General features: G+C 39.4%; 1 pseudogene; it reads left to right on the top strand.

Annotated features, from left to right (window-relative positions):
• Nucleotides 1-40,797: 40,797 nt before the first annotated feature.
• On the top strand, nucleotides 40,798-40,909 carry LOC148016140 (U5 spliceosomal RNA; annotated as a pseudogene).
• Nucleotides 40,910-72,089: the final 31,180 nt, after the last annotated feature.

A 72,089-nucleotide genomic window follows, 5' to 3' on the forward strand; every position in this document is an offset into this window, starting at 1 on the left:
CATATAAGCATAATGGTGAGATGCATAACTTTCAAAACCAAATATTTTAATAGGGTATCTAGCCCTGCTGCTAGACATACGTACATTGGATTAGCTAATGGAGCCTTTACATTACCATGTGTTCTTTGTACACCTGGTATCCTAAATAAAGGAATACTAAGCTCATCATCCAAACTCTCTAAACCACTAGAATCTCCATCAAATCCCAATGAATAGTAGATACATCGTTACTATCCAACACTTTCTTCTTTCTTTTGTCTTTATCTACAACACTTGTAGATCCACCTAAAGATGTGGGGCTAGTCATTAGTCTCCCTGACCAAGGGCTAATTGTAGATATATAAGTGGTGGATTTTTGCCCTAGAATAGTGTTTAAATTTTACCTAAAATTTTGAATTTCAAGGGAAAATTAAATTTCGTCGAAGGCGGTAGAGGAAATTGGGTCGATTTTAAGCGACAAGCAACAGACGGGTTTCAAAACTGCATTAAAGACCCACCAAGGAACGGTTGCAGAATTTTCATAATTTCTTGGGATGCTAGATGAGATTTTTGAAAGTGCCCAGCAATGGGAGACTTCGAGATGGGCGTAGTAAATTTTGGGAGTCAAATCGGACGCCGGACAGTCGAATGGCAATGCCCGAAGTGGAGGGCCAAAAGGGAAGTAGTGTAAATTGACATTTTAATGGGGGGGGTGACATTTGGGGCCTCCAACCCCCAAAAAACTCACACGATAGGGGGGGCCTTTTTTTTTAGAAACGAAAAAAAAGAAGGCACCATGGCTGCAAGTGACGATTTGCAAGGAGAGGCCATGGGGAGGCAAAGAACAACCCCTTGATCTGATCACTTCAATGATCTTCTGATCTTCTTCACTCTCCATCACCTAACTTTGCATGCAACATGGCTGCCCGAATGTCTGATCAGAATCTAGTATTTCTCTCTCGTCCCTCTCTCTCTTGCAAATGGCGATTCATGTGGGGAAAATCAAGAAGAAGAAAGGCTGAAGGATGCTTGTCCAATGGTGATTGGATTGCTCCAAGATCAAGAGGAGGCTGAGGGAAGGTGTTCAGCACTGAAGAATGATTGTTGGTTGGTCCATTGGCAGTTCGTATTAATTATCAAAAAACCTGCAACACGCGCATAAGCGGTATGCCTAATTTTTACAAAGGAAATTTGCTTTTTTTAAATGTTTGATGGTCTAAATGAAATTCATATGAAATGAAAATTTGTTTGGATCTTTTTTGCATCATGATTGAGGGCTATGCATAAAAGAAACATAGAACTGTAATGATACATAGTTGTAATAATTAAATTACAACCTGAAAAGTATATTTTTAGAGTAAAAATGAAGATTTTGTTGGTTTCGGGTGGGGAAAAAAGATGCACATGAAACAAAATTATGATAAAAGAACATTTTTTAGCTGTCATAATCAATCAATAATCATAGATTAAAAAATATCCTATTTTTATGAGAAAATAAATAGTGAAAATAGCAAAAAATAGAGAAATTTAGGATTTTTGCGACAAATAATTAAGAAAAAATATGATTAATGTGTGTGAATGTGTGACAAAGCTGAAGCATGGGATATAGCCTCAGTTTAAAGAGTGGAGCCATGGTGTTTCAGTTGAGAGGTTGCCTCCTGTGCATGTGATACAATGTATTATACCTATATGTTATGGGATCTCCCTCCGAGGAGTAGGGGAAGGTAAATGTTGGACTGTGTCCTATTACAAATGCAAAATTGATATTAGAGTTTAGTGTAGTGTGAGCCTTAGACGCTCTTGGCCGCAAGGCCATGTGGGGTGTCTTGTGTGTCTTAAAGGTCCGACTAGTGGTAGAGAGCCAGTGTCAGGCCCGTTTCAAGTCTCGACAATATAGTATTAGATTATATTTTTGGTCCACTAAGGCGGCTTTGTGATTCTTGCTTTTCTTTGTGCACATAACTATCACGAACACCATTATCATCTAATACATCACCAATAGATGCATTCCAACTACTCATCTCACCAAAAATAGCATCTCCACTCACTTTAAACTAATCTCTTGTAACAGGGTTATAACAACGATACCCTTTCTACTCTAAAGAGTATCCAATAAAAATACATTTTTCAACCTTTGGATCAAGCTTCTTTTGCAGCTCATCTGATGCATGAATATATGCAATATAGCCAAACACTTTCAAGTGTGACACATCAGGCTTATTGTCTATAAAGCATTCTTCAGGGATCATCCCATGAGCTGCAGCTGTGGAAGTTCTATTCATAATATAGACATCAGTATGAATAGCTTTAGACCAAAAATGTTTTAGCATATTCTTTTCAATCATCAATATATGTGCAACTTCTACAATATACCTATTTTTTCTTTCTACAACCCCATTTTACTATGGGGTATACCTACAAGTAAACTATCTCTTTATCCTATGAGACCTCAAGAAACCACTAAACTCATTAGAGAGATACTCTCCCTCTCCATCAGATCTCAAGTACTTAACTTTCAAGCCAGATTTTGTTTCAATTGTAGCCTTGAAAGTTTTGAATTGCTCAAATACATCACTCTTTTCCTTCATGAAATATGCCCATAGCTTCCTTGAAAATCATTAATAAATGTGAGAAAGTATTTGTTACCACCAAGAGATACGTTCTGTGTAGGCCCCCAAACATCTGTATGCACAGTATCAAGTATATTTCTACTCACATCTCTGTTATGAAAAAAAGGTTGTCTTGCATGCTTACCAAACTAGCATGACACTTTGTGAAATTTTGCAACTCTAAAAGTAGGCAACCTTGTAACTAATCCTTTCGACTACATTAATTTTAGCCTTTGCACATTTTCATGTCCAATATGGTTATGCCATATTTCAATATCTACAATTGCTCCTTTCCCTTTAACATACATAGCAATAGTCATAGTAGGAATTCTAGCATCTAAAGTGAATATGTGGCCAACTCTACTTCATTTTGCGACCAACCTACACTTATCATTAAAGTCTTCTAAAAGGAAACCTTTTGCATTAAATCAAATCTTCAACCCTTGCTCTACCATTTGGCCAACATACACTAAATTCTTTGTGATTGATGGCACATGTAATACATATGACAAACTCTTTATTTAACCATCATGCAACCTTTTCAATGTGTGAAGTTGGGTTGCATGAATCATCACCCATTTGCACATAACCTGGATTTTGTAAGTTTTGTAGCTCTCCAAAAACCATTGAGCATGACTGGTCATATGATTAGCTGCACCTGAATCGACATACTATACATCATCATGTATCCCCATTCCTATAATAGCATTCATCATATGCTACATAATAAATGTATGCTCATTTTTTTTCATTCTTTCGTTAAGACGATACAGAGTTTCCTTGTTGCAATTTACCATTGTGCATATCATCCTTCTTAGCATAACAATAAGCTGCAATATGATGTGTTTTTCCACAATAATGGAAAACAATAGCAAAATTTCCATAACCTCTATTCTACCATCCACCTCTTTCTATAGAGCTCCCCTCCCTCTAAAGTTTCCATGGCCTCCTGAAACCTATATTTCATTGAATTGTTGATTTAACATGTTTTGCTAGTTATCACCAGCACGTCCCATACCATGACCTTTTGAAGAGGATGTGCCATGTTCCCTTCTTGAAATTGAGTGAAATTCTTGGACATGTTCACTATTTCTTTTAGATGAGTCATCCTACATATTGATCTCTCCAGTAATCATGAGAGCGACCAACTCATCAAAATCTACAAATGGCTTTTATACATATAAAGAAGTGATCGATGATTTCCAAGCCTTCTTGCCACCCAAAGTAGATAAAAGGCATTAAATCAATCGTTGCCAAAGCATCTATAATGCTCCTCACCTTCAAAACATACTCATTGACAAACATTTTCCCTTTCTTCAAAGTATTCAACTCTTGCTTGAGTTGAATCTTTTGCGCCTTTTTATTTATTTATTGAAAACATGTTTTCAAAACTTATCCAAGATGCATGTGAAGTTTTTGCATTCTTGATATGCCTCAACATAGTATTATCACAGTGATTATTGCAAATAGCCAATACATCACCTTTTTTTCCTTTTCATTCCATTCTTTTCACACCTTTAATTCATTTGCAGTCTCGTAGGATTACTTAACTCTAGGTTCTTTTCTTCACCTAAAACAAATTCATAAATGCCCTTTCTAGAAAGAAAATCCGTCACATGGAGCTTCCATGATGGACTTATCTAGCATCTCAATGATGGGATTTCTATTGTTCTCTACCATTATCACAAAAATGATACAAAACAGCAAGCAAGTCTTATGTAACCTTTCACAACAAGTGCACAATAATACACCAAGCAAACATTTTTTACTAATTGCTCAAAAATATATTAATGTGCAATTTTCTTGCATATAAAACTTATGTTTGCTTCTTCATAAACACCTCAAAAATTACAGATTTGAAATCTCTATTATGTGCACTCATTTTCGGTCGGCATAACTTAAAGTGCAATATGCCCTAAAATTGTTGTCCACAACCTTGTGTGTCTAACATGGGGCCTGAAACGGCCTTAGTTGGCCAAAAACCTATGGAAAAGTCCTAAATGGCTAATCTATAGAACAAACAGTGCTTTGCTTGCACACAAAATCTCACAACAATCTGGGATTTTCACTCTACCCTGCTTTTGGTGCCTCCACATGCACTATCCAAGAGAAAGAGTAGAAGAATGGGAGAGCTTCTTACCCATTGCTTGCTTGCTTAAATTATTTCTTCTTCTCCTTCACTTCAATTCAAAACTAGCCTCTCTCAATCATGTTGCTTTAATATCATGTGAAGAATTGTGTGGTAGAGGGATTTGCTTGAGTTGTTGTGCCAAACACACACCATACATTCAAGAGGAAGTTCACTTAAGAACACATGAAGAGAGATGGATGGAAAAATATTTTCTTGTTGGTTTCTTCTTCTTCTTCCATACACAATACAATGTACACAAAGTATAGATAAGATACAATATAAAGAAAACTGTCTTGCCAAGTCGAACAATGCATAATTGGCTATAGTGATGGACTGGCACTATAACTATGCCAACTATAGGTAGGTGCAACAAGCTAAATATAATAAGTGATAAGTCCGTGGCCATGTGAAGATCATAATGACCACAATGTGCTAAGTGTAGACATGCAGACCCATTTAGCCAGGTGGTCCATCATCAATATCCACATGTGTTGAGCTTGCAATGTCAACAAATCTCATGGGAAGAAATAATGCCAAATCCATGCTTGTATAATATGGATGAAATAACCCCTTTGGATAGACATAAGGGCATAAGCTTGCATATAATGATAACGCATCTTATTTTATAAGTGTTTTATCTTCAAGCAATGCTCATAAGTTTTGGATTGTCTCAAATAGCCCTATCATGTTCTAGTTTTTGCAACATATTTTATTAAGGCATTATCACGGGAATTTGGGTCTAAGCTTTGATAGTTGATGATTGCATTGACTTATTTTACAAGAAGACTTAAGTGTTGGAAAGTTGACTTTGTGGCTAACTCAGAAGAAGAACTTGCTAAGTTTGGTTTGGAAGTGGCATGATTTATGACTTTGGGGGAAACTTAGAGATAAAAGAATTAAAAAAAGTGAGAAAGATGAAACTGAGGTGAGGCAAGAAGATGTTGGTGCAATTTTTGGTGCCTATCGGGGCTAATTTGGGGCTTGTATTAGTTGTGAAGTCAAAAGGGGAATATTGGGCATGCAGTACTCTAGTGGAAGAGGGGTAAAGTGCTCTCCATCAATAAATAGGGTAAGCTTTGTGACTTGGAAAGAGAGGAAATAGTACTTCTTCTTCATTTGGATGATTTTTATAGGGTAAAATAGAGTACACAATAGGACTACTTGTTGTCCATAGGGTTTTCTCCATCTTCACTTGGATCTAGGAGTATGTATTCAAGGCATCTCACTCTCTACCATAGAGGGATGCTTTGTACAATCAAAGACATCATCTTGAGAGTTTTGGAGTACCACATGAGCCTTTTAATATTGCTATAATACAAAGTAACAATAGGATACTTGTGCCTATCACATAGGCCAATGTACACTAGGGTTGTGATATCTTCTTCTTTAGGGTCATGGTTTATGTTGGGCTATGGATTTTGAGTTGATCAATTGTCTCAATAAGGGTGAATTGATCTTGCATTGTTGCACTTTGCTAGTAATACAAAGACTTTGTTGCACATTCCTTTGGTGTGTGAATGGTATCTTCATTTTCACTTCTTCTTCTTCTTTTAAACCTATACTCTTTGCACCCTTATTTCCAAAATCCTCATGCTTCTAGCCTTCATTCCTTTATCCCCCATCAACATTTGATGAACCCAACGTAAAGGCCATTGGAAGGGCACAATATGGGACATATATCAGGATTGGGTTCAAATAATGTTATTCAACAATTGATATAGAATATGAATATGATTGTGTAGGCACAATAACAACAACAAATACATGCTTCTACAAAATTAGAGTTTTGGTGGTTAAGGCTTTACAGGTTGTAGAGTAGGAGATGAAATTGTTTAATGGTTGGAATGTATGCATATTTGCATTTATATGCACTCAAGATGGAATTCTATGGGGTGGGTTAATTTACACAAAGCTAATATTTTTTGCAATCATTGTACATGAATTAAAGGCATGCATTATAGAATTATATCTACAAGATGTTGATTGGCCTATGTTTGAGAAGGCATTAAGAGAAGAGTTTTACACAAAAGATGTCAATCCAGTTACTCACAAAACATTTCAAGAATGGGTCATGAAGCTGAATAAAAGACTCATAGTTATTGAATTGTTATGAGAGTTTGAAAGCAGATTTAAGTAGTTGGATACTATAGAGCAACAAGCTCTTGAGTCACAAAAAACTGAGATGTTGATAGAAGCAACAAATCTTACTTTACAAGAGAAGCTAGACGATATGTTGGAAGATCAATCTACTAAAATAGGGCTTAAAACAGAATGGCAACATGTCAAAGATGTTGTTAATGCACTTGTTGCAAAAAAAGGGAAAGATTGCGAGTTGGGAATTATAGTTAGGCCACCTATATCTATGGCTATCTTGACGGCTAAACCTACTATTCCAATAATAAAAGAGGATGTTATGGATGAGTTGGTGAAGGGAATGCATGACCTATAGGTGAAGGTTGCATAGTTGGATAAGAAAAGGTGGGAAATAGCCCCTAAGACTCTGCTTGAGGGCTTTATGTGTAAGATATATGTGGTGTGACAACCTCAAGATCAAAGACGTGACTGTGATTTGTATTGTGATGCATAAGAAATGCGTATTTTTTTTGTAAGGATGGTAAAAGTCCATGCATGAGAGACAGGTTTACATCTTGCTTTGAACTTCAAAAAATGGGGAATGCAAAAATTGTTGGAAGAAATGGTTGATCAAAATGCATATGCATCAATACACGCTACTACCTTTGATTTGTAAATAGAGAAAGTACTTGGAAATGTCAGTGATGTCCCAAAAGCTAAAATATGGTCTCATGCAATTCTCACATTTGAGAAGAAGTTCCAAAGAATGAATCTCATGCTGCTCCACATGGGCCCTATTTCTACAACAAGATCCTATTGTAGCATGATAGGATCTCTCAAATCGCTAATGACTTGGAATTGGATAATGTTCGTATTGGAGATATCCACCTGAAATGTCCTTTAGGCAGTATGTTTACTTTACATGATGTATACCATATTTCAACTTTGACTAGAAGTCTACTTTCAAATAAATAGTTGGATGATGGATGTTATATTGTCTCTTTTGCTAATTCATCATGGAAGCTTACATGTGGGAATCTTGTCCTGGCATGAGGTGCCAAGTGTGGCACTCTTTATCCCTTACTTGTATTTGGGTCTATTGACCATGTTTTGGTAGTGGTTGTAGTACCACATGTATCGTTATGGCATTGTTGCCTTGAGCACATGTCATTAAAATTAATGAAGATGCTTATTCATTTATAGTATCTTTCGCCCCTTGACTATAAGTGTTTTGAGTGTTGTGATCATTGTCTTTATGGTAGATAGACATGCAATTCGCATAAGAAATTTGGCAATGCATGTATGGGTGAGTTACTAGCCCCTATTCATTTTGATGTTTATGACGCACAACCTCTTACCTATGATGAGGCCATGTGCAGAGGTTATAGTCACTCTTGGGAGAGGACCATGTAGTCAGAGTACAACTCCCTATAGAAAAATCAAACATGGGATTTGGTTCCTTTGCCTACTAGTGGAAAGTGTGCTTTGCCATGGAAGTGGATGTATAGGGGTAGAAGTACCCTGGGATTCCCCAACCCACCTATAATGCTAGATTGGTTAGTAAGGGTTTTAAGTAGGAGCATAGTGTTGACTTTGATGAATTCTTCTCTCTTGTAGTCAAGATGACTACCCTATGCTTGGTACTAGCTTTGGTTGCATAGCTAGACTTGGACCTTTATCATATGGATGTCAAGACAACTTTCTTACATGGGGACTTGCATGACGAGATTTACATATAGCAACTTAAGGGCTTTGAGGAAGAAGGTAGGGAACACTTAGTATGCAAGTTGAGAAAGAGCCTTTTTGGCCTTAAGTAGGCACCTAAGGAATGGTACCATAAGTTTGATGCTTTCATGCATTCATAGGGATATACTCGCATTGAGACGGATTCATATTTATACATGAAGAAGGCATGTGATGGCAGCCTTATGATTTTGGAACCCTATGTTGATGATATGCTGATTAGTGGGAGTGCTCATGATGAGCTAGATGCCTTGAAAGGTTCACTCAAGAAGAGCTTTGAGATGAAGGACATGGAAAAGCCTCACATACATATTATTGGGATGGACATTATGTGTGATCGCTCTAAGGGTCTTCTCTACTTGTCATAGAAGGAATATATTCAAAAGTTTCTTAAGTAGTTTTATATACACGATGTTAAGCCTATTGGCCATCCTTTACATTCTCATGTAAAGGTTAGTCAGGTTGATTATCTGTAGTTAGATGAGTAGAAGGCTAAGATGGCCAAGATCCCTTATGTATTTACACTTGGATGGCTCCTTGTCTATCCCTCTAGCCCCTCTCCCACTAGTCACTCCAAGGTACTTCAAGGGTTAGATACTTACTTGATTAACTTTCCTTGGATTTATTTCTCTAAACCTCCCATCCACCCATCGGGACCCCAAGAATGGGGCATCTCTAGAAAACATTAATTTCCTTGCCCTAGCATTTGACCCATCCCCTAATCATACATCTAGTACCACACTGGACAAGCATTCATCACCCGGGCTTCATCTACCTTCACATGCAGGAACTGCCCCTTCCAAGAGAGAGAGGGAGGAGAGAGAAAGAGTAGATTCACAGCGGACCATTCGAGCAGCCATTGGAGGAGTGGAGGGCAGCAATACAGAGCAGAGATTTTCTGTATCGTGCTAGTTTGATTGGTTTATGGGGTTATATTGAGGTGGGAGATGCCTTTTAGCCCCCCCTCTCCACAAAAACTGGTCTCCTACTGCCACCCCATCTTTATTTTTTCATCGCCATGAAAAAAAATGCCCCCCCGTCACGTGAAAAATTGGGAGGGGAGGGGGGGTGGGCCCAAAAGTCACACCCCCTCTTACCCCTTAAGTCCTTTTAGATTTGGCTTCTTTTGGTCGACTTGGCCTCAGGCACTCCCATTTTTGCATCCGGCCTCCGATTCGTCGACTCCTAAAAATTGATGCATGTCCGTCTCAAAGTCCCCCACTACCGGGAATTTCCTGAAGTCTCGTCTAACATCCTAAAAATTTATGAAATTTTTGCAACCGTCCCTTGGTGAGTCTTTAAAACGGTTTTGGAGCCCGCTTAAAATCGACCCAATTCCTTCTGGCGCTGTCGATTGAGTTGAATTTTCCCTTGAAATTCAGATTTTTTGGCACATTTTGAGCACTTTTTTGGGGGAAAAATCCACCACTCATTTGATCATTGCAAGAGTGTATTCCACACCAATTGTGGTCACTTATAACAGTTAACTAGCAGCATTAAATCTAGAGTGGATCATTGTGAGGTTGTACTTGTTTTGGTAGCATCATTTCTAACAAGTCAAGTACATTGGGTAGATGGTTCACTTGTTGGCTTGGCATTTTCAACCTCATGTATTTGGACATGAATAGGAGCCTAAATTTTAGGTATTAAAGTACATTTATAGATCTGAAAAACTTTGCAGGATGTCCTAAATATTGACAGCCCACACATGATTGATGGCCTATATGCACATCACACCAATAGAGTTTGGCATCCTGGTTGTATGCTTTGGAAAGGCTGGAAGCTCTTGAGCTATAGTTAAGGAATATATTTTGCAAATGAAGACTAAAACAAAGTCTGTAATAGAATGTATTTCATTGCTTTAAATCGCTAGTCCATGTATTAAAGATATACTTTATGTTGAAACACTACCACATGACTAGTCATTCATTTCTTGATGGAGACTCTAATGGCTCAAAGAGCTTGGATGATGAGCTTGGTATTACTTCAAATAGGATACTATGTGTAGAAAGAGCACATGGTAATGTAAAGGCTCCTAAGTGATCTAGGTGGTATACAGAACCTAGCAAGGTGAGATATTATGTTTGAAGATTTGGTTTTGAGGGTTTAGCTCACAGCTATGCTTATATGATAAAGGTAGTTGAGGATGTTGAGTCCAGTTGTTTTGAGGAGGCCATTGGTCATGCTTATTGGGATGCAACAATGGATGAGGAGATGACTACATTAGAGGCCAACATGACTTAGGATCTACAATCATTGCCCAAAGGAAAGAAATCTATTGGTTTGTAAGTGGATCTATAAAATAAGCATAACATAGATGGCTCTATTAACATTTATAAGTCCAAGTTGGCTACAAAAGGCTATACACAAACATATGGCATAGATTATAGAGAGAGTTTTAGCCCAATTGTTGCTAGAATGGGAATTGACAGATATGTGATTGCTTTGGTAGTAGCAAAAGGTTGGAGTTTACACCGAATGGATGTGGAGAATTCCTTCTTGCATTATGAATTGCAAGAAGAGGTGTATATGGAGTAGCCAATAGGTTATGAGGATGTAGAGCATCCCTCATATCTGTGTGCAGATTAAAAAGAGTTCCCTATTGGCTGAAACAAGCACCTAGAGCATAGTTTGATAGGATTGTATAGTACCTTATCAACATTAGCTTTTTTGTTTTGGATGCAAATTTCTCACTTTATGTGAGGAAGAATGATGCAGGTTTGATTGTCATAGTAGTCTATGTGGATGACTTGATTATTATAGGTGACAGTGACACTGGGGTTGCTAATGTCAAGGGCCCTTTGAACAAAATTTTGAGATGAAGGAGCTAGGTGAGCTGAGATACTTTCTTGGTATTGAGGTGAACAAATGTGAAGATGGTACATGGCTATCCCAAAGGTAGTATGGCTTGGATATGTTCGCTATGATTGTATGGCTTGGATATGTTCCCAAAGGTAGTATGGCTTGGATATGTTCGCTATGATTGTATGGTATCCCAACATGTAAGTCTCTTTCACTACCATTGGAGCAAAATGTAAAGTTAAATGCCAATGTTGGAGATGAGATGGAAGACCCCTACTATGTTCAACAAGATAGTAGGGAGTTTGATCTAAATGACCATCATAAGACTAGACTTGAGCTATGTCATTGGACTTACAAGTTAGTTTATGCAAGTACTCAAGAATCCTCATTTGGATGTAGTCAAATGTATATTGAGTTATGTGAAGTTCATCTTGTATTATGGATATTTTTATGAGGTAGCTAAGGATGTATAGTTGTTTGGGTACAGATATGTAGATTGGGCTAGTAGTAAGCCTTTATTATGTTGCCATTAAAATGGCCAATGGGATGAATTATTATTATTTGGCATGGGTAGTTCATGGGAAGGGTGTCCAAGTGGATAATACTTATTTATTATATTGCCATTAAAATGCCCCATGGGCTAGCCATCTAACATTTCTAGCTCAACATTCCTTAACTTGTTGACTCACATGGATGTGAAAGGATCCAAAGCCTTAGAGTTTCAACTTTTTCTTGTGGCCTTTAATCAAGTAGAGTAGCACAAGATGTCCCTTGTTGAAGGAGCATTGCTTAATATGCTCCTGAGACTAGGCCTTTTGTCGACTTTGTTAGTAAGTAGGACATAAGTGGCTAGTAGGCATGTTTCAATTAAGTATGGAATTTTTTAGTCCTAGGAATTTCTTTGTCTATTATCATGGTTTTTATTTTTGAATTTCTTGCCTTCATTTAGAGACACTGAATATTCAGTAAGCATAGTTTCACTTATTGCAAGCTGGCTTGTGTATGTGATATGTGTGTAAACATGCTTTCTTTTTTTGTCAAACAATGTGTGAAAAGTACTTACATGTAGCACTTTAGATTTTTGAACAAATGTGGCTGTGTTAGATCCATCATGGTTTATATTGGCTTTTAGGATGGTTTGTTTTGGTCACTCGAGTTCATTTCTTTCCCTTGTGAGTCCCCTTTCTCAATTTTTGGAATTACCTTTTTGTTCACTCTGTCTATGTGCTAGTGCACTTAAATGCTTAAGGTGGAATGCTATGATTGTGTGAGAGTGAGTTAATGCATGTGGACACTAGGTTTCATGTGTGGGAGGTATGTTAACATGCATCGTTAGTATTGGTTAGAGTGCCTTAGTGTGGTGCTTGATATGTAGGTTTGCTAGGAAGCAAAGATGGAAGTGACACAAGATACAATGTGTTACTGTAAGCAAACATTAAGTTATGCACACTAGGTTTGCCCTAATGCATGTATGTGATGTGTAGTGCACTTGATTTAGCTATTGTGGATGCAAGGTATGGATGGTCTATTGATGAAAGTGTTTGCTATGTTTTAAGGATGTCGTGCAAAGGTGGTCGGGCTATGTATGCACTAGTATGGTCATTCAGTGTCTTGGCAAGATACATCATCTATCCCTGATATCCTTATGAGCTCCCCACTTTTGGCAAGATATGAATCAAGGGTTTTGAAGAGAGAGGCTCCTTGCGGTCATCATATTGTGCCTATGTGCTCTAGTAGGTATGCAAGGGGTAGCACACAATGGGAATTGACTACATGGGCATGAATATGTATCTATATGAGTGAGTTAGGGTGGAAAAGCGTGCTTGTGTGTGCATAGTTTTTATGAGCAAAATATTGGAGATGGTGGCACACAAGTACACAAGGTATGTCCACCTATGCAATGTGCTAGTGCATTATTGTAGTGCACTAGGTTGCAAAGGATGGTAACTACAATGTCATTAGGTGATGCAAACTAGGATGCTAGGTAGGATTATAAGGAGGTTGTGGACTGAGATGCTTGAGTTAAAGTGGTACAAAGTAAGTGTATTTGGATCTCCACTACAAGGATCGTGCTCTAGTACATTGTGATAGTGCACTAAGATGAAGAAGTATGCGATAGCCCTAAGGGATGTATAGACTCTCCAACCTACTCTCCCCCTTGGGATCAAAGAGCGATTCTACGTAAAAATTACTTAACACACCCTTGTTTCAATTAAGGTTTCAAAGACATCCGTTCTATTAATCACTTATATTGATTGATAACCCAGTCTTCCCAACAAGTACAAAAGCATCGGCCTTCGACTTAGGGTTTCCTAATTCCTAGAGCTCTCCACTTGCCTTTGAAGCTTGGGATTGTAGTTCATACCTAGCCCAATCCCCGAGTTGGCTTGATGAAGGTAGTAGTTGCTAGACGGACCCCAACGCATCTTAGTTTTAGCCCTTATGATTGTTTTTTGTGCTAACTATGCATAACATCAAGGTTCCAATCTATCAAACATGAGCTATTAGTTCATGTTGTTAGCAAGAGCTTGGGCAAAGCCTAGAGCTTCAAAAATGAATTTCCTTAGGCTAAATCTCTTATCATGCCATCCATCAAGTGTGCAAGCTACAACATACCATCGGTGTGGTGGAAGCACACCTATGAGTGTGAGGACGGGAAGACGGCAATGCTTGAAGCCTTATATGATGTTTATGAGTTTATCATATGGCATTTAAATGCAATTAACTTCTCCTGATTCATACATTTGAGAACTCAATTCTTTGAATAATCAGGACGAAGTTTATATTTTTGGACGAGCTATTCTCACGTGGTATAGTTTGAGTCTCTAATGCATCTCATGCAAGAACCAAAGCAAGCATCTAATAATCTGAAAATACATTACTTACGACCGGTACTGCAGTTGAATTGGCAGTGATGCCCTCGCCTGAGGCTTTGTTGCTTGTTGTGGGGTTTCCATCCGTGCACATCATTTTTTTATTGGGGTCCATTCTCAATCTTTGTCTCCCTTAGATGCGAGTTGCACAGGACTTTCATACCCTATGCTCGATTAGTGGGTCAATTGGGGAGCGAAATACACTGTAGGTAATCCAAGCAGAACAAGGAATATGGGTTCACGGCAATGGGAAAAAAGATGCGTGTGGCCGCCCTCTTAGTAGGGGAAGAGAAAGAGTCTCTCTCCCTCCCTCCCTCTCTCTCTCTCTTTCCCTCTTCTTCCTCTTCTTCTTCTTCCTCTTCTCTATCTTCTCACCTCTCTCTCTCTCTCTCTCTCTCTCTCTCTCTCTCTCTCTCTCTCTCTCTCTCTCTCTCTCTCTCTCTCTCTAGCGCTCAGGCCGTTAAACCTCTTCCTACGGCCTTCTATGCCCCCTTGCAATGGGGGGGGGGGTTTATAATAGGAGGGGGGTTTTTTTTTTTGGGGGGGGGGGGGACGTGTGGAAGAGGTGTGGAGGTGGTCTTTCCCCACCCACCACTTGTCATAAGCATGGCAACTCAAGAGGGGGGGAGGTAATAGGCATGTGGCCTCTCTCCATCATTGTCATCATCACCTCCTTCCCCTTCACGTCAACATGTTCTTCCTCCCATCCATCATCACTCACATCAACTTCCTCATTGGCGTCGATTTCCTTCTTTCTGTTGACGTCATTCTCTCTCCCTGCCATGTTGACTTCTTCTTATCTCCTTGCCACATTGACTTCTTCTTTCCCCCCTTGCCACCTATAGGCCACGGAAGGGGGGGGAAATGAATTTTTTAAAATTTACTTTTTAATTGCAAAAGGGGGGATTCTATGCAGCTAGGCAAGGTTATTACATCCTCTCCCCCTTACAGAACTCGAGATGCCCTCATCTCGGAAGAACTAGGGAAGACAAGCATTAATGGGGCTTAAGGCTTGTGGGTTAGGATCCACCATGCGTCTGTTGCACTACTCTTAATGACTCAAGTAGTGCAACTCATATTATTGCAATTAACCTTAGGTACAAGAGTAGGATTTATTCCCAATATAAGTTGTGTTACATGTCGATAGAACTTCTAGGATTTCTAATCATCCTGAAGAGGTGTAGCAGGTTCTAGGTCTTTGCCTTCATCTGATTCCTCTATATATCCATAGACTCCGCTTGTGTAGCTTCATTTTCTTCGAGACTTAATATCTTTTTAACTTAAGTTAGGGCAGTTTGCTTGGACGTTCCTAGCTCATTGTAGTGGTAGCATTGATGGTAGGGACATCTCCTCTACAGATGTGCCCTATCTCTCGGCACGCGTGGCATCTCTTGCCTTGATCTTGGGGATCATCTTTGTCACAATTGCCCGATCCAAGTTCTTGGATGATTGGCTTTCTCGAAGCAATGCATCTCGCAAATCTATTGGATGTAGTGCTTCAAGATGGTAGTTTAGAGGAGTGTTCAGGCCATGGCAAAACTTGGATACTTGTTGTACAATATCCATAGGTGGTGCATATTTTAGTAGGGTTACAAACTTTGAGTAGTAAGCTTCCAAGGTTAATTCCAACTACTTGAGCTTGAAGAATTCATTCATCCTCAAAGTCTGGTAGTTCGGTGGATCGTTCGCGTACATCAATTTTCAACTAAGCCCAAGTGATAGCGGCTTCAGAAATACCTTGATCTTTGCACCATTGCTTCCACCATATCTGAGCCTAGCCAATTAACTTATTTTTGGCTATCATTGCTTGGTTGGAGAAAGTGGTTCTGAATCAGAGAAATAATCATCCATCAACTCAATCCATATCTTTGCATCTGCTGCAACATCTATTCCTTCTCCATCAAACTTGGGTGCCTTAATTTACTTGAGAAGGAATTTATTCTCTTGCATGTCAACATTCATAGGTGCAAAAGGTGCCTGACAATCAAGTCATACCACTTCAATTATTCTATTTAGGATATAACTATAAACCATATATTAATCTATCATATATCATTATAAAGTTTTGCTTTGATACCAACTATAACGTGCCCTATCCAAGCACATTTTTAGTGGTCCATCGAATCTAAGCTACGCCGCCTGGCACTCCCATGGAATGTTATGGGGTTTGTTGCCTAGGGTTTCCTGAGTCTGCCTCCAAATGGATTGTTCATGGCCGAACCCACTAGGATTGACTTGAAATATGAGTCCCTAGTGGTCAAGGTCTCCTGACAGCATTCTAGTGTTGGGGTCTGGACATCCTACTTTACGTAGAGATACCCAATCCGAAGTAGAACCATGCCGCACTTGGTTCAAAGAGAATGGGAAATGAGAGGGATGCGTTGCTCACCCTCTCTGCCCGTAGGGCATAGTCCCATTCCTATCCCCTTAAACGGTATGAATCGGGTTTTAACCTAGCAATGCCTAAGGTTGAACGGTGGTAAAACCTTGTGAGAAGCCTCCCAGTTCTTTAGGACCACCCTGTCATAGGACAGACCGTTAGGAGTTCTGCGCACTCACTTTCCTTGGTAGCTTTAGTTTTCTAGTTAAGTCCTATCACATTTATGGTGACATTTAAAATCAGCTTTCTTAATTAAGCCTTTTAGGTACATGATTCATTTGCGTAATTTACGACACAAACACAAATACAGAGGAAGCAATCCTTTGACAACAAGTTTAAACAAATTCCTTAACTTATCTTCATGTTAATATTTGTCTCCTGCCCATACATGAGAAATTATGTATCCCTTTTACCCAATAGAAGTACTCGGTCCAAATCACATGGCACCATAATTTCCATCCATTATCTAGAATAGATCTTCCAATGTCATAGATGTTGGGCTCACGGCAGTCTTCAACTTCGTTCTGGACTAGGCAAGGGGTGTCCAGAGCTCCACTGACCCCAAGAAACCTAGGAGTGAGACACAACTTCCGTGGTTGGCCTTTTTACCACTCGACCTTCGGCCCGTGAATTGAGCAGTGCCCTCTTGGGTTGAAATGTGGTGTGACCTTCGAGATGATCCACCTATGCAAAATACCCTTCCTTAATTAATCCAATTAAGAATCAACACAATCAAGGCAATCAACCTAATATTTTCTTCCAAGAAAACATTCCTTTATTCCCCATGGCAACTTGTCATCACTGACCCTTGCCCTGCATTTACCATCAAACACAAGCACTTGGAATAATCATCCAAATCACATCCCAACAATCAATCTAATGCAAAAGCATTTAGGACATTATCTGATCAATCAACAAGAAACAATGGTATCATTTTCCAAATATTGCAGGAATAGTCACGATAACCTTTCCATCTCGTACTTGCTCTCCCCCTTGGAACCAAAGAGTGATTCTACGTTAAAATTACTTAACACACCCTTCTTTCAATTAAGGTTTCAAACATTGTACAAGACATCAATTCTATTAATCACTTATATTGATCGATAACCCAATCTTCCCAACAAGTACAAAAGCATCGGTCTTTCCTTCGACTTAGGGTTTCCTAATCCCTAGAGCTCTCCAGTTGCCTTTGAAGCTTGGGATTGTAATTTGTACCTAGCCCAATCCCCGACTTGGGTTGATGAAGGTAGTTGTTGCTAGACGGACCCCAAGGCATCTTAGTTTTAGCCCTTATGATTGGTTTTTGTGCTAACTATGCATAACATCCAGGTTCCAATCTACCAAACATAAGCTATTAGTTCATGTTGTTATCAAGAGCTTGGGCAAAGCCTAGAGCTTTAAAAATGAATTTCCTTAGGCTAAATCACTTATCATGCCATCTATCAAGTGTGCAAGCTACAACATACCATTGGTGTGGTGGAAACACACCTATTACTACGAGGACGGGAAGGTGGCAATGCTTGAAGCCTTATATAATGTTTATGAGTTTATCATATGGTATTTAAATGCAATTAACTTCTCCTGATTCATGCATTTGAGAACTCAATTCTTCAAATAATCAGGACAAAGTTTATATTTTTGGATGAGCTATTGTCACATGGTATAGTTCAGGTCTAATGCATCTCATGTGAGAATCAAAGTAAGCATCTAATTATTTGAAAATCATACGACTGGTACTGCAGTTGGATTGGTAGTGATGCCCTTGCCCAAGGCTTTGTTGCTTGTTGTGGGGTTTCCATCCGCATGTGCCATTTTCTGCTTGGGGGCCATTCTCAATCTTCATCTCCCTTAGATGCTAGCCGCACAAGACTTTCGCACCTTATGCTCGACTAGTGGGCCAATTGGGGAGCAAAATACATGTGGGTAATCCAAGCAGAACAAGGGGTATGGGTTCGCGGCAACCAGAAAAAAGATGTGTGTGGCCACCCTCTTAGGAGGGGAAGAGAAAGAGTCTCTCTCCCTCTTTGTCTCACTCTCACTCTTTCCCTCTTCTTCTCCTTCTTCTTCTTCTTCTTCTCTATCTTCTCACATCTCTCTCTCTCTCTCTCTCTCTCTCTCTCTCTCTCTCTCTCTCTCTCTCTTTCCAGTGCTCAGTCCATTAAGCCTCATCCTAAGGCCTTCTATGCCCCCTTGCGATTGGGGGGAGGGGGTTTTATAATAGGAAGGGGGTTATTATTGGGGAAGGGGGGACGTGTGGAAGAGGTGTGCTGGTGGTCTTTGCCCACCCACCACCTGTCATAAGCATGGCAACTCGAGAGGGGGGGAGGTAATAGGCTCGTGGCCTCTCTCCATCATCATCATCATTGCCTTCTTCCCCTTCAAATCAACATGTTCTTCCTCCTGTCCATCATCACTCACGTCAACTTCCTCATCAACGTCAATTTCCTTCTTTCCATTAACATCATTCTCTCTCCCACCATGTCAACTTCTTGTTTCCCCCCTTGCCACCTGTCAGTAACGGTCGGCGAGGGGGAAAGGAATTTAAAATTTTTCCTTTTTAATTGCAAAAGGGGGGTTCAATGTAGCAAGGCGGGGATATTACATGAAGTCATGATAACATATCTCTTCCCCTCATCATCATCCTAACCAATTGTCCACCCAATACCAATTGGGATTGTATTATCCATTGTGATGATTATCAGCTTCCCTTTTGAGTAATAAGCCTTTCTTAATGTCATTGTTGACTTCAACAGTCCCTTTAATTTCTTCATAGCTTTGGTGTGCTTTTAAGCCCCACTTGAATCTTTGTCCTTTCCTCAATGGCTAATAGAGATCATCAACCACATGTGCAAAATGAGGGATTGATGCCAGGAGGCATATTTCACGGTGGATTCCGTGCCACGGTGGATTCCGTGAGGTTTTACGGTAGATTCCATAAACTTTGATGACCGAGGCTCATACACAAAGTGGATTCTTTGTGTGAGAAGTTGATGGGGACGCCTATCCTTTTCGGGCGTTTCATTAATTTAGTGTGTACATGGGTGATTCCATAGCGGGTGATTCCGCAAAATGTATATTAAATTAATAAACGTTTATGAGTTTAGAGTGCGCACTCGTAATAAATTAAGGTTAGGATTTATTTCTAACCAGTTGATTTATTTATGTAGTTGAAGACTGCTAGGTATTCACTTTTGTCGGTTTAATTGTATTATTTTACTAATGATTGTGAATGCTTCAGTTGATGTGTAGAGATAGCAGCAGTGGCGGAGGAAAGCATTGGAAGATAGCGAGTATTCGATTTATGGATTATATTTTGATAGGCGTCACGCCTATATTTTATCATGCCTATTTATTGAGGCATCGATTATTTATTATTATTTTGTATGCGCATGGGTGCACTGTTATGTTATTTCTATTTGGACATTGTATTGGGCGTGCCAGACTCTTTGGGCACCGTCCATTAGCTTTATTCTTATTTTTGTGTTAAAGCAAACTCAAAAGCTAAAAGCTTGCTATTTTGTAAATTGGGCTATTATTTGAGCATGAAGATGAAATATACATAAAATACATGCTTTGTGGAGCGCTCACACAATGCATGGGGGGAGATTGCACCCAACTGGTCTCTTGCTCTTGTCGTTCATGCTTTTTACCTTGTAATTTGTGCAAAAAGTAGAGTTCCATTGTTCTTGGGGACCTTCCGGCATTCACTACGCGAGCATACAGTGTCCGATCTGTGCACCAGTGGTATCAGAGCAAAGTTGAGATCAAGAGCTTCCAATCGCTACCCATCTCGTGCGAAAGCGGAGCTCCTGGAACAATCGGGCTCCACGGTCAATCTCGTCGCGAACCGTCGATACAGGCAGACTTCTGGTGATCAAGAACCCTTGTTTCCATCATTGGATTGTGAAGGACCAGGCTACAGAGGCGGAGGACCACTCCTACATCCTCATATACAAGTCGTCAAAAACCAGTGAGAAAACCTCCATAGCTAATAAGCTTAAAAGCTTTTCCTTTTAATAAGCTTAATATTAAAGCTTATAAGCTTTAAAGAAGCTTATAAGCTTCAAAATCATTCCATGAGGTATCAAAGGACGTCACGGATTTTTCGGCGGCATCAGAAAATGCCCCCCTCCCCACGATTTCACGATTTTTTTAAAGCTAAGCTTAAAAGCTTAGTTACCTAAGTTACAAGTCATATAAGCCTCTCAGATCCAACAAGTACTGCAAGTCTACAAAGTTCAGATTCAGCAAGTCTCTCAAGCCTAAATTCTGCAAGTCAGATAAATCGATTAAGTTCTGCAAGTCTGCAACTCTGCAAGGCACATAAGTTTGCAACTCTGCAAGTCACATAAGTTTGCAACTCTACAAGTCAGACTAGTCAACTGGAGTCAGAACTGACTTGTGCTCAAAACTCCTAGAAGGACTGTTCCTCCGCAGAAACTCCAAACTGCAAGGTTGTTCATTGGAAGGTACTCTACCCATACGCAGGTTTGCTGAAGCATTTTCAGCATACGAGGAAGGATAAAACGCAGATTTTCTAAAGATTGAGAAAGCCATATCCAAAAACACATAAGCCTTGTATTCCCGAACTTGAGCTACGCTCATCCCGCTAACTTGATTTTGAGTGAGAAAGGTCTTTTGAGTTTTGCAGGATGACGGAACCACATATGGATGATCTTATGGCTGAAGGCGACTTACCTGAACCTACGACGGAGCAAAAGCTGGACTTAATCATGATGCAATTGGAAGAAGAATGAAGGGCTAGGCAATCATTGCAAGTTCAACTGGCAAATTTATAAAGAGCGTCTACCGACAAAGAAGAACCTCAAGCTGAAGATCTTATTCAACGTACCATCGACGCAACTCTTGAACCTCAAACCATCCGCAAGGAATCAAAGATAAGTAAAAGAAGTTTCAAATTCCATACTTTCAATGGCATACGAGAAGGAAAAACTGTTCTAGCATTCATTAGTCAGTTTGACGACTATTTCCATGAGGAAACCTATGCAGAAAAAGATAAAATCAAGTGTGTCACTAATCATTTAGTGGACAGAGCATCTCTTTGGTGGACTGTAGTACGCAAGAGTATAGATTGTCCCACTACTTGGGAGAATTTCAAGAAGAAGTTCATGCAAAATTTCCTTCCTCCACAATTTGGTGAGAAAGCTATTAAGCAATGGGATCTTCTTCAGTAATAGGATCGTGAGCCTATTCCTCAGTATACAGAGCATTTTTGGAATGCATTACTCCAGCTACGCATGCTTGAAGACGTACCTGAAGTGACACATAAGCGCAAATATATGTCTGGACTCCTTAGGCATTATTACGTTGAAGTTAACATGTTCAAGCCTGCTACTCTTGAAGATGCCATTTCACTAGCTCACGACACTGAAGACAAGCTACGAGGTAGAGACAGACGTCCACAGCAATTCCAAGCCAATGGTAATTATGGATCTAAGCAATTCAATTCCAATTTTAGAAGATTTAATCCAGGTCGTTTCTCTTCATCATCTTTCCGTAAAAATTGGGCAAAACCTCCTGCTTTACCATCTAATGTCAATCCAAACCCTAAGCCTATTCCACAGCCAAACCCTAATGTCCCTAGACTTCCCGCCATTGCAAACAATGTAACCAAAGCCAAGCCAATAGTATGCTATAAATGCCACCAGCCTGGACATCTAGCAACAAATTGTCATTCAAAGAAGCCACCTGCCCATATCAACTACCTTGAAGCAATGGACGAAGACGAACATGAAGATATGCCTGATTTCACAGAAGATGAGGATGACACTACTACTACTTCGGATACTTTGCCAGGTATGCCAACTCCACATTCTTTATTGACTATGAAATGTTTGGTGCATGGAAAGGAAAAGATTATTTTGCATGATGACGGTAGCACTCATGATTTTATTTCAACAAAATTAGTAAAAGAATTGAAGTTACAGACTGTACCTACGCATTACCGCATCAAAGCTGCATTCTTAGGCACTAGGTATAATGGTACACAGGAAGTGCATGACTTAGAGATTCAAATTGGTCAATACACTGAAAGAAGAAATTTCCTAGTTGTTCCATTACAGTCAAGTGACATTATTATAGGTATGCCTTGGCGTCACCAACGTAACCCAGATATAGATTATTCCACATATTCAATAAATATTAATTTTCAAGGAAAATCTATTACATTATATGGTATGCATGCATCTAATGTTTTTCCACTGCTTTCGCATACTCAAGCTAAACGTGCATTACGCAAGAGTAGTAAATCCTATCTCATTTGGGTGAATGAACTGCAAGTAAAAGATAATCATATGCACCCTAGGCATAAAGAATTTCTTGCATATTTTAAGGATTGTTTTGCAGAAGACCTACCACCTGGTTTACCTCCTTCACGTCCAGAAGACCATAAGATAGATTTGATCCCTGGCACACAACCACCTTGCAAAGCACCATATAGGCATAACCAGATAGAGCAAAAAGAAATTCAGAGTCAAGTTGAGGAATTACTAAATAGAGGATTGATTAGACCTAGTAGTTCTCCATTTGGTGCACCTCTTCTGTTAGTCAAGAAAAAGAATAATACCTATCGTATGTGCATTGACTATCGAGCTTTATATAAGATCACTGTAAAGAATAGGTATCCTATTCCTAGAGTTGATGACCTTATGGACAAACTACAAGGATCTGCTATATTTAGTAAAATAGACCTTAAGTCTGGTTATCATCAGGTGAGACTAGATAAGTCTGACATATTCAAGACTGCATTTTGAACACAGTTTGGTCATTACAAATTTTTAGTGATGCCATTTGGATTGACTAATGCACCTGCTACGTTTAGTAGAATGATGAATCGTATATTTTTGAAATATCAGTATTGTGTAATTGTCTTCTTTGATGTTATTTTGGTGTTTAGTCAAAATGAGAAAGAACATTATGAGCATTTGTCATTGGTTTTCCAGCTACTAAAAGATAATCAATTGTATGCAAATCCTGAAAAGAGTGAATTCTTTAAGACAAAAATTGAGTATTTAGGTCATATTGTATCATCTGATGGAATTAAAGTTGATCCTAAGAAAATAGATGCAATATTGAATTGGCCTGTATCTAAAAACGTGCATGAGTTACACTCATTCCTTGGTCTTGCTAGTTTCTATAGGAAGTTTGTACGTAATTTTTCATTACTTGCTTTACCACTGACCAAACTTCTAAAGAAAGGTATTGTCTATCATTGGTCCGAAAATCAAGAGAAATCCTTTGACTTATTAAAACATGCATTAACCCATGCCCCTGTCCTACAGTTGCTTGATTTTAATAGACCATTCTTTCTAGTAGTGATTGATGCTAGTGGATCCGGAATAGGAGCTGTACTTATGCAAAACAATCATCCTATAGCCTATTCTAGTTGTAAGCTGAAACCTTCTGAATTGAAATATTCCACATATGACAAAGAACTATTAGCAGTTGTACAAGCATTAAGACAGTGGAAATACTACTTAATGGGTTTAGAATTTATGATTAAGACCGATCAGCAAAGTATTAGACATTTACTTAGCCAACCCCAAATCTCTGACCGTCATATCAAATGGGCCTCCTTTATTTAAAGTTTTCATCCTATCATTCAATACCAACCTGGAAAAGAAAATGTAGTGGCTGATGCATTGAGTAGAAGACCTGCCATTCATAATATTTCTGTTATATCTTTTGATTCTTTGATTGCTATGAAAGATACTTATCATCAAGATATTACTTTTCATGCTGATTGGAATAAATTAGTTCAAAATAACTTGATTTCTATTGATTCATTATCCTATAATGATGGATTTATGTTTTATGAAAAGAGATTGTGTGTTACAATTCCATTCCGATCTTTTGTTTTGAATGAGATTCATTGTCCTCCCTATCAAGGTCATAGAGGTATCATATCCATATGTACGTTAACAGAAGATTTTTATTGGCCGCATATGGACACTGATGTATCTAACTTTGTTTCTGAATGTTTGATTTGTCAAAGAGTTAAGAGACATCATGGTAAACAATATGGATTACTTATGCCTTTATCTATTCCATCTAAACCTTGGAAACAAATTTCTATGGATTTTATTACTGGTTTACCTAATACTAAATCTAACCATGATATGATTTGGACAGTCGTAGATAGATTTAGTAAACAAGCATATTTCATTCCATGTAAGAAAACTTTAACAGCATCACAAGCAGCACAATTGTTTTTGAAAACTGTTTTTACTAACCATGGATTGCCAAAAGTTATTATTTCAGATCGTGATTCTAGATTTTGTAACAACTTTTGGATTACTCTGTTTGCTAACCTAGGCACAAAGATTGATTTCTCATCTGCATTTCATCCTGAAACTAATGGACAAACAGAAGCCACTAATAGCACTATTCTAGATCTCTTACGTGCATATACTATTTCTAAACCACAGACATGGGACACACATTTGCATTTATTACAGTTTGCATATAACAATACACCACACACATCTACAAAGAAAGCACCGTTTGAAGTGATTTATGGATATAGATTATCTACACCTGTTGCATCTTTGTCAAATAGAATTCAAAGTGCTGATGATATTGCTAGTATGCATAATACTATTTTTTATGAGGTTAAAGATATGATTGCCAAAGCCCAGCAATCATATACCAAACAAGCCAACAAGAAAAGACAAGCAATGAATTTCAAAGTTGATGACTATATTTGGTTGAGAATAGAAAAACGTAGACTACAAAGTGTAGATAGACACCCAGTTGTCAAATTAGCCCCTAGATTCTATGGACCATTTAGGATCATTCATAAAATTAATGACAATGCATTCAAGTTAAAATTACCACCTCACTGGAAAATTCACAACACATTTCACATTAGTTTAATGAGACCTTTTAGAGGCCAATTACCTGTACATCATGTTTATGAAAACCCACCTTTATTAGAGGAAGAGACTGAAATACTTGAACTAGAAGCTATCATAGACACTGACTTTATGACCACTAGAACTGGCCGAAGATATTCTAGATATCTAGTTAAATTTAAGAACCATACTGTAGAGGAAGCACAATGGATGCACGCTAGAGACTTAAATGCTTTCCCCACTTTGTTAGCTCCACATTGAGCTAATAGCAATTGAGGTCAATTGCTATCCCACCCCGGGGGTATGATGCCATGAGGCATATTTCACGGTGGATTCCATGAGGTTTTACAGTGGATTTCGTAAACTTTGATGACCGGGGCTCATACACAAAGTCGATTATTTGTGCAAGAAGTTGATGGGGACGCCTGTCCTTTTCGGGCGTTTCATTAATTTAGTGTGTACATGGGTGATTCCATAGTGGGTGATTCCGCAAAATGTATATTAAATTAATAAACGCTTATGAGTTTAGAGTGCGCACTCGTAATAAATTAAGGTTAGGATTTATTTCTAACCAGTTGATTTATTTATGTAGCTGAAGACTGCTAGGTATTCACTTTTGTCAGTTTAATTGTATTATTTTACTAACGATTGTGAATGCTTCAGTTGATGTGTAGAGATAGCAGCAGTGGCGGAAGAAAGCATTGGAGGATAGCGAGTATTCGATTTATGGATTATATTTTGATAGGCATCATGCCTATATTTTGTCATGCCTATTTATTGAGGCATTGATTATTTATTATTATTTTGTATGCGCGTGGGTGCACGGTTATGTTATTTCTATTTGGACATTGTATTGGGCGTGCCAGACTCTTTGGGCACCGTCCATTAGCTTTATTCTTATTTTTGTGTTAAAGCAAACTGAAAAGCTAAAAGCTTGCTATTTTGTAAATTGGGCTAGTATTTGAGCATGAAGATGAAATATACATAAAATACATGCTTTATGGAGCACTCACACAATGCATGGGGGGAGATTGCACCCAATTGGTCTCTTGCTCTTGTCGTTCATGCGTTTTACCTTATAATTTTGCAAAAAGTAGAGTTCCATTGTTCTTGGGGACCTTCCGGCATTCACTACGCGAGCATACAATGTCCGATTTGCGCACCAAGGATCCATATAAAGTATGAGATAGATGCTCCCAAAAACCTTCTAACCTCTAAAACACTAGCACAAATATCTTACACCCCATCAATACTATTTATCTTTACTAAGGAGGATGACTTCTTCCTATAGGATCCACACATATTGCCCACAATCAAGATCTCAACTCCAAATATAGACTTGTGAGTTGAAAGAGTCAAGTGCACTTGGAATATATTTTCACAATGGGCTATATAGTTTGCAACAAATTCCCTACACACATGCGCATCCAACTCTTCATTCTTCTCATCCTTTGCATAGCCCTTTATTGGTACACCATCCAAACAAAGCATAGTAAGATGTGGTATGTAATCCCTCAATACCTTATTCATTGTGTTCATCATGTGTGCTATCAATTTTGTCACAACTTGTGGAGGAATACACATCAATACCAAGCTTAATTATGTATTCATGGTTGTAATGTCCTTGCTTTCAACTGCTAGTTAGAACTTATCATAGCTTGAGTATAATTCTCCCAAAGAATAAATAGTTATTCTAGCAAAATCCTCTACAAACTCCTGGACTACAAGCCCACCACCAACACTCCTTATAATCACTTTTTGGAATGGCTGCATGTCTTGAATAAACCTCAATATGCCATTTCTCATGGGCACAGTAAACCACCAATTTGAGTATGGAATTAAAAACAGCTCCAATATCTTCATGTGTATCTTTCCATTTAGCAGCTCCATTAACTTGAAAAAATAAGCCTGAGGTACTATAATAGGCCTTAAATTCCATGGCACACATGGAATAGTAAAAATCACCATCAAAGCCACAATATTCGGATCCCCATAGCCTATTTTAGCAAGCTAAAATGCAAATGTCTTCCCATGTTTGGCTAACATCTCCATAAAACACTCCCTTTCAATAGGCAAGAGGAATCCCTCATAACCAATCTCCAACTCCTTTAGTATTTTAGTTGTAAATTTATGCCCTATACCCTTTGGAAATCTTCAAGCTCAGCTACCTTGGTACTTTCTCACACCACCCATTATTGTCAGGTGGAACTTGTAAATTTATGCCCTCATTTGCAACCAAGAATCCATACTTTCAAGTTAGCTCTTTTTTAACTTTCAATATGTACAAAATTTTAGCCATACACATGCTCTCCATACAATTAGACCAACCCAAATTGCTCGCTATAAATTGAGTAAGACCAATAGAAAATACATTTTTTTTCTACTTCAATATGTGAGAGCATCCTCCAAACAACACTACTATAGCCTAGCATTAAAGCATTGCCTACTAAAATCGATTCTCTGAATTCTTTCGCATTTGGTAACACATGATGATCTCTTAAAGTGTTGCAGTTTCTCAAATGATTCACACATATGGCTATCCCAAAATCAGTGAATTTGAAGAATTTTCTTGCACAAAGAAATGTTGCTCTTTTTTTACATCCCCAATAGCTATTTTAACATTAGGATATATAGCATATAGATCTCAGAAAGAGTTATTTGATCTATGTCAACAACTAGCCATCACCATTCTCATACAAATTCTCATACAAACTACAAACGATCACATTATTTTTCAAACAATGATCAAGCAAAGTAATGTGTAGAGTCTCACGCTCCCCAACCTTGATTGGAATTTCTATTATAGTCCATGCCCAAGGGTTCCCTGTACAATGATTTATAGGGATAAATCCCAAAGCCTCAGCATCAGTATGTTGCATTTGCCTAACTCTTATATGAGTGGGATATGAGTGTTGGTGCAAATAACTGAATTTTTAGTCACTATATCATCACTTTTACCCTTAGTTCCTTGATTTCCATCATCAATGCTCTCCAAAATAGCACATCCATTTTGCTCATAATCAACTCGTATGCCTTGGAAATCAAGCTTGTCTTCTACCTACGTCAAAGTGTTAACGAAATCGCCATGAAACTATCTCTTCCTCTTGATAATGTCAATAATCTCACTATGAAATTTAGACTTAGCAATACCAAGAACCTCACCAAGTGTGAATTCCACCCTATTGTTAAGAAGATGCTCTTCAAGCACTTTCTTGATCTCTATTGTAGTCTCTATGTTAGGTGCATCTTGTAACGTGGCTAGTTACCCCTTTTCTTCCCATCTTGTTTTCCATCCGTGTTTCTTTCTTGTGCTACATCCTCCAGTACAAACTCAAGAGTAGGTTGCACTAAAGCTTTGGCTACTCATAACTCTTTTGTGTCGCCTTCTTTGATGTCCCTACCATGTCTTCATCCCTCTTTCTCTTATCTTCCACAATCACCTCTATATTGTGCACCTTAGCCAAGTATGCATACATTGAGTAAGAGTCAACCGGTGAGTCCCCAAAATTCATGTCGCAGATGCTTCTCCCTACATGAGTCCATTCATTCTTTGGAACTTCTTCTCAAATGTGAGAATTGCATGAGACCATATTTTAGCTTTTGGGACATCACTGACATTTCCAAGTACTTTCTCTATTTACAAATCAAAGGTAGTAGTGTGTATTGATGCATATGCATTTTGATCAACCATTTCTTCCAACAATTTTTGCATTCCCCATTTTTTGAAGTTCAAAGCAAGATGTAAACCTGTCTCTCATGCATGGACTTTTACCATCCTTACAAATAAAATACGCATTTCTTATGCATCACAATACAAATCACAGTCACGTCTTTGATCTTGAGGTTGTCACACCACATATATCTTACACATAAAGCCCTCAAGGAGAGTCTTAGGGGCTATTTCCCACCTTTTCTTATCCAACTATGCAACCTTCACCTATAGGTCATGCATTCCCTTCACCAACTCATCCATAACATCCTCTTTTATTATTGGAATAGTAGGTTTAGCCGTCAAGATAGCCATAGATATAGGTGGCCTAACTATAATTCCCAACTCGCCATCTTTCCCTTTTTTTGCAACAAGTGCATTAACAACATCTTTGACATGTTGCCATTCTGTTTTAAGCCCTATTTTAGTAGATTGATCTTCCAACATATCGTCTAGCTTCTCTTGTAAAGTAAGATTTGTTGCTTCTATCAACATCTCAGTTTTTTGTGACTCAAGAGCTTGTTGCTCTATAGTATCCAACTACTTAAATCTGCTTTCAAACTCTCATAACAATTCAATAACTATGAGTCTTTTATTCAGCTTCATGACCCATTCTTGAAATGTTTTGTGAGTAACTGGATTGACATCTTTTGTGTAAAACTCTTCTCTTAATGCCTTCTCAAACATAGGCCAATCAACATCTTGTAGATATAATTCTATAATGCATGCCTTTAATTCATGTACAATGATTGCAAAAAATATTAGCTTTGTGTAAATTAACCCACCCCATAGAATTCCATCTTGAGTGCATATAAATGCAAATATGCATACATTCCAACCATTAAACAATTTCATCTCCTACTCTACAACCTGTAAAGCCTTAACCACCAAAACTCTAATTTTGTAGAAGCATGTATTTGTTGTTGTTATTGTGCCTACACAATCATATTCATATTCTATATCAATTGTTGAATAACATTATTTGAACCCAATCCTGATATATGTCCCATATTGTGCCCTTCCAATGGCCTTTACGTTGGGTTCATCAAATGTTGATGGGGGATAAAGGAATGAAGGCTAGAAGCATGAGGATTTTGGAAATAAGGGTGCAAAGAGTATAGGTTTAAAAGAAGAAGAAGAAGTGAAAATGAAGATACCATTCACGCACCAAAGGAATGTGCAACAAAGTCTTTGTATTACTAGCAAAGTGCAACAATGCAAGATCAATTCACCCTTATTGAGACAATTGATCAACTCAAAATCCATGGCCCAACATAAACCATGACCCTAAAGAAGAAGATATCACAACCCTAGTGTACATTGGCCTATGTGATAGGCACAAGTATCCTATTTTTACTTTGTATTATAGCAATATTAAAAGGCTCATGTGGTACTCCAAAACTCTCAAGATGATGTCTTTGATTGTACAAAGCATCCCTCTATGGTAGAGAGTGAGATGCCTTGAATACATGCTCCTAGATCCAAGTGAAGATGGAGAAAACCCTATGGACAACAAGTAGTCCTATTGTGTACTCTATTTTACCCTATAAAAATCATCCAAATGAAGAAGAAGTACTATTTCCTCTCTTTCCAAGTCACAAAGCTTACCCTATTTATTGATGGAGAGCACTTTACCCCTCTTCCACTAGAGTACTGCATGCCCAATATTCCCCTTTTGACTTCACAACTAATACAAGCCCCAAATTAGCCCCGATAGGCACCAAAAATTGCACCAACATCTTCTTGCCTCACCTCAGTTTCATCTTTCTCACTTTTTTTAATTCTTTTATCTCTAAGTTTCCCCCAAAGTCATAAATCATGCCACTTCCAAACCAAACTTAGCAAGTTCTTCTTCTGAGTTAGCCACAAAGTCAACTTTCCAACACTTAAGTCTTCTTGTAAAATAAGTCAATGCAATCATCAACTATCAAAGCTTAGACCCAAATTCCCGTGATAATGCCTTAATAAAATATGTTGCAAAAACTAGAACATGATAGGGCTATTTGAGACAATCCAAAACTTATGAGCATTGCTTGAAGATAAAACACTTATAAAATAAGATGCGTTATCATTATATGCAAGCTTATGCCCTTATGTTTATCCAAAGGGGTTATTTCATCCATATTATACAAGCATGGATTTGGCATTATTTCTTCCCATGAGATTTGTTGACATTGCAAGCTCAACACATGTGGATATTGATGATGGACCACCTGGCTAAATGGGTCTGCATGTCTACACTTAGCACATTGTGGTCATTATGATCTTCACATGGCCACGGACTTATCACTTATTATATTTAGCTTGTTGCACCTACCTATAGTTGGCATAGTTATAGTGCCAGTCCATCACTATAGCCAATTATGCATTGTTCGACTTGGCAAGACAGTTTTCTTTATATTGTATCTTATCTATACTTTGTGTACATTGTATTGTGTATGGAAGAAGAAGAAGAAACCAACAAGAAAATATTTTTCCATCCATCTCTCTTCATGTGTTCTTAAGTGAACTTCCTCTTGAATGTATGGTGTGTGTTTGGCACAACAACTCAAGCAAATCCCTCTACCACACAATTCTTCACATGATATTAAAGCAACATGATTGAGAGAGGCTAGTTTTGAATTGAAGTGAAGGAGAAGAAGAAATAATTTAAGCAAGCAAGCAATGGGTAAGAAGCTCTCCCATTCTTCTACTCTTTCTCTTGGATAGTGCATGTGGAGGCACCAAAAGCAGGGTAGAGTGAAAATCCCAGATTGTTGTGAGATTTTGTGTGCAAGCAAAGCACTGTTTGTTCTATAGATTAGCCATTTAGGACTTTTCCATAGGTTTTTGGCCAACTAAGGCCGTTTCAGGCCCCATGTTAGACACACAAGGTTGTGGACAACAATTTTAGGGCATATTGCACTTTAAGTTATGCCGACCGAAAATGAGTGCACATAATAGAGATTTCAAATCTGTAATTTTGAGGTGTTTATGAAGAAGCAAACATAAGTTTTATATGCAAGAAAATTGCACATTAATATATTTTTGAGCAATTAGTAAAAAATGTTTGCTTGGTGTATTATTGTGCACTTGTTGTGAAAGGTTACATAAGACTTGCTTGCTGTTTTGTATCATTTTTGTGATAATGGTAGAGAACAATAGAAATCCCATCATTGAGATGCTAGATAAGTCCATCATGGAAGCTCCATGTGACGGATTTTCTTTCTAGAAAGGGCATTTATGAATTTGTTTTAGGTGAAGAAAAGAACCTAGAGTTAAGTAATCCTACGAGACTGCAAATGAATTAAAGGTGTGAAAAGAATGGAATGAAAAGGAAAAAAAGGTGATGTATTGGCTATTTGCAATAATCACTGTGATAATACTATGTTGAGGCATATCAAGAATGCAAAAACTTCACATGCATCTTGGATAAGTTTTGAAAACATGTTTTCAATAAATAAATAAAAAGGCGCAAAAGATTCAACTCAAGCAAGAGTTGAATACTTTGAAGAAAGGGAAAATGTTTGTCAATGAGTATGTTTTGAAGGTGAGGAGCATTATAGATGCTTTGGCAACGATTGATTTAATGCCTTTTATCTACTTTGGGTGGCAAGAAGGCTTGGAAATCATCGATCACTTCTTTATATGTATAAAAGCCATTTGTAGATTTTGATGAGTTGGTCGCTCTCATGATTACTGGAGAGATCAATATGTAGGATGACTCATCTAAAAGAAATAGTGAACATGTCCAAGAATTTCACTCAATTTCAAGAAGGGAACATGGCACATCCTCTTCAAAAGGTCATGGTATGGGACGTGCTGGTGATAACTAGCAAAACATGTTAAATCAACAATTCAATGAAATATAGGTTTCAGGAGGCCATGGAAACTTTAGAGGGAGGGGAGCTCTATAGAAAGAGGTGGATGGTAGAATAGAGGTTATGGAAATTTTGCTATTGTTTTCCATTATTGTGGAAAAACACATCATATTGCAGCTTATTGTTATGCTAAGAAGGATGATATGCACAATGGTAAATTGCAACAAGGAAACTCTGTATCGTCTTAACGAAAGAATGAAAAAAAATGAGCATACATTTATTATGTAGCATATGATGAATGCTATTATAGGAATGGGGATACATGATGATGTATAGTATGTCGATTCAGGTGCAGCTAATCATATGACCAGTCATGCTCAATGGTTTTTGGAGAGCTACAAAACTTACAAAATCCAGGTTATGTGCAAATGGGTGATGATTCATGCAACCCAACTTCACACATTGAAAAGGTTGCATGATGGTTAAATAAAGAGTTTGTCATATGTATTACATGTGCCATCAATCACAAAGAATTTAGTGTATGTTGGCCAAATGGTAGAGCAAGGGTTGAAGATTTGATTTAATGCAAAAGGTTTCCTTTTAGAAGACTTTAATGATAAGTGTAGGTTGGTCGCAAAATGAAGTAGAGTTGGCCACATATTCACTTTAGATGCTAGAATTCCTACTATGACTATTGCTATGTATGTTAAAGGGAAAGGAGCAATTGTAGATATTGAAATATGGCATAACCATATTGGACATGAAAATGTGCAAAGGCTAAAATTAATGTAGTCGAAAGGATTAGTTACAAGGTTGCCTACTTTTAGAGTTGCAAAATTTCACAAAGTGTCATGTTAGTTTGGTAAGCATGCAAGACAACCTTTTTTTCATAACAGAGATGTGAGTAGAAATATACTTGATACTGTGCATACAGATGTTTGGGGGCCTACACAGAACGTATCTCTTGGTGGTAACAAATACTTTCTCACATTTATTAATGATTTTCAAGGAAGCTATGGGCATATTTCATGAAGGAAAAGAGTGATGTATTTGAGCAATTCAAAACTTTCAAGGCTACAATTGAAACAAAATCTGGCTTGAAAGTTAAGTACTTGAGATCTGATGGAGAGGGAGAGTATCTCTCTAATGAGTTTAGTGGTTTCTTGAGGTCTCATAGGATAAAGAGATAGTTTACTTGTAGGTATACCCCATAGTAAAATGGGGTTGTAGAAAGAAAAAATAGGTATATTGTAGAAGTTGCACATATATTGATGATTGAAAAGAATATGCTAAAACATTTTTGGTCTAAAGCTATTCATACTGATGTCTATATTATGAATAGAACTTCCACAGCTGCAGCTCATGGGATGATCCCTGAAGAATGCTTTATAGACAATAAGCCTGATGTGTCACACTTGAAAGTGTTTGGCTATATTGCATATATTCATGCATCAGATGAGCTGCAAAAGAAGCTTGATCCAAAGGTTGAAAAATGTATTTTTATTGGATACTCTTTAGAGTAGAAAGGGTATCGTTGTTATAACCCTGTTACAAGAGATTAGTTTAAAGTGAGTGGAGATGCTATTTTTGGTGAGATGAGTAGTTGGAATGCATCTATTGGTGATGTATTAGATGATAATGGTGTTCGTGATAGTTATGTGCACAAAGAAAAGCAAGAATCACAAAGCCGCCTTAGTGGACCAAAAATATAATCTAATACTATATTGTCGAGACTTGAAACGGGCCTGACACTGGCTCTCTACCACTAGTCGGACCTTTAAGACACACAAGACACCCCACATGGCCTTGCGGCCAAGAGCGTCTAAGGCTCACACTACACTAAACTCTAATATCAATTTTGCATTTGTAATAGGACACAGTCCAACATTTACCTTCCCCTACTCCTCGGAGGGAGATCCCATAACATATAGGTATAATACATTGTATCACATGCACAGGAGGCAACCTCTCAACTGAAACACCATGGCTCCACTCTTTAAACTGAGGCTATATCCCATGCTTCAGCTTTGTCACACATTCACACACATTAATCATATTTTTTCTTAATTATTTGTCGCAAAAATCCTAAATTTCTCTATTTTTTGCTATTTTCACTATTTATTTTCTCATAAAAATAGGATATTTTTAAATCTATGATTATTGATTGATTATGACAGCTAAAAAATGTTCTTTTATCATAATTTTGTTTCATGTGCATCTTTTTTCCCCACCCGAAACCAACAAAATCTTCATTTTTACTCTAAAAATATACTTTTCAGGTTGTAATTTAATTATTACAACTATGTATCATTACAGTTCTATGTTTCTTTTATGCATAGCCCTCAATCATGATGCAAAAAAGATCCAAACAAATTTTCATTTCATATGAATTTCATTTAGACCATCAAACATTTAAAAAAAGCAAATTTCCTTTGTAAAAATTAGGCATACCGCTTATGCGCGTGTTGCAGGTTTTTTGATAATTAATACGAACTGCCAATGGACCAACCAACAATCATTCTTCAGTGCTGAACACCTTCCCTCAGCCTCCTCTTGATCTTGGAGCAATCCAATCACCATTGGACAAGCATCCTTCAGCCTTTCTTCTTCTTGATTTTCCCCACATGAATCGCCATTTGCAAGAGAGAGAGGGACGAGAGAGAAATACTAGATTCTGATCAGACATTCGGGCAGCCATGTTGCATGCAAAGTTAGGTGATGGAGAGTGAAGAAGATCAGAAGATCATTGAAGTGATCAGATCAAGGGGTTGTTCTTTGCCTCCCCATGGCCTCTCCTTGCAAATCGTCACTTGCAGCCATGGTGCCTTCTTTTTTTTCGTTTCTAAAAAAAAAGGCCCCCCCTATCGTGTGAGTTTTTTGGGGGTTGGAGGCCCCAAATGTCACCCCCCCCCATTAAAAGGTCAATTTACACTACTTCCCTTTTGGCCCTCCACTTCGGGCATTGCCATTCGACTGTCCGGCGTCCGATTTGACTCCCAAAATTTACTACGCCCATCTCGAAGTCTCCCATTGCTGGGCACTTTCAAAAATCTCATCTGGCATCCCAAGAAATTATGAAATTTCTGCAACCGTTCCTTGGTGGGTCTTTAATGCAGTTTTGAAACCCGTCTGTTGCTTGTCGCTTAAAATCAACCCAATTTCCTCTACTGCCTTCGACGAAATTTAATTTTCCCTTGAAATTCAAAATTTTAGGTAAATTTTAAACACTATTCTGGGGCAAAAATCCACCACTTATATATCTACAATTAGCCCTTGGTCTGGGAGACTAATGACTAGCCCCACATCTTTAGGTGGATCAGTGTTGTAGATAAAGACAAAAGAAAGAAGAAAGTGTTGGATAGTAACGATGTATCTACTATTCATTGGGATTTGATGGAGATTCTAGTGGTTTAGAGAGTTTGGATGATGAGCTTAGTATTCCTTTAGTTAGGACACCAGGTGTACAAAGAACACATGGTAATGTAAAGGCTCCATTAGCTAATCCAATGGTACGTATGTCTAGCAGCAGGGCTAGATACCCTATTAAAATATTTGGTTTTGAAAGTTATGCATCTCACCATTTGCTTATATGGTAAAGGTATTTGAGGATGTTAAGCCTGCTTGTTTTGAGGATACTATTTGTCATGCTCATTGGGATGCAGCAATGGATGAGAACATGGTTGCATTAGAAGCCAATATGACTTGGGATTTGGTACCCTTGCTGCCTAAGGGTAAAAAAGCTATTGGTTGTAAGTGGGTTAACAAAATCAAACATAATGCAAATGGTTCGGTTTTAGTAGGTATAAAGCTAGGTTGGTTGCGAAAGGCTATGCTCAAACATATGGCATAGATTATAAAGAGACATTCATCCCAGTTGCTAGGATGGCAACTATTAGATGTGTGATTGCTTTGGCAACAACCAAAGATTGAAAGTTGTAGCAAATGGACGTCAAGAATGCCTTCTTGCATGGTGAATTGTAAGAAGAGTTGTATATGAAGCAGCCAGTAGGTTATGTGAATTTAGAGCATCCTAGCTGCGTGTGCATGTTAAAGAAATCACTCTATGGGTTGAAGCAAGCACCTGAAGCATGGTCTGACAAGATTGAAGAGTATCTTGTCAACATTGGCTTTTATGTTTTTGATCGTAACCACTCACTTTATGTGAGAAAACGAGATGCAGACTTGGTCATCATAGTAATCTATATGGATGTCTTGATTATTACATGGGACAGTGATAGTGGGATTTCTGAAGTTGAAGAATTTTTGAAGAAGAAGTTTGAGAAGGAGGATTTGGGTGAGATAATGTACTTTCTTGGTATTGAGGTGATCAGATGTGATGATAGTATATGGCTATCCCAAAGGCAATATGGCTTGGATATGTTATCCAAGTATGATATGATAGCATGTAATCCTCTTTTAATGCCATTCGAGTAGAATGTGAAGTTGAGTGCTGACGTTGGGGATGAGATAGAAGACCCTACTATATTCAAGAGAATAGCAGGAAGTTTGATTTACATGACTATCACAAGGCCAAAGTCATGTTGTTGGCCTTGTTTGTTAGTTTAGGTAGATGCCTAAAAAGCCTCATTTGGATGTACTTGGACATATATTGAGATATGTGAAGTCCACTTTACATTATGGACTTTTTTATGAGGTAGGTAAGGATGTATAGGTGTTTGGATATACAGATGCAAATTGGGCTAGTAGTATGCTGGATAGAAGATCTACCAATAGATTCATGTTTTCCCTTGGTAGTGCAGCAGTTACATGGAGCAACAAAAAGCAACCTACAGTTGCTTTATCAAATACAAAGGCTGAGTATAGAGGTATTGCTATGCCAACTTGTGAGGTAGTATGGCAGTAAAAGTTATTAGATGATTTGGATGTGTAGGGAGATGGTCATGTTGTTGTGATTCATTGTGACAACACGAGCAACATTCATTGGATGCGTAGGGAGATGAACCTGTTGTTGTCATTCATTGTGACAACATGAGCAACATGCAACTAGCTAGAAACCTAGTGTTCCATGCTAAGACAAAAGACATTGAGGTGCACAAATTTGTGATGCAGGAGAGATTGACTTGATATATGTCAGTATACATGATTAGATAGCTAACATTTTCACAAAGGCATTAAGTGCCAAGAAGCTTTGAAAGTTTTGAATCTTACTTGGAGTTGCAAAGATACAGTTGAGCTTCAGGGGGAGTGTTGGGAAGACTGATCACAAATAGTAACTGTTGTAGTTCCCACATCTTGTGTCTCTTGTTGAGTATTCCCTTCAATTCCTATCAGAGATGAGCTTGAGGAGTTTCTCTTTAGCTTATTTGAGCATGTATCAACACCTACAACAACATTTTTAAGGCAGCCATGCCTTTCTTCCTCAAAGTATGCATTTGATTCTTTGCTTCCTCCTGGGTGATCAAGCCTTTTTCTAGGCTTCCAGGCCCCATTGAGCTCCCCTTAAGCTTGAAGAGCTGCCCTTAAAACCATTAATAATAGCAATAGTAGTAGCATGAATTGTGTTGCTTGCCTGTTGGTGCTGTCCCCTTTCCTAATCAATCTAGTGTGGCATCTAACACTCCCGACCACTTGGGAAACCTCTTCGACATGTCCTCAATATTGGACACTTGAGTTTTGGAGCTCCCAAACTCCATTATTGTAGTATATCAATAGCAGACCTACTGTAACAAACTTGAGCCACTATCTTGTTAGAGATTATGGCTTTCGTATTGTTGTACTGATGCTTGTATGCTTACATATCAATGCCAGGTCATTACGGGATGCTATGTTGATGTCTTGGAATGCTTTTGGGACTGATTTGGGCTCAAAATAGCTCAAATTTTACTATCATTTAAGTCTAGTAATAACATGTAGCAAAGTTTTGCACAAGGAAGTCTTATGCCTGTTACCCTTGGATGTTGTTCAAATGCTTCATTCAGTCTATTAATATATGCCATTGATGGTCTGCACGTGGATATATTATTGAAAGATTTTGAGGTTAGTGACATTCATCTTGGCTGTGGCTACATGCCTATGTTACTTTAGCAGCTTATGTAGTTACAAGCTTGAAGACTTTGTTGGGTTTTATGCTCTCGACTTATGCTTAGTGTATCTTGCATGCTTGGATGGCCATGCACTTGATGTTCTAAGCTTGCATTGCTCATTTGGCATTTAGTTTTGTTCTAGTGGGAGTTACTTGTGCTACTTGGATACTTTGCATTTGAACAGAGCTTTGGGTTTATGTAGTTGAGCTTACTTCAATCAGACCATGGGACTCGGTTGAGTTATGTCTATGCTCTCTAGATGCTATTTGGATGCAGTTGTTGCTCATTCGATTCGTGCTTTGAGTTGGCATCTATCTATGGTCAAGTTGTGGTCAATGATGTGTTCATCCTACTTGGCTATGTATTAAGCTTCTTTACACTTGCTTAGTCAATTGTAAATCTAGTAGTTCTCTTGTGCTATGTTGGAGACCTACTATATACATGACAGTTATGCCTATTGGATGTATCTCTCTTTGACACATTGAGTTTAACAATTCTCAATACTGATTGCGTGCTCATTGATTACTAGTGGTTTGTTCATATCCCACTTCTTGCAAGATATACCTAGCAATTACAACTTGGATTTAATTAGTTGATTGCTCACACTCGGCTTTGGGTTTATTGCTTTGATTATTTTAGTTTGCTGTAATTATAGGTTTATGCATCATTTATGAGGGCAGATGCTTTGACTTGATTGTCATTCATTGGTTGTTAGTGTGGATAGCCCTACTCTTTGTAGTTTTTTCTCTATTAGACACTATCTTGGCTGTGCTTTTAAACTGAATCGCTATCATTTACATAAGCCAGTTTGGCTTGGATAGTGCTTTAACGTTACTCCATTATGGCTGGTGGATCGAATGATTGTGCTATCTTCAACGTTCACAAGCTGGATGGCACCAATTTCAGCTACACGAAGGTACAAATTTGGTAGGTTCTAGTGTAGAAATTGCAAATTAAGTGATAGAGACATGAGGGTGTCAGGCCTGAATGCATTGATGTAGATGATTAGGTTGAATTGGACGAGTTATGTAAATCTACAATCATTTTGTCACTCTCTAAGTAGGTCTACTATAATGTTATCTTTGATGGGGAGACTGCTTGGGAGTTACGGGATAAGATTCGTAATGTTTATGATAAGTAGAGCCCTCCCTCAGTATCCCTAGCAAGTCCAATGTGAAGATTGAAGAGATTAATGTCGGGCAGGTTGATTTTGATGATGATTCCATACTTACTACTTCTTCTCTTGATGTTTTGCAAGATACCTCATCCATCTACTATGGTCAATGTTGGCTAGTTAATTCAGGGGCTTCATACATTTGAACTAGCCACTACATTTGCAAACGAAGCTGAAACCAGTATCCCCAAAGTGCCCCACAACCTCCCTAGCAGCCCAAGAGGTTAAGTGGTTGTGTACCAAGGGAAATGGAAGCTTTGGCAATATTCCAAAACTCTATTCTTTGTAAAAGTTTCCTCGTGTAGAAGAGGAAATGCTTGGCTCCCTTGCCAAAGTCTCTAGTTCCTGAGGTAGACCTTGCAATTGAAGGGCTATGATAGAGAGGCATACCTTTGACATCTCACAACATCGATACATACTTGTGATGACGAGGACAATGGCTATGTAGATGTGGTTTCAAGCATCAACATTGGAACACGGCCATCTTACGCTAGGTGATGTGCCTATCGCACCGTACGTTCCTTGGACATCCCACATGCGGGCCAAGGCCATGGAGGTGTGGTGCGGTGGTAGAAAGGCTCCCCCGAGCACAGATTTCAGACCAGGAAGCTGCGTGTGGGGCACAGAGCGAACTATTCTTTCGCCTTTTACTAAAGAATACCGTGTGCCCAGCACAGCAAAGCAGCGTATCCATATTTTTGGAGCGGCCCCTCTCGCTAGCCAGAGGGGGCTCTTGCAACGCCGAATTTCTGACGATGGAAACCCCGTTTACTGTCTGCTCCCTTTCCGGTGCTGAAAGAACCACAAGGCTCGAGGCAAACACGTTCAAAGTACCAAGTGGCAGATTAATTTACCATAGTACAAAAATACAAAAATACAAAAATGCTTTAGTTGCATTGTCAAAATTATGATGTTTTGTACTTAAGGTGCTTGCTGTATTTTTAACATGCATTGTTTAGAATTGTACCAAATACCTCCTTGGGTGTGATGGGGTTTAGATTAGTTTTTAGATCATGCTAATTCACTCTATTCTTTGATGGTTCTCTCATTTTAAGTATTCAATTATAGGTTGCCCCCAGAACATCCAAACAATTGGAGGGGAAATACGAGTTGATGAAGAAGCCTCAGAGGACCTTGGCAAAGAAGATTTGAGAGGAAATTATTACTGGAAGGGAATCCCTAGATGAGAAGTTCTTTCTCTTCCTTGATAACCTAAGCAAACTTATTTGACAATACTAGGAAAATTATTAATGCACAATTCAACACATGATATGCCATCTTTTTAATGTTATGCTTCCAAGAGAAATTGTAGAGCGTTAAGGAAAAATATGAGATTGAAAATGTTGTCCTAGAGTCCAAGACTTTCATCCATGATTCATGCCAAGGAAGGGTCAACAAACAAAGGAGCATCGTAAATAAAAAGCTCAATAAACTTCTTGACGGTTGCAAAGTAACATTGGATTGTTCATTCTATAAATAGAAGTGTGAATGTTGTGAAAGTTCGTGTGTAGCTTGGCCTAGCAAGAAGAGCTAACAAACCTAGCTAAGCTTCCAAGAGGAGTTTTAGAGCTTTAAGAAAATGATGGATATTATACAATTGGTTATAGGGTCCAAGACTCTTATTTACCCTCCATATTGAGGATGAGTCAACAATCAGAGGAGGATTGTAAGAGAAGGCTATACAAGCTTCCTAAAGATTGTAGACCAACATAACATAGTTAATTTTGTAAATAGACGTGGGTTTTATGAATTCTATTTTGGGTTAGTGTGCTTCTTATCCTACTAGGGAGAGCCACCTACCCAATTAGACTTCACATATCGTCACTCAACTACAAGAGAATTGAAGATGGTAAGCAACTAGCTATAAGTATTGAGAAGTTATTACTCCTTGAGGAGCAGAAGGCTATGATAAAGGAGCTTAACATAGCAAAAAAAAAAACATGTAAATATGATTTAAGAAGAGAATAAAAAGGACATCCCAAAGGCTATTGAGGCACTCACTCAGGCATATCTTCCCTCCTTTCCTATACTTGGCAAATAATTCATTCTAATAAATGGTGTTGAAAAATTCACAAGGCTTATTGAAGGATGATTCCATGGGTATTATTATGAACTCTTACGAAGAGCAAGACTTCTGTTGAGATGGCACGCTCAAAATGTGCAGGCATTGATGATGGAATACCTAGTTAGATAAGTTCACACATCTACACTTAGCACGTTAGTGATCATTATACTCTTCACATGGACACAACTTATCACGTACTATATTTGATTAGTTACATCTACCTACAATAGTATACTTATAGTGCCAATCGGTTTACAATTATGCACTACTTGACTTAGTAAGCCACTTTCCTTAATGTTGTAGCTTATCTATACTTTGTTTACATTGCATTGTAAGAGGAAGAAGGAAGAAAAACCAACAAGAAAATGTATTGGCCTCCATATTTGTTATTGTATTCTTGAGTGAGCTTCCTCTTGGGTTTATCATGTGTTGGATGCATCAACTCAAGCAAGTCCGCCCACCACGTTATCGTGATGCTATGTGGACACAGTGTGAAAAAGTTTGGAATGCATCATCATCCAACTTTCTTATTAATGTAGAGAGTCAATGTGATCTGAGTCATTAGTGCTAGTGTCCGTGGAATGGATTATCCATAAATACTAGATTTTTGGATAATTTTAGTCTATTTTTGATATTATTTATTGTAAAAATCCAAAAAGTTAGAAAAGCTTCTAGATGAGGATGGCATGAAAAAAAGCAAGTTACTTTTCTTAGCCAGTTATGGGATTTTCATAGAAAAGACAGATTGACAAAATAGTGTGCGTCACGATCATTGTTGACAGGCTAAAAACTGTAGTTTGAACTGGAAGAGGAAGAATGAGTGATATGGGAGATGTGTGACCAGGTGCCCTAGAGTTTTACCCCCCTTCTGGAGCCAACAAAGCCATCTGATTTGGGTTCCGATCAGCAGAGAGGAGCTCTTATTTCTGATCCACGTTTTTGTTCTACAAGAGAGCTCCAGGAGATCTAATGCCTGGAGAAGGATTTCAGGGCCTGTTTTGGAGGCGGAAGTTTTCTGCACGCACTCAAGAAAAGGCCCAGTTTTATGTTGTACAGCCACTGTTCTATAGGTCGGTGAAAAGTTACTGTACAAATTGCATCGTATGCTTGTGCGCAGAGACATTGGGAGTTATAGAATCATCCCTGTTGCCTGTTGATGCAAAATCGTCACTAGGAAGTGACTGTGTGGTCAAATACCACTTTCATCAGTTTTGCAGATTTGCCTTTCTGAGGCTGAAGCTGTGTTCTTTGCAGTGACATAATTTTTTGCAGTGTTCTGTAATGGCGTCTGATTCTCTTTCACAGATTGTCACTGAAAAGCCTGACAAGAACAACTTCCACGCATGGAAGTTTAGAATGACGAATTTCCTTATGGGAAAAGGATATTGGGAATTTGTTGCAGGAAATGAAGAAGAACCAGTTCTTCTTGATGTTTCCAATCAACAGCAAATGCGTGCATTTAAAGCATGGCATGAGAGAGCCAGGAAAGTTATGTACTGGCTATCTATCAACATTTCAGACTCTATGATTGTGCATATTCAGGATGCAAGTATGCCAAAGGAGGAATGTGATACTTTGTCAAAAATGTATAGCACAAATACGCAAGCCAGGAAAATGCAGCTCAAGCAAGAGTTGCATAATGTGCAAAGAGAAAATATGAGCATCAATGACTACCACATGAAGGTGAAGAAGATTGCAGATGCACTTGTTTCCATTGGGTCGCCAATGGAAGATGATGATTTAGTTTCTGTGACCTTGAATGGTCTAGGAAAGGATTATGCACAGTTTCGGACATCCATTTCAGTTCGTGAAAGATTTCCTGATTTTGAGGAGCTGATTGCTCTTCTAATTTCTGAGGAGCAAAGAAATGGTGGTGCATCTTCTTCAGGAGGAACTTCAAAAGAAGGTGTCTTCTACTCAAATGTTGGAAGAGGTAGAGGCAGAGGTAGAGGAGGCCGATTTGGAGGTCATGGTAGAAATCAGAATATGCAGCAAACTCAAGAAAACCAGTCCTATGGAGGAGGACGTGGTAACTCTAGAGGCAGGGGGAGCCAAAGAGGTCGTGGTGGATGGCAAAGAGGCCAAAATGCAAACAACAATGTTGAATGCTACTACTGTGGTAAAATGGGTCATATGGATAAAGACTGCTATAAAAAGCAGAATGACATCATGAATGAAAAATTGCAACAAGGGAATTATGCATCTTCTAGTAGACAGGGTGATTACAAAAATGAGCACTTACTTATGGTGTAGCACATGAACAATTCTGTGACAAGTGCAGAAGGAAGCAATGATGTATGGTATGTTGACTCAAGTGCATCAAACCACATGACAGGTCATGCAGAATGGATGGAGGATGCAATGAAAATGGAAAAACTAGGATTTTGGAGACTGGTGATGATACTGCACATCCTATTGTGCAGATTGGAAAAATTCTTTGTCTATGCAGGATGGGAAAACAAAATACATGTCCGATGTATTTCATGTCCCGAATATCACCAAGAATCTGGTTTCTGTTGGTCAAATGGTTGAGCAGGGCTTGCAGGTCAGATTTAATCCTCATGGATGCTTTGTTGAGGATATGAAAAATAAAGGTCGCTTGATAGCAAAAGGAAAGAAGAAGGGCAGAATGTTTACATTGGATGCAGACGTGCCTGAATTGAGTGCAGCAATGTTTGCACATGGGACCGGTGTAGTTGCAGATATTGATATCTGGCATAAACGCATTGGTCATGTTAATGTACAGCGACTTAAATCAATACAGGCCCAAAATATTGTTGCAGGATTGCCTAAATTCAAGGTTGCAGAAATGTATAAGGTATGTGAAGCCTGCCAATTTGGAAAAAAGGCAAGGAAACCATTTCCTAGACATATTCAAGAGAGTAAGAAGCCATTGGAATTAATCCACTCTGATGTGTGGACTACTAAAGCTGCATCTCTTGGAGGCTGTCATTATTTTGTCACTTTTATTGATGACTATAGCAGAAAAGTTTGGGTGTATTTTATGAAAAAGAAAAGTGAAGTTTTTGGGCATTTCAAAACTCTTAAAGCTATGGCCGAAAAAGAAACAGGTCTACAAATAAAATGCCTAAGGTCAGATGGAGGGGGAGAGTACCTCTCAAATGAGTTTGCAAGGTTCCTGCAGGAGCATGGCATAAAGCAGCAATATTCATGCAGTCATACCCCACAACAAAATGGAATTGCAGAAAGGAAAAACATGCATATTGGAGAGGTATCTCGTGCCATGCTCAATGAAAAAGACCTGCTAGATTTTTATTGGACTGAAGCAGTTGCTACATCAATCTACATAATGAACAGGACTCCCACTGCAGCAATACATGGGATGACTCCAGAGGAGAGGTATACTGGTAGGAAACCAAATATTTCTCATTTGAAAATTTTTGGTTGCATTGCCTATGTACATGTGCCAGATGAGCTAAGATCCAAATTGGATCCAAAAGCTGAGAAGCGCATCTTTATTGGTTACTCTTTGCAGCAAAAAGGGTATAGATGCTATAACCCTTCTACTCGTAAGTTTACAGTGAGCAGAGATGTTGTTTTTGATGAGATGAGTAGCTAGTATAAACCAGCAAATGTGATTGATGATGTAGATGCACAAAATGGTAATGCTGCACAGAATTCACAACAGCAGTCACAAAATATTAGTGGACCTGGAGCGTCCTCTAGCAGTGGTTCACATTCTTCGCCATGGACAGGAAGATTGAGATCAGGAGAATCTTCTCAAAGCAATGCAGATAGTGGTATGCAGTAATCACGAAAAGGAAAAGAGAAGGTTGATCAACCCATGTTTGATGTGAATGCAGGTCACTCTTATGTGGATGGTGAATCTAGTGGCTCAGAACAGAGCATTGATGATGAGTTGGGTATTCCGTCTATTGTTACACCTGGAGTAAGGAAGACCAAGGATGTTTTGAGAGCTCTGGGAGTGAACCTACTTTGCACAGGTCTACGAGAGCTAGGTATCCTGTGGATAGGCTGAAATATGATGGATTTACAGCCATTCACTATGCATATATGGTCAAAGTGATACAGGAACCAGAACCCACTTCTTTTGAGAAAGCCATGGGAAAAGAAAAATGGGAGAAAGCCATGGATGAAGAAATGGATGCCTTGGAAGCAAATGCTACATGGGAATTGGTACCTTTGCCTAAAGGTAAAAATATAATTGGCTGTAAGTGGGTTTATAAGGTGAAGCACAATGCAGATGGTTCTGTGAACATATATGGTGCGCAGATCGGTCGCAGATAGCTCACGTGGTGAATCTCGGAAGGTCCCCAAGAACAAAGAACTCTACCTTTTTGCACAAAAAACCATGTAAAAGCATGCACGACAAGAGGCAAGAGACAAATTGGGTTCAATCTCCCCCATGCCTTGTGTGAGCGCTTCACAAAGCATGTATTTTATGAATATTTTCAATTTTCATGCTCAATAATAGCCCAATTTACAAAAATATGACAAGCTTTTAGCTTACAAAAATAGGAAAATAAAGCTAATGGACGGTGCCCATAGAGTCTGGCATGCCCAATCTCAATGTCCAAATAGAAATAACATATCCGGCGCATAGGCGCATACAAAATAATAATAAATAATCGATGTCTCAATAGACATAACAAAATATAGGCGTGGCGCCTATCAAAATATAGTCCAAATGTCGAATACTTGCTAGACTCCAATGCTTTCCTCCGCCACTGCTGCTATCTCTGCAATTGGCTATAAGTGGGTTTATAAGGTGAAGCACAATGCAGATGGTTCTGTGAACAGATACAAGGCAAGATTAGTAGTCAAGGGGTATGCACAAACATATGGCATTGACTATGAAGAAACATTCAGTCCGGTTGCAAGGATGACAACCGTAAGAGCAGTCATTGCTATGGCTGCATCAAAGGGATGGTCTTTACATCAGATGGATGTAAAGAATGCCTTCTTGCATGGTGATGTGCAAGAAGAGGTCTATATGGAGCAGCCACCAGGTTATGTGCATGCTGTTCATCCTGAGTTTGTTTGCAGGTTGAAGAAAGCCTTGTATGGCTTGAAGCAAGCACCTAGAGCATGGTCTGACAAGATAGGACAGTATCTTGTCACTATTGGCTTTCAGATTTCCAAGGCAGATTTCTCACTTTATGTGAGAAAAACAGAGAAAGGTATTATGCTACTTGTCATTTATGTTGATGATTTGATTATGACAGGTAACAGTGATGAAGATATCCTTCATGTGAAAATGCTATTGAAGCAAAAGTTTGAGATGAAGGATTTGGGAGAGCTGCGTTATTTCTTGGGCATTGAGGTGATTAGATCACCAAGTGGGATACAGCTCTTGCAGAGGCAGTATGGATTGGACATGCTGTCCAAATATGGGATGACAGGCTGTAAGCCTATTTCAGTTCCTTTGGAGCAGAATGTGAAGCTGAGCACAGATGCAGGTGAGCTTCTAGAAGACCCTACTATGTACAGACACATAGTAGGAAGTTTGATTTATATGACTATTACCAGGCCAGATTTGAGCTATGCTGTTGGATTTGTAAGTCAGTTTATGCAGGCTCCAAGGAAACCACATTTGGATGCAGCTAGACGCATACTCAGGTATGTGAAGTCCACATTGCAGTATGGACTATTTTATGAGATTGGGGTTCAGATACAGTTGCATGGATATACTGATGCTGATTGGGCTGGTAGCATTTCTGATAGACGATCTACCAGTGGATATGTGTTCTCTTTTGGGAGTGTTGCAGTCACTTGGAGCAGCAAGAAACAGCCTACAGTTGCCTTGTTCAGCACAGAGGCTGAGTACAGGGGTGCAGCAATGGCTGCATGTGAGGTAGCTTGGTTGCATAAGCTACTTTATGATATGCATCAGCCTACAGATGGGCCAGTTGTCATTTATTGTGACAACATGAGTAGTATACACTTGGCAAATAACCCAGTCTATCATGCTAGAACAAAGCACATTGAGGTGCATTATCACTATGTGCGGGAGAGGGTTTTACTAGGTCTTATTGATCTAGTTTATGTCGGCACAGAGGATCAGGTAGCTGACATATTCACGAAGGCATTGGGCAGAGAGAAGCTGCGCAAGTTCAGAGACCTGCTTGGTGTGCAGGAATTGGGATTGAGCTCGAGGGGGAGTGTTGAGATATCGAGCTCCACTCGTGATACGCCAGGGTGACCGTTGTGTATTTATGTCACCGACTTGTCAGTTGCAGACGCGGTTAGTACACGGCCCATGAATAATAGCTACATGCTAGCTATCCTTATCTACTCTAGTTCGTGGCTCAGTTAGTATGCCACCTTAGTTAGTTGAGTTTGGTTTGAGACCCATATATAGGGTTCTTCTATTTCTTTGTAAGAGAGTTCTTTTGGCTTACACAACTAAGAAGAGGAAAACTATTTTCAGCCTCCACCTCTGTGTGTATTCCCCCATTGTGCAAGCAAGAAAGCTACAAGTGAGACTCCTTCCTTCTCTCCCACAATCTTGACACATACCTATGCTCAAAAGGTAGAATTCTTTGAAGTGGCTCAACTCACATGGAGTCGGTATTTTGTATGTGTTATTATACATGAACTGAAATCATGGATTACAGAATTATACTTGTAGGATGCTGACTGGGTAGCTTTCAAGAAGACACTCAGGGAAGAATTTTACATTGAAGATACTAGTTTGATTACACACAAAACTTTTCAAAGCGGGTTTTACAACCCAATAAGGGTCTTGTGGCTACAGAATTGTTAATAAAATTTGAAAGTTGATTTGAGCAGTTGGATCTTGCAGAACAGCAAGCTCTTGCAAGTTAGAAAATTGAGCAGTTTCTACATGCAGCTGATCCTGAGCTTCAAGAGAAGCTTGATGATTTGTTGGAGGATTAGACTACAGAGACAAGTTTTGAAACAGAGTGAATACATGTCAAGGAAGCTGTTACTGCACTTGTGAAGAAGCATAGAAGAAGAGAAAGATTGCATGTCTCTAGCTTGCCCACTGTTATTATAGGCAAGACAATTGATGTATCTAGTAAGCCACCTACTTCTGTGGCTAACCCTATGGCTGTGCCTGCTATTGTTCTCTCGGTTAGGGAAGATGTCTTAGATGAATTGGTCAAAGGCATGCGGGATCTTCAATTCAAGGTTGCAAAATTGGATGAAAAAGTGCAAGAGAAAAAGGGACGAGCAGTAGCCCCTAAGCCAGGAAAAAGATGTATGTGGTATGATAGTTTGCAGCATGAGGGAAAGAATTGTGTTGCCTATTAGGAGGCATTGGCAAGACAACTCATCTTTTGGAAAGATGGCAAGATCCATGCACAAGAAATGGGATTGCCTCTTGCTTTGAATTTTGGAAAGGGAGGTATGCAGAAGTTGTTGGAAGACTTGACTGTTCGAAATGCTTATAAGGCGGTACATGCTTCTACTTTTGGTCTGCAGTTCGATAGAATGCATGACCAAGTGATGGTTGGTCCAAAGGCTGAAATATGGACACATGCTTTATATGAAACTAAAAAGAGAAAGGCCAGTGATAGTGAAATGTCTCATGCAGGGCAAGACATTCATGGCATAACTAGTTGGGAATCACCGGTAGATGCATATTCAGTGTATGCATATTTAGTAAAAGTATAAAACAGAGATGTACTTGTGGAAGAAAAATGAAAGAGAGATGAAGATATTGCAAGGACATCTAAAAGAGTGACAAGAAGAAGTGTGGATTAGTCTAAAGCTACAAATCAGCCACCTCCCGAGCATGTTATGGAAGAGGTCAGTTAGGAGCAAAAACAGGATAGCAAACAAGAGAGCAAAAGGAAGGGCAAGCAGCCAGGATATAAGTTGTAATCTGACATTGAGACAACCACAGATCTTAAGAAGGTTCTTGAAGAACGTATCTTAAATAGTTGGGTGAAATTCACCTTGGGAGAGGTGCTTGGCATCACCAAGCGAGAATTTCATGATGAGATCATTGACATAATTAAGAGGAAGCGTCAATTTCTTGGTAATACCACTAGTACATTGCTGCAATTTGAAGAGAAAACTAGTTTGTTGGGTATTCGGGCTGAATATGAGCATGAAGTAAGTATTGGATTATCTATGCAAGATGCTTCTACTAATCAGTGGTGGACATCATGTGGAAAATAGAAGAAAGTGGTTGAAATTGCCTTGTCTTGTAGCAATATGCATGGTGGAGTAAGGCAGATGCAACAATATGGGAAAGAGACTCTAGGATTTATTCCTCGCAGTCACTACACAAGAAATCACTGGGCTAGGGCTACGGGCTAGGGCTACCACTAAAACGGTAGTGAAAATAGGAGAGCGTGAAACTCCTTGTGTTGCTTTACTTGACCATGGGTCTGAGATAAATGTCATTGAGCATAGATTGTATGAAAATGGTGCATGACCTGTACGGATGTTGGCTAGGCATGGAAAGTCATTTGCATTTAAACCAAGTGAAATAGGTTGTGTGGATCCAAATGTTGGCTCTCCTATGGTCATATTTATTGTGCCACATGTTCCATGGAACTTGAGGCCTATTCCAGTGCCTAAAGCTTACTTGCCAAAGTTGATGGATTTGCTAAATGAAAAGATTTGCATGAAGATCTTGGAGCCTTCTTCAACCATGTACTCAAATCGTTGGTTTACTATGCCAAAAAATAATGGGGCACTGAGATTTATTGAAGACATGCAATCGATCAATAAAGTGACCATAAGAAATGTGGGTGCAGGTTCTGTGGTTGATGAATCTATAGAGGCTTTTGTAGGCAGAGCGATCTATTCCTTGGGTGATCTCTACTCGGGGTATGATTAGTTTCAGCTTGCAATTGAAAGCAGGGATATCACGACCATGAAGACTCCCTTGGGGTTAGTACGGATGTGTACTCTCCCACAGGGTACAACAAACTCAGTGGCACATATGACAAATGCTATGAATAGGGTACTCAGGGATTTTATACCACAATTGACAATGCCCTTCTTGGATGATATTCTAATCAAAGGGTGTGCAGTGGATGAAAAGAATGAAGAGATGGATGCTCATGGATGTAGACAGTTTGTTGGAGACCATGTTGTGGATTGTGAGAGAATTTTGATGCATCTAGAAGAGGTGCATTTAACTCTTTTTGGAAAAAGGTCTGTTTTTGGAGTTGAAGAGGTTTTGATTGTTGGGCATATGTGTGGGCCCTATGGGAGAAGACCATCACCAGCAAAAATAGATGGGATTGATAGAATGCAAGATGTATGCACGAATGTATCAGAGGTGCATAGATTCTCGGGAGCATGTGCATTCTATTTGATATGGATTCCTCACTTTGCACATGTAATTGATGATCTATATCAACTTCTGAGGAAAGGTCAGAGATTTCATTGGGAAAGGAAGCATCAGAAAGCAATGAAGAAATTGAAGCAACTCTTAAAATCAGCTCCTACATTGAGAAAGGGTGACTATTCACATGGAAAGCCTATCATTATTACTATTGATACAAGGCCAATCGGGATTGGATGGGCAATTGGGCAAGATGATGAGGAAGGGCAAAGATATGCAATATGTTTTGGTGCCAAAGTATTGACTGAACGATAGAGAAGGTATCCATAGGTTAAAAGAGAATTATGGGGAATTGTGACAGCCCTTAAATGTGATAAGGAGTATTTTATGGGTGCTCATGTAGTCATTGAGACCAATTGTTTGCTAGTATTGGGTATGATTACTAGTTGTGCTACCCCGGACATTGCTATGCTCTGGTGGATTGCATACATTAAATCTTTGAACCCTGAATTTCAACATATTGCAGGAAGAGATAACCCAGTGGTGGTGGCAGACATGCTATCTTGAGCACGCTATGAGAATGAAGATGGGATGATGGATGAGGAGGAAGAAGATGACTTTCTTGCGGCTGAAAATGATGTTGTAAGAGTAAATTTAGCAATGTGAGGTGTTGCTATAGCATTAACAGAAGCTTGGACAACAAAGAGAAGACACTTTAGCTGTTTTGCATCTTGTGTAGAAGTGTTTCTGGAAGACAAACATGTAGGAGAGTGGCTGAGAATTGGTCAATACCTCAGTACATTAACAAAGAGAGATGAATGGCAGATGAGGAGTTTAAAAAGATTAAGAGGAAAGCCTATGGGTTTTTCTTAAAAGATGGATACTTATGGAAACATGCTAAAAAGAAACAAGGTATGCTATTGCGAGTTTTGGGTGACAGAGCTTCACAAGTAAATGTTATGGAAGAATTTCATGAAAGCTTGTGGGCTGGTCATAGAGGTGTTTGGGGTATTTTTGCAAAGATCAAAGAAATATATTGGTGGCAGGGTATGTATAAGGATGTTGCTCACTTTGTGGAAACATGTATGACATGTCAAATGTATTTATCTGTGAGACATCAGGATGGATTGCAACCCACATATCCATTGTCTCTTCATTTTAAGTGGGCGGTGGATTTGGTCTTTGGCAAATGAGTTATCTTGTGCTTGCCCGTGAAAACTTGACAAATCAAGTGGAAGGGAGAGCTTTACGTACTAAGACAAAAAATGCTATGTGTACTTTTCTCTTAGAAGAGATCTTTTGTAGGTATGGCTGTGTGGGAAAAATTACTGTAGATAGGGGTGAGTTGGATGTAGATGAAGCTCATGATTTCTTTGCACGGTTGGGGATAAAGCTTGCCCTGAGGAAATAAAAAAAGTGAAGGAGGTCATCCACCTATTGTGAAGGAATTGGCAAAAGCATGTGGAGAGAAGGTAAAAGAGTGGCCACGATTGCTCCCTTACGCTTTGTGGGCTGACAGAACAACTCATAGTGCCGTTACAGGATATATGCATGAAGAATTGATGTATGGTCAAAAACCTATCATGCTGATAGAAGAGATGACAGTCACATGGAGTATGCTACCTTGGGAGGAGGAGTTGAATCGAGAGGAGTTATTGGCCTTACACATTAGAAAATTGGAAAGAAAGTCAGAAGTCATAGAGGCAGCAATTGCAAAGTTAAGGGTAGCAAGGATACATAACAAGAAACTATTTGAAAAAAGACATAGATTGAGACCAAGAACCATACAAGATGGGGATTGGGTATTGGCTTATGATAGCAGTTTAGACAACCAATATAGTGCCATGCGCAAAGTTTCCAAAAGATGGTTTGGACCCTATGTGGTAAGACATGTGTTTGATAATGCTACTTATGCATTAAATGAACTGGATGGGACAACCATAAAACTTCTGGTAGTAGGGAAAATAATCAAATTATTCAAGAGGCGAGAATCTATTGCCTATGAGTTGCTAGAATTGGAAGAAAACAGTGGCCATGACACAAGGGCTAGCCAGGAAGATGAAGAAGGAAAGGATATGATTGCAGAGGATGAGGACTCAGAATCTGGTGATCATTAGGATTTGGGCACATACTGGAGGATGTGCACGTTCAGCGGGGGTGGATGTCATGATGTTATGCAGACATAGTGTGAAAAAGCATGGAATGCATCATCATCCGACTTTCTTATTAATGTAGAGAGTCAATGTGATCTAAGTCATTAGTGCTAGTGTCCGTGGCATGGATTATCCAAAAATACTAGATTTTTGGATAACTTGATTCTATTTTTGATATTATTTATTGTAAAAATCCAAAAAGTTAGAAAAGTTTCTAGATTAGGATGGCATGCAAAAAAGCAAGTTGCTTTTTTCAGCCAGTTATGGGATTTTCATAAAAAAGATACATTGATGAAATTGCGCATGTCGCAATTGATGTTGACAAGCTAAAAAATGCAATTTGAACTAGAAGAGGAAGGAGTGATCTAGGAGATCCGTGTTCAGATGTCCTATAGTTTTACCCCACTTCCAGAGCCAATGGAGCCATCAGATTTGGTTTTCGAGCAGCAAAGAAGGACCTGTTATTTCTGATCTACGTTTTTGTTCTACGAGAGAGCTCTAAGAGATCTAATGCCTAGAGAGTGATTCTAAGTAGTGCCTGTCAAGATTGTGGGAGAGAAGGAAGGAGTCTCACTTGTAGCTTTCTTGCTTGCACAATGGGGGAATACACACAGAGGTGGAGGCTGAAAACAGTTTTCCTCTTCTTAGTTGTGTAAGCCAAAAGAACTCTAGTACAAGGAAATAGAAGAACCCTCTATATGGGTCTCAAACCAAACTCAACTAACTAAGGTGGCATACTACCTGAGCTATCATGTAGCTATTATTCATGGATGATGTACCAACCGCATCTACAACTGACAAGTCGGTGACATAAATGCACAATGGTCACCTTGGCATATCACGAGTGGAGCTCGATATCTCAACACTCCCCCTCGAGCTCAATCCTAATTCCTGCACACCAAGCAAGTCTCTGAACTTGCGCAGCTTCTCTGTGCCCAATGCCTTCGTAAATAGGTCAGCTACCTGATCCTCTGTGCTGACATAAACTAGATCAATAAGACCTAGTAAAACCCTCTCCCGCACATAGTGATAATGCACCTCAAGGTGCTTTGTTCTAGCATGATAGACTGGGTTATTTGCCAAGTGTATACTACTCATGTTGTCACAATAAATGACAACTGGCCCATCTGTAGGCTGATGCATATCATAAAGTAGCTTATGCAACCAAGCTACCTCACATGCAGCCATTGCTGCACCCCTGTACTCAGCCTCTGTGCTGGATAAGGCAATTGTAGGCTGTTTCTTGCTACTCCAAGTGACTGCAACACTCCCAAAAGAGAACACATATCCACTGGTAGACCGTCTATCAGAAATACTACCAGCCCAATCAGCATCAATGTATCCATGCAACTGTATCTGAACCCCAGTCTCATAAAATAGTCAATACTGCAATGTGGACTTCACATACCTGAGTATGCGTCTAGCCGCATCCAAATGCGGTTTCCTTGGAGCCTGCATAAACTGACTTACCAATCCAACAACATAGCTCAAATCTGGCCTAGTAATAGTCATATAAATCAAACTTCCTACTATGCGTCTGTACATAGTAGGGTCTTCCAAAAGCTCACCTGCATCTGCGCTCAGCTTCACATTCTGCTCCAAAGGAACTGAAATAGGCTTACAGCCTGTCATCCCATATTTGGACAGCATGTCCAATCCATACTGCCTCTGTAAGAGCTGTATCCCACTTGGTGATCTAATCACCTCAATGTCCAAGAAATAACGTAGCTCTCCCAAATCCTTCATCTCAAACTTTTGTTTCAATAGCATTTTCACATGAAGGATATCTTCATCACTGTCACCTGTCATAATCAAATCATCAACATAAATGACAAGTAGCATAATACCTTTCTCTGTTTTTCTCACATAAAGTGAGAAATCTGCCTTGGAAATCTGAAAGCCAATAGTGACAAGATACTGTCCTATCTTGTCAAACCATGCTCTAGGTCCTTGCTTCAAGCCATACAAGGCTTTCTTCAACTTGCAAACAAACTCAGGACGAACAGCATGCACATAACCTGGTGGCTGCTCCATATAGACCTCTTCTTGCAAATCACCATGCAAGAAGGCATTCTTTACATCCATCTGATGTAAAGACCATCCCTTTGATGCAGCCATAGCAATGACTGCTCTTATAGTTGCCATCCTTGCAACCGGACTGAATGTTTCTTCATAGTCAATGCCATATGTTTGTGCATACCCCTTGACTACTAATCTTGCCTTGTATCTGTTCACAGAACCATCTGCATTGTGCTTCACCTTATAAACCCACTTATAGCCAATTGCATTCTTACCTTTAGGCAAAGGTACTAACTCCCATGTAGCATTTGCTTCCAAGGCATCCATTTCTTCATCCATGGCTTTCTCCCATTTTTCTTTTCCCATGGCTTGCTCAAAAGAAGTGGGTTCTGGTTCCTGTATCACTTTGACCATATATGCATATTGAATGGCTGTAAATCCATCCAATTTTGAGCCTATCCATAGGATACCTAGCTCTCGTAGACCTGCGCAAAATAGGTTCACTCCCAGGTGCTGTCAAAACATCCCTGGTCTTCCTTACTCCAGGTATAACAATAGTAGGAATACCCAACTCATCATCAATGCTCTGTTCTGAGCCACTGGATTCACCATGCACATAAGAGTGACTTGCATTCACATCAAGCATGGGCTGATCAACCTTCTTTTTTCCTTTTCGTGATACCTGCATACCACTATCTGCATTGCTTTGAGAAGATTCTTCTGATCTCAATCTGCCTGTCCATGGCGAAGAATGTGAACCACTGCTAGAGGACGCTCCAGGTCCACTAATATTTTGTGACTGCTGTTGTGAATTCTGTGCAGCATTACCATTTTGTGCATCTACATCATCAATCACATTTACTGGTTTATACCAGCTACTCATCTAATAAAAAGCAACATCTTTGCTCATTGTAAACTTACGAGTAGAAGGGTTATAGCATCTATACCCTTTTTGCTGCAGAGAGTAACCAATAAAGATACACTTCTCAGCTTTTGAATCCAACTTGGATCTCAACTCATCTGGCACATGTACATAGGCAATGCAACAAAAAATTTTCAAATGAAAAATATCTGGTTTCCTACTAGTATACCTCTCCTCTGGATTCATCCCATGTATTGCTGCAGTGGGAGTCCTATTCATTATGTAGACTGCTGTAGCAACTGCTTCAGCCCAGTAAAAATCTGGCACGTCTTTTTCATTGAGCATGGCACGAGATACCTCTCCAATATGCCTATTTTTCCTTTCTGCAATTCCATTTTGTTGTGGGGTATGACTGCATGAATATTGCTGCTTTATGCCATGCTCCTGCAGGAACCTTGCAAACTCATTTGAGAGGTACTCTCCCCCTCCATTTGACCTTAGGCATTTTATTTGCAGGCCTGTTTCTTCTTCAACCATAGCTTTAAGAGTTTTGAAATGCCCAAAAACTTCACTTTTCTTTTTCATAAAATACACCCAAACTTATCTGCTATAGTCATCAATAGAAGTGACAAAATAATGACAGCCTCCAAGAGATGCAGCTTTAGTAGTCCACACATTAGAGTAGATTAATTCCAATGGCTTCTCACTCTCTTGAACATGTCTAGGAAATGGTTTCCTTGCCTGTTTTCCAAATTGGCAGGCTTTACATACCTTATGCATTTCTGCAACCTTGAATTTAGGCAAACCTGCAATAATATTTTGGGCCTGCATTGATTTAAGTCGCTGTACATTAACATGACCAATGCATTTATGCTAGATATCAATATCTGCAACTACACCGGTCCCATGTGCAAACATTGCAGCACTCAATTCAAACATGTCTGCATCCAACGTAAACATTCTTCCCTTCTTCTTTCCTTTTGCTATCAAGCGACCTTTATTTTTCATATCCTGAACAAAGCATCCATGAGGATTAAATCTGACCTGCAAGCCCTGCTCAACCATTTGACCAACAGAAACCAGATTCTTGGTGATATTCGGGACATGAAATACATTGGACAGGTATTTCTTTTTCCCATCCTGCATAGACAAAGGAATTTTTCCAATATGCACAATAGGATGTGTAGTATCATCACTAGTCTCCACAAATCCTGGTTTTTCATTTTCCTTGCATTCTCCATCCATTCTGCATGACCTGTCATGTGATTTGATGCACCTGAGTCAACATACCATACATCATTGCTTTCTTCTGCACTTGTCACAGAATTGTTTATGTGCTGCACCATAAACAAATGCTCATTTCTGTCATCACCCTGTCTACTAGAAGATGCATAATTCCCTTGTTGCAATTTCCCATTCATGATGTCATTCTGCTTTTTATAGCAGTCTTTAGCCATATGACCCATTTTACCACAGTAGTAGCATTCAACATTGCTGTTTGCATTTTGGCCTCTTTGCCATCCACCACGACCTCTTTGGCTCCCCCTGCCTCTAGAGTTACCACGTCCTCCTCCATAGGACTGGTTTTCTTGAGTTTGCTGCATATTCTGATTTCTGCCACAGCCTCCAAATCGGCCTCCTCTACCTCTGCCTCTACCTCTTCCAGCATTTGAGTAGAAGACAATTTCTTTTGAAGTTCCTCCTGAAGAAGATGAACCACCATTTCTCTGCTCCTCAGAAATTAGAAGAGCAATCAACTCGTCAAAATCAGGAAATCTTTCACGAACTGAAATGGATGTCCGAAATTGTGCATAATCCTTTCCTAGACCATTCAAGGTCACATAAAGTAAATCATCATCTTCCACTGGTGACCCAATGGAAGCAAGTGCATCTGCAATCTTCTTCACCTTCATGTGGTAGTCATTGATGCTCGTATTTTCTCTTTGCACATTATGCAACTCTTGCTTGAGCTACATTTTCCTGGCTTGCATATTTGTGCTATACATTTTTGACAAAGTATCCCATGCCTCCTTTGGCGTACTTGCATCTTGAATATGCACAATCATAGAGTCTGAAATATTGATAGACAGCCAGTACATAACTTTCCTGGCTCTCTCATGCCATGCTTTAAATGCCTACATTTGCTGTTGATTGGGAACATCAGGAAGAACTGGTTCTTCTTCATTTCCTGCAACAAATTTCCAATATCATTTTTCCATAAGGAAATTCGTCATTCTAAACTTCCATGCTTGGAAGTTGTTCTTGTCAAGCTTTTCAGTGACAATCTGTGAAAGAGAATCAGATGCCATTACAGAACACTGCAAAAAATTCTGTCACTGCAAAGAATACAACTTCAGCCTCACAAGGGCTAATCTGCAAAACTGATGAAAGTGGTATTTGACCACACAGTCACTTCCTAGTGATGATTTTGCATCAACAGGCAACAGGGATAATTTTCTAACTCCCAATGTCTCTGCCCACAGGTATACGATGCAATGTCTATAGTATTTTTTCACCGACCTGTAGAATAGTGGTTGCATAGCATAAAATTGGGCCTTTTCCTGAGTGCGTGCAGAAAACTTCCGCCTCCAAAACAGGCCCCGAAATGGCCTCAAATAAAAAAAACAGGGTCGTCAAGGCCTAAAGCCCTATCCCGCAACATATACTGCCCTCTTGCTTCACCGCGAAGAGCGTCTCAACCTGAGACAATGCACTCTTGTGATTTCCGGCTGTGCTACCTGCAGAGATCTGCTCCCAAAACAGAAAATGAAAGCAACACTGCTCCTCTTACTAGAACACCGCGAGCTTGGCTTGCTTTCTTGAGCTCCTTACCACGAACAAGGCTCTGATACCATGTCAAGATTGTGGGAGAGAAGGAAGGAGTCTCACTTGTAGCTTTCTTGCTTACACAATGGGGGAATACACACAGAGGTGGAGGCTGAAAACAGTTTTCCTCTTCTTAGTTGTGTAAGCCAAAAGAACTCTAGTACAAGGAAATAGAAGAACCCTATATATGGGTCTCAAACCAAACTCAACTAACTAAGGTGGCATACTAACTGAGCCACAAACAAGAGTAGATAAGGATAGCTATCATGTAGCTATTATTCATGGGGGGTGTACCAACCGCATCTAGAACTGACAAGTTGGTGACATAAATGCACAACGGTCACCCTGGCATATCACGAGTGGAGCTCGATATCTCAATAGTGCCAGACAAAGGATTTCAGATTTTGTCAATACATATTGATTTGATTCATTGTGCTTTGTCATTATTGTGTTTACCTCTTGTGCATTCTTTATCTTCTCTTCCATCTCCTATCTCTACTTTCTTCTACCTCTGATCCCTAGTGGTCTCAACCTTTTGACAAAAACTCCTTCGAAAACGAGATTTGTGACAAGGTATCAAAGTGGTGCTATTGAGAGAGGCTAGTTTAAAAGGCTAAAGTAAAGGAGATGTTGAGATATGCAAGATCAATCTACCTACTACCTATCGACATGATATGTGTACGTGTAGCTGCCTGTCATGTGTGTATCTTTAATAAGCTCGTAGCTGACATAACCAAAGTTAGCTAGTGGCCAATCACTAGTCACTTAGACCTAAGTTCGATGTACTTTGGTTTTTTGGAGCGATGCATAATAATGATGTATCTCACTGAGAGCTGTTTGCTCTTGGTTGCCACAATCTCTCTCTCATCTTTCTAAATGGTATCAAAGCCATGAACCCCCATGACCCCATGAAGCAATGGAAGCATGAGAAGCTTGGAAGCTCAATAAAGAGTAGTAGGTGGAGTACAGAGTTAGAAGCTAGAATTAAAATCTTTGCAATAGAGTAATGGCATCCATGATGTATACTTCAAGTTGTATATATTAGAGAGATATGAGTCCTATCAGTGTAAGAGCCTATTGAGGCTTAGTTGTTAGGTTATTTGGCACGTGTTCAAGCTCTTAAAGTTAGCATTTGATTAAAGAAGAGGAGTGGCTGAGAAAACATGAAGCTGAAAGGATAGTGCTCGTTTTTGTTTGATGCAAATGAGGCAAGAATGACTGCTAGATATCTTGGCAAAGGTGAATGGCATAGGAGGGATGGTTGACTTGAAGCTCATTGTTTTAGTTTGCATATTAGTGAGAATGCTCATTAGTAAGGTTGTGGAAAATAGTAAGTACTCACCTCCTAGACATCTATGTGAATACTGGAAACTATGCCTGTTTTAGGCAGTAAGAAATGGGCAACACTAAGTAGCACAACAAGCATTGATTTCTTCATGACAAACATTAGATTTGTAGCATTAGCACCTTGGTTGAGTATCCCTATTGAGGCTTAGAATTTGACAAGTGTTTTGATTATTGCAAGAGTGTATTCCACACTGATTATGCTTTATAGTAGGTAACTAGTAGCATTAAATCTAGAGTAGATCACTATGAGGTTGTACTTGTTTGGGTAGCATCATTGCTAACAAGTAAAGCTTCTTTTTGTTCTAATTTGGGTAGATGGTTCACTTGGTGGCTTGGCATTGTTTATACCTTCAACCTCATGTATTTGGGCATGAATAGGAGCCTAAATTTTAGGTATTAAAGTGCATTTATAGATCGAAAAAACTCTTCAAGCTGTCATGAATATTGATAGCCCACACTTGATTGATGGCCTATATGCACATCACACCAATAGAGTTTGGCATCTTGGTTGTATGCTTTGGAAAGGTTGAAAGCTATTAAGCTATAGTTAAGGAATATATTTTGCAAGTGAAGACTAAAACAAAGTCTATAATAGAATGTACTTCATTGCTTTAAATTAGTAGGTCGCGTTAAAGATATCATGCTGAAACACTACCACATGATTTTAGGGCCAACACTGGATGTATGTGAGTATCTAAGTGTCTTTTTGATGGTATTGCAATCGACTGCTGTTTATTATAGATTTTGGTCTATCATTGAATGTTAAAGCATGCCTACATTTCTAGTGGGTAGTTAACACAACCTAATTGGAATGCTTTTACCCATGAATGGTATGATACCTATTTGGGGATGTTTTTGCCATATTTGCAAGCTAAAAATATCCTAGTTTCTACAATCAATTTATTGTCACAAATATGTGGATAGAAATTGTCTTACATAAGCAGTGTCTAGCAAACACCTGCTTAGTGATTGGCTCACCTAGTTTGTAGGAAGTTAGAGGCATTATCTGGTGACTCAGTAAAACTGCTAAAGACTACATTGAATACATAAGAATGCAAAGATAGAAAATGCTAATAGGACTAATAACATAACTCAAATAGTGGGTGAGAAACTCGATAATAACAACTATGCTATTTAGAAGTTCAAGGTGGAAAACTTACTCATAGGCAAGGGTTATTGGGACTTGGTTATAGGTGCGGGGGTTGAGCACAAACTCTTCAAAAATACGAAGCACTAAGATTGGAGAGTACCCTGAGCTGAACCAATAGTTGAGAAATGTAGATAAGTGAAGGAGTGGATGAAAGAAGCACAAGCTCACCTTCAAGCTGTCAAACCTATTATTGAGGATGAGATTAATGAACTTTCAACCTTGAACCCACAAGCCTCTCCCACATATTTGAGGGTAGGAGAGACAACACCACCACAGCTACATGGGCATGATGAGGAGGCCATGGATACACAAATGGCTCACAAGCATTGGTAGGGAGCCCATGGAGCTGAGGGAAATATGGATGGAAAATTTTAACCTTACTAATAACAACTCTTGTGACGTTGTCATTAGTTGAAATACCTAGGTAAAACTCCATACTTTGGCAAGAATTGAAGTGATGGGTAGAATATAGAATGACTATGAGCTACAATATCTTCTAGACCATGATGCCATGACACACATACTAAATCTAACACTGAATCCAATATCTAAGACCTCACAAGTAAATGCCTTTTAGGAGAGCACTGAGATGCACATAAACTTACCTATACTTACCTTAGGGGATACTACACAAAAGGTGTCAAGATTGTGGGAGAGAAGGAAGAAGTCTCACTTGTAGCTTTCTTGCTTGCACAATGGGGGAATACACACAGAGGTGGAGGCTGAAAACAGTTTTCCTATTCTTAGTTGTGTAAGCCAAAAGAACTCTCATACAAAGAAATAGAAGAACCCTATATATGGATCTTAAACCAAACTCAACTAACTAAGGTGGCATACTAACTGAGCCACGAACTAGAGTAGATAAGGATAGCTATCATGTAGCTATTATTCATGGGCGGTGTACCAACCGCATCTACAACTGACAAGTCGGTGATATAAATACACAACGGTCACCCTGGCGTATCACGAGTGGAGCTCGATATCTCAACACTCCCCCTCGAGCTCAATCCCAATTCCTGCACACCAAGCAGGTCTCTGAACTTGCGCAGCTTCTCTGCGCCCAATGCCTTCGTGAATATGTTAGCTACCTGATCCTCTGTGCTGACATAAACTAGATCAATAAGACCTAGTAAAACCCTCTCTCGCACATAGTGATAATGCACCTCAATGTGCTTTGTTCTAGCATGATAGACTGGGTTATTTGCCAAGTGTATACTACTCATGTTGTCACAATAAATGGCAACTGACCCATCTATAGACTGATGCATATTATAAAGTAGCTTATGCAACCAAGCTACCTCACATGCAGCCATTGCTGCACCCCTGTACTCAGCCTCTGTGCTCGACAAGGCAACTGTAGGCTCTTTCTTGCTGCTCCAAGTGATTGCAGCACTCCCAAAAGAGAACACATATCCACTGGTAGATCGTCTATCAGAAATACTACCAGCCCAATCAACATCAGTGTATCCATGCAATTGTATCTGAACCCCAGTCTCATAAAATAGTCCATACTAGAATGTGGACTTCACATACCTGAGTATGCGTCTAGCCGCATCCAAATGTGGTTTCCTCGGAGCCTGCATAAACTGACTTACCAATCCCACATCATAGCTCAAAACTGGCCTGGTAATAGTCATATAAATCAAACTTCCTACTATGCGTCTGTACATAGTAGGGTCTTCTAGAAGCCCACTTGCATCTGTGCTCAGCTTCACATTCTGCTCCAAAGAAACTGAAATAGGCTTACAGCCTGTCATCCCATATTTGGACAGCATGTCCAATCCATACTGCCTCTGCAAGAGTTGTATCCCACTTGGTGATCTAATCACCTCAATGCCCAAGAAATAACGCAGCTCTCCCAAATCCTTCATCTCAAACTTTTGCTTCAATAGCATTTTCACATGAAGGATATCTTTATCACTGTCACCTGTCATAATCAAATCATCAACATAAATGACAAGTAGCATAATACCTTTCTCTGTTTATCTCACATAAAGTGAGAAATCCGCCTTGAAAATCTGAAAGCCAATAGTGACAAGATACTGTCCTATCTTGTCAGACCATGCTCTAGGTGCTTGCTTCAAGCCATACAAGGCTTTCTTCAACCTGCAAACAAACTCAGGATGAACAGCATGCACATAACCTGGTGGCTGCTCCATATAGACCTCTTCTTGCAAATCACCATGCAAGAAAGCATTCTTTACATCCATTTGATGTAAAGACCATCCCTTTGATGCATCCATAGCAATGACTTCTCTTACGGTTGCCATCCTTGCAACCGGACTGAATGTTTCTTCATAGTCAATGCCATATGTTTGTGCATACCCCTTGACTACTAATCTTGCCTTGTATCTGTTCACAGAACCATCTGCATTGTGCTTCACCTTATAAACCCACTTACATCCAATCGCATTTTTACCTTTAGGCAAAGGTACCAATTCCCATGTAGCATTTGCTTTCAAGGCATCCATTTCTTCATCCATGGCTTTCTCCCATTTTTCTTTTCCCATGGCTTGCTCAAAAGAAGTGGGTTCTGGTTCCTGTATCACTTTGACCATATATGCATAGTGAATGGCTGTAAATCCATCATATTTCAGCCTATCCACAGGATACCTAGCTCTCGTAGACCTACACAAAGTAGGTTCACTCCCAGGTGCTCTCAAAACATCCCTGGTCTTCCTTACTCTAGGTGTGACAATAGAAGGAATACCCAACTCATCATCAATGCTCTGTTCTGAGCCACTGGATTCACCATCCACATAAGAGTGACCTGCATTCACATCAAACATAGGCTGATCAACCTTCTCTTTTCCTTTTCGTGATACCTCCATACAACTATCTGCATTTCTTTGAGAAGATTCTCCTAATCTCAATCTGCCTGTCCATGGCGAAGAATGTGAACCACTGCTAGAGGACGCTCCAGGTCCACTAATATTTTGTGACTGCTGTTGTGAATTCTGTGCAGCATTACCATTTTGTGCATCTACATCATCAATCACATTTACTAGTTTATACCAGCTACTCATCTCATAAAAAACAACATCTTTGCTCACTGTAAACTTACGAGTAGAAGGGTTATAGCATCTATACCCTTTTTGCTGCAGAGAGTAACCAATAAAGATGCACTTCTCAGCTTTTGGATCCAACTTGGATCTCAACTCATCTGGCACATGTACATAGGCAATGCAACAAAAAATTTTCAAATGAGAAATATCTGGTTTCCTACCAGTATACCTCTCCTCTGGAGTCATCCCATGTATTGCTGCAGTGGGAGTCCTGTTCATTATGTAGACTGCTATAGCAACTGCTTCAGCCCAATAAAAATTGGCAAGTCTTTTTCATTGAGCATGGCACGAGATACCTCTCCAATATGCCTGTTTTTCCTTTCTGCAATTCCATTTTGTTGTGGGGTATGACTGCATGAATATTGCTGCTTTATGCCATGCTCCTGCAGGAACTTTGCAAACTCATTTGAGAGGTACTCTCCCCCTCCATCTGACCTTAGGCATTTTATCTGCAGGCCTGTTTCTTTTTCAACCATAGCTTTAAGAGTTTTGAAATACCCAAAAACTTCACTTTTCCTTTTCATAAAATACACCCAAACTTTTCTGCTATAGTCATCAATAAAAGTGACAAAATAATGACAGCCTCCAAGAGATGTAGCTTTAGTAGTCTACGCATCAGAGTGGATTAATTCCAATGGCTTCTCACTCTCTTGAACATGTCTAGGAAATGGTTTCCTTGCCTGTTTTCCAAACTGACAGGCTTCACATACCTTATGCATTTCTGCAACCTTGAATTTGGGCAATCCTGCAACAATATTTTAGGCCTGCATTGATTTAAGTCGTTGTACATTAAAATGACCAATGCGTTTATGCTAGATATCAATATCTGCAACTACACCGGTCCCATGTGCAAACATTGCTGCACTCAATTCTGACATGTCTGCATCCAATGTAAACATTCTGCCCTTCTTCTTTCCTTTTGCTATCAAGCGATCTTTATTTTTCATATCCTCAACAAAGCATCCATGAGGATTAAATCTGACCTACAAGCCTTGCTCAACCATTTGACCAACAGAAACCAAATTCTTGGTGATATTCGGGACATGAAATACATCGGACATGTTTTTCTTTTTCCCATCCTGCATAGACAAAGGAAATTTTCCAATCTGCACAATAGGATGTGCAGTATCATCACCAGTCTCCACAAATCCTTGTTTTTCCATTTTCCTTGCATCCTCCATCCATTCTGCATGACCTGTCATGTGGTTTGATGCACCTGAGTCAACATACCATACATCATTGCTTTCTTCTACACTTGTCACAGAATTGTTCATGTGTTGCACCATAAACAAATGCTCATTTATGTCATCACCCTGTCTACTAGAAGATGCATAATTCCCTTGTTGTAGTTTTCCATTCATGATGTCATTCTACTTTTTATAGCAGTCTTTAGCCATATGACCCATTTTACCACAGTAGTAGCATTCAACATTGCTGTTTGCATTTTGGCCTCTTTGCCATCCACCACGACCTCTTTGGCTCCCTCTGCCTCTAGAGTTACCACGTCCTCCTCCATAGGACTGGTTTTCTTGAGTTTGCTGCATATTCTGATTTCTGCCACCACGGCCTCCAAATCAGCCTCCTCTACCTCTGCCTCTACCTCTTTCGGCATTTGAGTAGAGGACACCTTCTTTTGAAGTTCCTCCTGAAGAAGGTGCACTACCATTTCTCTGCTTCTCAGAAATTAGAAGAGCAATCAACTCCTCAAAATCAAGAAATCTTTCACGAACAGAAATGATGTTCGGAACTATGCATAATCCTTTCCTAGACCATTCAAGGTCACAAAAACTAAATCATCATCTTCCACTGGTGACACAATGGAAGCAAGTGCATCTGCAATCTTCTTCACCTTCATGTGGTAGTCATTGATGCTCATACTTTCTCTTTGCACATTGTGCAACTCTTGCTTGAGCTGCATTTTCCTGGCTTGCGTATTTGTGCTATACATTTTTGACAAAGTATCCCATGCCTCCTTTGGCGTACTTGCATCTTGAATATGCACAATCATAGAGTTTGAAATGCTGATAGACAGCCAGTACATAACTTTCCTGGCTCTCTCATGCCATGCTTTAAATGCCTGCATTTGCTGTTGATTGGGAACATCAGGAAGAACTGGTTCTTCTTCATTTCCTGCAACAAATTCCCAATATCCTTTTCCCATAAGGAAATTCGTCATTCCAAACTTCCATGCTTGGAAGTTGTTCTTGTCAAGCTTTTCAGTGACAATCTGTGAAAGAGAATCAGATGCTATTACATAACACTGCAAAAAATTCTGTCACTGCAAAAAACACAGCTTCACCCTCACAAGGGAAAATCTGCAAAACTGGCGAAAGTGATATTTGACCACACAATCACTTCCTAGTGACGATTTTGCATCAACAGGCAACAGGGATGATTCTGTAACTCCCAATGTCTCTGCGCACAAGCATACAATGCAATTTCTACAGTAACTTTTCACCGACCTGTAGAACAGTGGTTGCACATCATAAAACTGGGCCTTTTCCTGAGTGCGTGCAGAAAACTTCTGCCTCCAAAACAGGCCCCGAAATGGCCTCAAATAAAAAAAACAAGGTCGCCAAGGGCTAAAGCCCTTACCCGCAGCATATACTGCCCTCTTGCTTCACCGCCAAGGGCATGACAGCCTGAGACAATGCACTCCTGCACTTTCTGGCTGTGCTACCTGCAGAGATCTGCTCCCAAAACAGAAAATGAAAGCAACACTGCTCCTCTTACTAGAACACCGCGAGCTTGGCTTGCTTTCTTGAGCTCATTACCACGAGCAAGGCTCTGATACCATGTCAAGATTGTGGGAGAGAAGGAAGGAGTCTCACTTGTAGCTTTCTTGATTGCACAATGGGGGAATACACACAAAGGTGGAGGCTAAAAACAGTTTTCCTCTTCTTAGTTGTGTAAGCCAAAAGAACTCTCATACAAAGAAATAGAAGAACCCTATATATGGATCTTAAACCAAACTCAACTAACTAAGGTGGCATACTAACTGAGCCACGAACTAGAGTAGATAAGGATAGCTGTCATGTAGCTATTATTCATGGGCGGTGTACCAACCGCATCTGCAACTGACAAGTCAGTGACATAAATACACAACGGTCACCCTGGCATATCACGAGTGGAGCTCGATATCTCAACAAAAGGGGATAGCAGACATAGGAGCAGGGGTTAGTGTACTTAGTCATGTAGTCTTGCAAGCTTGGGGAAATCCTTTGGTGGAGACCACAAGGTTCAATGTCACTCTAGAAAATGAGATGAAGGTTATACCCTTTGGAGTCTTAAAGGATTGGCCACTAAGATATCGTGAATCCAATTCTTAGTGAACTTCATAGTTATGAAGGGTAGATTATGATACCCTACTCAGCAAACCTTGGATGAGAAATGCTAGAGTAATTGAAGATTGGGATAATGGCCTGATATTCTTGGGTAATAGATCAGAAGCAGTCCGAGGTAGAGATAGACACATAGAAAACCTCAACAATGGACTTAGATTCCATCTCTACCGTGCTAAAGGGTGACTTAAGGTGTAGAAGCAATTATGGACCTCTAACAAGGTACATTCCCTACCCTCAGGATGAGCAAGACTAGATGCATGTATTTGAAACCATGGTTCTCCCATTCTCAGAGGATGACAGTGGATCTAGGAAATTTGCAAAGTTAGCTAGAAAACGTAATATTGCCCTCATTTCTAACTTACTCGCGGTACCCTTATGCATGTTGGCCGAGAGTTCCATGCGTCAACCAACACCAATCACTTATTGTGTCCTAGCCAACAAATTAGAACTCCAAAAAATCATCAAGTTCCTGTCAAGTCAGCTTGTGGGTAACCCAACTGCCAATTTGAAGCCTCTCAATAATCTTATGGAAAGTAGAGAGTGGCAATGGACTAAGGTGCATGACCTAAATTTGTCATATAATTGGACTCTCATAACAAGTGTGGTAGATCTCGAAAGTAGAAACCCTGCTAGCCGGCCGGTCCACTAGGGATTACCATATGGCACCACGTGAGTGTAAGGGAGGGGTGTTATATAAGGGAAGAAATGTACATTTTATAAGGTAACGTCCTTTAAATAGGGGGTAGATGAGGGGTATTCTCATATATTTCTTGCACACAGGTGATGTCCCCTTATTACTACTAGTGAATCCCCCGTGTCTGTTAGCAACATACAGTCCTAGTATGAGGATTCTGATGACAACTACAAAGACTAATATTCCATCATTGAGGAGAGCAAAGAGGAAGAAGATACCATAGAATATGACATTGAGAGAAGAGTAATTAAGCAAATCAGAGTGGACGTTAAGCCTTGAGAGGTCAACATGGTTCAAGTGAGCAAAGGAGTTGGCAAGGCATATTGGGATTGAGCTTGGTTAGAATGCCTCAAGGTGGTAGATTATGAGCTAGTGAAACTAGCTCATCCTTGCACCACACCATTATTTGGAGTAGAGTTAGCTTTAGAGTTGCAAGCACCAAGGGGGAGATAGCCTCTTCTAGTGGGGATGGCAAGTACAATTTTGAGTCAGAGGAGGTGAGCTCTAATAGTGATCCCGACATACCTCAACCACTTGGGATCTACCGCACCAAGGGGGACCTTCTAGTCCACCTAAGGCACAGAAGGCTAAGGGAGTAGAAAAGAAAATAGTCAAAGTCTTCAGAAGAAACTGAATGACAGAAGATACCTAGGACTTACCCAAGCACTTCATGAAGTACAAGAAAGGTGATAGAATAGTGGTGTCAGTAGGAGCAAAATGGGATGGGCAAGCTAGTGAACCCATCAAAGTACTAGCCAAGGTTAAGGAGGTTAACTTGGTAGGAGGGGAGGACAAGCCTCAACCCGTGTACATAGGGGAAACCCTAATTGAGAAGGAGGAGCATGATCTCATAAATCTCCTAAGGGAATTCGATGATGTGTTTGCATGGTTCTTAGATGAGCTAAAGGGAATAGATCCAAGTATTGTGACTCACAACATTACCATGACCCTTGATGTAGCATCAATTAAGCAACAACCATATTATGTAGAATCCTAAGCATGCACACATTGTAAAAGAAGAGATTGATAAGCTCTTAAAGGTAGGATTCATTTATGAGATAGCGCATACAAACTGGTTGTCAGTCATAGCTATACTTATGAAAAATAATGGGAAGATTTGAGTGTGTGTAAACTATAAGAAGGTCAATGTAGCTATAAAGTAAGATAGTTACCCACCAGCATACACGAAGCATGTGCTAGAGATAGTGGCAGAATAAGAAGCCTACATCTTTCTAGATGGCTTCTTAGGCTACAACCAAGTGTAAGTCCATTTGGATGACATGCATAAGATGGCATTTACCAGCAAATGGGGGGTGTTTGCCTATGAGAGTGGAATTTTGGTGCGGGAAATTGCTTAAAAATAGCTAAAAAATATGAATATCAAGGGAAAAATATCCAATGTCAAAGGCGGCCGGCTGATTTTAAGTGTCAAAGTGCTCTAAGGACGCCCGGGCAACAGTTGCGGATTTTTAGTAATTTTTCCAAGTGCCTGTGGCAGTCAATGGAGCTATCAATCAGTGCGGGATGTCGAGACGAGCTCACAGAAATTTTCAGACTTGGATTTGGACATCGTATGTACGAGAGGCGGGGAAAAGGCCAAAAGGCCGGTCAAGAATTGGGAGGGTGCCCAAAAAATGAGAAATGAGGGGGTGCCTTTGTGAAGGGGCAACCCCCCCTTGGAAAAATCATGATGGAGGGGGGGCGGCGACTGTTCAGCGCCGCCGAAAAAAACGCCCTCCCCCCCCCCCCCCAAAATCGAGATGAGAGGCTGCAAGTAAGCCATGGATCCAATTGCAGCAAGGCACTACACTTGATCTCCGCTCTGCATCGCTCCGGTTTACACAGTCAATGGCAGCCTGTAGAGGGAGAGAGAAAATCAGTCTTTCTCTCTCCTCCCTCTCTCTCCTCTAAGAGGGAGTTCATGTGGGAAGAGAAAGGAAGAAGAAGGAATGATGGAGGCTTTCGGATTGCTCCACGGGCTGGAAATGGTGATTTGTGATCGTCATGAGCATGAAGTGCTACTGATTTTCAGATTTGCAGCCATGGACACGAAACCCGAAACACGCAAATAAGCGGTAATTCAATTTTTTAAAAGAAAATTTGAGATTTCATGGCTTTTGATTGATAAAATGTTGTTCATGTGGGCTGAAAATTGTTTATGTTGCTGTTTTCCATGAGTACTTGTTGATCATAATCAGAAAATCAAAAAAATATGCATCTTGTGACTCAAAATAATACACTAAAACACATAAAATATGGAAAATCAAGGAAAAATGATGTTTTTGGGCATAAAAATGGAAGAATGAATAGGAACACCAACTAAATTTTCATTTTTGTTGCAAGAAGGAACTAAGGGCCACAGCCCATAACCTATTTTGAATTTTTAGTAATTAAGTAATGCAAAAAATAAGGGAAAATACAAGGAAAATAAAGAAAAATCACTAAAAATAAGGGAAAAATGCATTTTGGGTGTGAAAAATTAATGATAATTAAGAACAATGTTTGTGAATGTTTGTGGGGACTGAAGCATGAGGATTTGCCTCAGTTCAACCCACCTTCTTGTTCTAGTGTGTCTGTTTTCCGTTTTTTACACATAAAATGATGGCAAAATGCCCTATAAATCTATACAACAATGCAACATTTGATCGATGGGAGGGTAGAGTGGTCAAAGTGTGTCTAAATGTGGAGTCAAATGATGAAAATATTGTTGGCTTTTGTTTGCATGCCATATAGGTCGGTGAATAATTATAAAATAAGGGCCTAGTAGCACGAGGATTTCCTCGATGCTAGGTTCGTGCAACACCGCATAAGAACGGTAGTTGAAAATCATTGAAAGGATGTTTTTCACATCCAAAAGCAAGAGAGAGACGAAAGAGCTAGGGGACGTGCTGAAATTTTTAGGAGATATTCCCCTAAGCGTAGCGGTGCTGAACCCTTACGAGGGAGTGGATCTGGTGGTCTTGGGGCCACAAGCAGTAAGTTAGGAGAAGGTGGAATCTCTAGTGCTCCCCTTTCTTCCATAAGCCAGTCTACATCAAGTGCGGGATGTGTAACCCCACCGTCCCTTATTCCTAGTGCAATCCAATCCTCGTCATGGCGCAACCTATTGCAATCCTAGCAG

The sequence above is a fragment of the Lygodium microphyllum genome, chromosome 23 (genome assembly GCF_053477565.2).
Source record: "Lygodium microphyllum isolate KBCC chromosome 23, Lygodium_microphyllum_v1.1.10, whole genome shotgun sequence".
Classification (NCBI taxonomy): Eukaryota; Viridiplantae; Streptophyta; class Polypodiopsida; order Schizaeales; family Lygodiaceae; genus Lygodium; species Lygodium microphyllum.